Genomic DNA, 71,650 nt, shown 5'->3' with positions numbered 1-71,650 from the left:
AAACTACATTCATTATCTTCTCGTCAATAAGCATTAGTTGTTCGTACCGATTCTTCACCCATTCTGCATTGCTCAGCTTGGCTTCCTGGATGACCCTCAAAGATGGTATTTCAACTTCCACGGGTAATACAGCTTCAGTTCCATAGACCAGAAGATAAGGCGTTGCCCCAGTTGATGTTCTGACTGTAGTGCGATATCTAAGGAGAGCAAATGGTAGCTTCTCGTGCCAATGCCTGTAGTTATCAATCATCTTCCTATGATGACCCAAAGGGTCATCTTTTGTTTTAGAATCCGTTTCCGTTTGAAAACCTCATTTTCTTTCTCCTCGAGTGCGCAGTCCGGGCACGTATCCGGAAAGCTTTTATGTGAAAAATTTAAGAAAAGACGATTTTTGGCTTAAAAGATAATTTTTGTTGACTTTGGTCAACGTTTTGGGTAAACGGACCCGGACCCGTGTTCCGACGGTCCCGGAGGGTCCATAATAAAATATGGGAATTGAGCGTATGCCCGGAATTGAATTCCGAGGTCCCTAGCCCAAGAAATAAATTTTTAAAGAAAATTGTTAACTGAAAAATGTAATGGTTTTTGGAAATTGAATAATGTTTGATATTGTTGGTATCGGGCCCGTATTTTGGTTCTAAAGCCCGGTACAGGTTTAATATGGTATTTAAGTCATGTTTGTGAAATTTGGTGTGACGACCCAAAGGGTCATCACCGGATTTCTCTTTTTCCGTGCTTCCGAGGCCGTGAAAACCTCACCTTTAGTTGCCTCGATTTGCGCGTGCAGTCCGGGCGCGTAGCCGGAAAGACTATATGTTAAATTCTGTGAAAAATTTCAAAATGTGGCTTTAAAATGATTAAAGTTGACTTCGGTCAATATTTTTGGTAAACGGACCCGGACCAGTGAATTGACGGTCCCGGAGGGTCCGTAGAAAAATATGGGACTCGGGCATGTGCCCGGAGTCGAAATCCGAGGTCTAGAACCCGAGGAAAAGAATTTTTCTGTGAAATTGTTTTTCTGGAATTATTAAGGAAAATGGAAATAAAAATTGATTAAAAGACTATGGTATCGGGCTCGTATTTTGGTTCTGACGCCCGGAACAGGTCTTAAATATGTGTTAAGCGCTTTCTGTAAAGTTTGGTCGAAATCGGACGTCATTTGACGTGTTTCGGACCTAAATATCTAAAGTTTGAAGTTTATGAAGTTAGAATGAAAAATGAGGAATTTGAGGTTTGATTCATTGATTTAATGTTATTTTGGCGATTTGATCGCACGGTTGAGTTCATAGGATGTTGTTGAGTTAGTGTATGTGTTTGGTAAGGAGCCCCGAGGGCTCGGGAGTGATTCGGAGGTGGTTCGGGGTGTTTTGAACTTAGTGAAAATTGCAGAAAACTCAGTTCTGGTGTTCTGGTATTTAGTTCTATGCGATCGCATAGGTTGCTTCGCGATCGCATAGTGTAGCCTTCCATGTGCCCACATTTGTTCTATGCGATCGTACAAACTCTTCCGCGATCGCATAGGTTTGCTAGCTCCTTCAATGCGAACGCAATTGATACTCCGCGTTCGCACTTCGTTAAAGTCCAAACCTGGACTGCCTATGCTTTTCCTCTATGCGTTCGCAGAATGACTTATGCGATCGAGATGATTTATTTCCCTTTACCCTATGCGATCGCAATGCCTTCTCCGCGATCGCATAGGGCATTTTTGCCTGGTTAATTTTAAAAGCTCAAAACAGACCCATTACGGGATTATTCCTATTTCTTCATAAAACTTGTCTTCTCCAAGCTCTAGGGGCGATTTTTGAAGCTCTTCTTCACCAAAGTCTTTGGGTAAGTAATTTCCCACCTAATTCCTTCACTCTTATTCATTAATTACTGAAATCCTAGACCTAAATCATGAAATCAAAGTAGAAATTAAGGGTTTTGGGTAGAGTTAGGTTTTTGAGAATTTTGGGTGATTCAACCTCAATTTGGGGTCGAATCTTAAAACAAATTATATATTTGAACTCGTGGGGTTATGGGTGATTGGGTTTTGGTCCGAGCCTCGTGTTTGGACCATGTGGGCCCGGGGTTGAATTTTGGTATTTTTGGAAGAATGCTAGGAAATTCATATCTAGGCTATGGGATGTTGCCATTGAGTCTTTATTGATATTATTGAATTAATTATGCCTAGATATCATTGTTTCGGAGTCGGATTGTAGAGGAAAGGCGGTATTTGAGGATTGATTGCTATTCTTTGGACCGAGGTAAGTGTTTGATCTAACTTTGGCTTGAAGGAATAGGATTAGAGTGTTATTATTTGCTAATTGCTAAATGATCGAGTACGGTGTATAGGCATGGTGACGAGTATCTNGGGTAAAGCTATACTAGAGGCTTGAGTTGATTTTGGAGCATTTGAGGTAAGTGTTTGATCTAACTTTGGCTTGAGGGAATAGGATTGGAGTGTTGCTAATTGCTAAATGTTGAGTACGGTGTATAGGCATGGTGACGAGTATCTATACACCGGTGTCTAGCATGACCGTGGGTCTTTGTATGTACTTATCCTGATATTGTTATGACTCTTCCATGTTAATGATGAATTCTATGCAATGTGAAGAGTATGAGGACTAATTATGAATTGTAAATTCTTTGGAGCGTTGGCTCGAACGATAAAAAGACTATTGAGTAAGAAATGAAAGAAATAGAAAGAGATATGATTAATCCCTTGCCGGGATGGTTTGAGTATATTGATTATCACCCTTGCCGGGATGTGAAAGTATTGTTGTTGCTCCCTTGTCGGGATTTAGCTGTTAATTGTGTAATTCCCTTGCCGGGACATTTCTTATTATTTGTTTATCCCCTCGCCCCGTTTGGTTGTGATTACTGTTTGGGTAAGGAAGAGTGATAATGCACGAAGTGTCATTCCGTGTCATGTTTTGATTATATTTGCACGAAGGGTCATTCCGTGCCATGTTTTGATTATATTTGCACGAAGGGTCATTCCGTGCCATGTTTTGATTATATTTGCACGAAGGGTCATTCCGTGCCATGATTTGAGAGTATGAGAGGGAAAGCACGAAGGTTGATGCTGTGCACTTTACTTGATTACTTTTGGCGAGGATGAGGGTAAAAGCACGAAGGTTGATGCCGTGTAATTGTTGACTTTCCTGCTCTAATTGATTATTGTTATTGCCCTGTTGCTTACTTAAATTGTTGACTTTATATCCGGACTATATTTCCCCCATAGTATGCTCCCCTCCCTCTTAACTGTTTAACTTCTTTGTTCTTTCCTTTTATTGCATATATATATATATATTGAACTGCACAGGTTGGTTTGATAGTCCTGTCTAGCCTCGTCACTACTTCACCGGGGTTAGGCCAGGCACTTACCAGCACATGGGGTCGGTTGTGCTGATGCTACACTTCTGTGCTCTTTTGCACAGATCACGGTACCGGAGCAGCTTTTGGACCACAGCAGTAGGATATTGATCGCGAGCTGACTTCAGTCCAGGGACTTACGAGGTAGCCTAGCTGGCGTTCGCAGGCCGGAGTCCCTTTCTATGTTTTCAGTTTGTTTTCATTGTACCGAGACAGTATTTCTATTCAGACTTGTTTGTAGCACTCTTTAGTAGTTCGTGAGATAGCGACACCAGTCATGGGTAGAGAAATGTTAAACTTCCGCTTTAATTTAAATGACTCGTTATATTTATATTGTTCTTGTTGAGGTGAAATCAGGGAATGTTTTAAAAGGTTTGGCTTTCCTAGCTCCGATAGTAGGCGCCATCACGACTCCCGATGGTGGAAAATCCAGGTCGTGACATTTGGTGAGAAACGGGACTGATTTGACGTGATTCGGGCGTTCGGTTGTGAAAATAAAAAATTCAAATCTTCTTAAGGATTTCATGAGTTTTGGTGTTAAACTCGTTGTTTAAGATATTATTTTGGCGACTTTATCGCACGAGCAAGTCTGTATGATGTTTTTAGACTTGTGTGCATGTTTGGTTTGGAGCCCCGAGGGCTCGGGTGAGTTTTGGATAGGCTTCGGAGTGTTTTGGACTTGGAAAAATATTGCAGGTATTCCAGTTCTGGTGTTGGCCTCTGATCTCGCAATTGCGAGACCAGAGTTCGCATTTGCGAAGCCTGACAATGTTGCAATTGCGAGCCACTCATCACAAATGCGAAAAGTAGCTGGGCCAACAGTCTTCGCAATTGCGAAGAAACCTTCACATTGCGAAGTAAAGCTGGGAGGGGTACTGGTTGCAAATGCGATCATTTAGTCGTATTTGCGGAGAATCATGTTCGCATTTGCGAACCGTCCTTCACATTTGCGAAGGCAGCAGAAATGTGAGGGGTTCGCATTTGCGATACCTTCCTCGCATTTGCGATGCGAAGCTTAGGTCACAAATGCGACATCTGCAGCTGAGTAAAAGGGTCTTAGACGGGATTTTCAAATCATTTCTCAAATTTTCAAACCCTAAGCTTCAAGAGGAGATTTTCTAGAGAGTAGTTCTTCCCCAAATCATAGGTAAATAATTCCTAACTCATTTCTTTAAATTTATTTCATCTTTTTGCAAGATTTCATCACAAAATCTAGGAATTTCCATGGGGAATTGAGTGTTTTTGGGTAGAATTTAGGAATTTCGAAATTTTGGAGATTTAGACCTCAAATTGAGGTTGGATTCCAAAACCAATTGCATATCCGGTCTCGGGGATGAATGGGTAATCGGATTTCGGTCTGAACTTCGAGTTTTGACCAAGCGGGTCGGGGGTCGGTTTTTTGACTTTTTGGGGAAAATGTTGGGAAATCTATAATTATGCATTGGAATTGGTTTCTTTAGCGTTTATTGATGTTATTAAGTTAAATATGACTAGATACGAGTGGATTGGTAGTGGAATCAAGAGGTAAAGTGGTATTTGAGCTGTGAATTACCCGTTGGCTTGAGGTAAGTGTTTGGTCTAACTTTGACTTGAGGGATTAGGGATCCCCGACTTGCTTGCTATGTGAGATACCATGTGTGCGGCGTATAGGTGTGGTGACGAGCACCTATGCGTTGCCGAATTACCTTTTTAGCATGTTCCCTTTCCCCGTTTCCCTATATATTGCTCTCATGTCTTAATTGCTACTTGCTTATTAATGCTTCCATGCCTAATTGCTTCTTGTTAAATGTTATTTCTCTATTGGTGTTGTTAATTGTTCCATAGTTCCATTATATCTCACTGTTGGTTTATTGGTGCTTCATGGTACACTTTGGTTGGTCTCGCTGTGTAGTTTAAATTGGTGAAGTTTCATAATTGTAGTGGTATTCCCTTGTGTTGGTTTGAGGTGTAAGTGTTGTGGAGGATTTGAGTTAACTTGTGAAACACTTGTCTTTATTTTGTGATTGGTGTTGATATGTATATTGGGATCGGGTTGCACGCCGCAACAGGAGGAATAAGGGTGAATGTGATTGTCTGGTGGGATCGGGTTACACGCCGCAACAAGGAGTAATAAGGGTGGACATGTGGGATCGGGTTGCACGCTGCAATAGGAGGAATAAGGTGATATATTGAGGAGTAATAAGGGTGGACTGGTGGGATCGGGTTGCACACCGGAACAAGGAGTAATAGGGGTGAATATGTGTACTGTTATTGATTATATGGTTGGATCGGGATGCGCGCTACATCATTTGTTGTTTATGTATTCATATTCTGTTGAGGTTCATAATTGTAGTGTTGAAACTCCCTTAAGGATTGGTTATAGCTGAGTATTGGTAGAACAACCGGATTTCGTATTCATTTAATGCAAGTTACTGTCTTATTTCATTTTGTACTTCCTTTCTGTTTTAGTATAAACTATTGCAGGTTATATATATTGTTATGCCCCGCCGTAGCCTCGTCACTACTTCGTCGAGGTTAGGCTCGGCACTTACTAGTACATGGGGTTGGTTGTACCGATACTGCACTCTGCACTTTCTGTGCAGATTTCGGAGCTAGTGGGTGATCGAGAGGTTGGTTGCTATTACTGCATTTAGGAGCCCCAAGGTAGTCCTGCAGGCGTCCGCAGGCCCTGGCGTAACCTCCTATCTTTACTTCATTTCTGTTTTACTTTTCTCCGAGATAGATGTATATTTTTCTTTCAAACAAATACTTGTAGTATTCGTAGACTGTTCGTGAGTTGTAACACCAGTTTCTGGGTGGTATTTACTTCCATTTTTGTTATTAGTATAAAAGTAATTAGTTAAATCATGTACTTTCGCTTTTATTTCCGCTGATTTAGTTCTTATTAAATTTTAATTATAAAATGGTGTAATATTCTGTAACGTTGGCTTTCCTAGCGAGTGCAATGTTAGGCGCCATCACGGTCCCGAAGGTGGAAAATTCGGGTCGTGACACTTCCGCAATATCTTCTTTATGTTCTTGTTGGTTGCTTCAACGACTCTATTCATCTGAGGTCGGTAGGGAGTGGAATTTTGGTGAGTAATATTGAACTTGTCACATATTTCTTGCATCAAGTCGCTATTGAGATTGGCTCCATTATCTGTAATGATTGACTCAAGAATTCCAAATCGGCGAACGATGTTGTTGCGGACAAAATCTGCTACCACCTTTTTTGTAACTGACTTGTAAGAAGAGGCTTCTACCCACTTTGTAAAATAATCAATAGCTACCAAGATAAATCTATGCCCATTCGATGTGGCGGGCTCAATAGGGGCAATGACATCCATGCCCCAAGGAGAACTCGTCACATTGAGTTCATTCGATGGAACTTGAATCAGATCACCGTGAATCTGGCACTGATGATATTTTTTGTACAAAATGAATGCAATCTGTTTCCATGGTCATCCAAAAGTAACCTGCTCGCAGAATTTTCTTTGCCAAAGTAAAACCATTCATGTTAGGCCCACATGTTCCCGCATGTATCTCTTCAATCAGCTTGGTTGCTTCTCTGGCATCTACACACCTCAACAGCCCTAAATTTGGGGTCCTCCTATATAGGATTTTGCTGTTTAGGAAAAAGTGATTTGCCAATCTCCTAAGCGTTCGCTTCTGGGTACTGGTTGCTCCTTCAGGGTAATCCCTTGTCTTGAGATACCTATTAATGTCACAGTAACATGATTCTCCGCCTGGCTCTTCATCCACATCGAAACAATAAGCTGGTTGATCTTGCACATTCACCTTGATAGGGTCTATGTAGTTCTTGTTTGGATGTTGAATCATGGAAGACAAAGTTGCTAAAGCATCTGCGAACTCATTTTGAACTCTTGGAACATGCTTGAAGTCCACTTTGATAAACTTCTTACACAACTCCTTCACAGAATGTAAATATGGTAGGAGTTTTGTGTTCTTTGTATTTCATTCGCCTTGTAATTGATGAATCAGCAAGTCTGAATCACCTATGACCAATAACTCTTGGATGTTCATGTCAACGGCCATTCTGAGCCCAAGTATACGAGCCTCATATTCTACCATGTTGTTAGTGCACAGAAACCGAAGTTTCGCTGAGATTGGATAATGTTGTCCAGATTCTGAAACTAGTACTGCTCCAACTCCGACTCCTTTGAAGTTTGTGGCTCCGTCAAAGAACATTCTCCAACCAGAATATGCTTCTGAAATGTCTTCTCCGGCGAATAATACTTCTTCATCTGGGAAGTACGTCCTAAGTGGCTTGTATTCTTCATCCACAGGATTTTCTGCAAGGTGGTCAGCTAAAGCTTGTCCTTTGACGGCCTTCTGAGTAACATACACGATGTCAAACTCACTTAGCAAAATCTGCCACTTCGCTAGCTTCCCTATAGGCATAGGTTTCTGAAAGATGTACTTGAGCGGGCATCCTGGAAATGAGGTAAGTGGTGTATGCTGACAAGTAATGCCTCAACTTTTGTGCAACCCAAGTTAAGGCACAGCAGGTGCGTTCCAACAAAGTATACCGTGCTTCATACGGTGTGAACTTCTTGCTCAAGTAGTATATGGCTTGCTCCTTCCTCCCAGTTTCATCATGTTGCCCCAAAACACATCCAAATGCATTATCTGATACAGATATGTATAACAACAGCGGCCTTCCAAGTTCCGGAGGTACCAACACCGGTGGGTTAGATAAATATTCCTTGATCCTATCAAAAGCTCGTTGACATTCCTCTGTCCATTTGGTAGTGGCATCTTTCCTCGGCATCTTGAATACCGGCTCACAAATCACTGTTGATTGGGCTATGAAGAGACTGATGTAGTTGAAGCGACCAAGGAAGCTCATCACGTCCTTCCGATTCTTTGGAGGTGGCAGGTGTGAGCACGTGATTTTTGCCCTAAGCAATAATTCCCAAAATTTCAAACAAAATAATTTTTCTAGTATTTTATAAATTCTTGTGAATTTTGTGGCGTTCTTTGGTAATTGTTGCATTTTTATTTGTGCATTTTAATTCATATGAAAAATATAAAAATACATTCCGCATTTGTTTTAGGTTCTAATTTCACATTTTAGAATTAATTAGTAAAGAAGAAAATAACAAAAATTGTTCTTTTGCATTTATACTCTTAATTTGTCTTATTTTACTTTTGAATTAGGAATTAGTGTAATCTTGGAGTTAATTTGGGGTTTTTACTTTTAATTTTGCATTTAACAAATTTCAAAAAATATATAAATGAACAAAAATCAAAAGAAATAAAATGAAATTGACTTGAGCTTAAATAAAAGAAAAATCAGGCCACCAAGATTGGGCCACTGTCAAATTAATCCCAGCCCAATGCCCCAAGTTTTTGCCAGACCAGCCCAAATCATCAATCCGGTCCAGTTCCCCCCCCCCCCCATGGCAAAACGACGTCCGTTTGGCGTCACTCAATCCTCGCCCGTCCACTTCCCCATGATCCTATCGGCCCTCATCGAACCCAAACCATCCCATAAAACTGTCCGAAAATTAACCCAAAATCTAAAACATTGTTTCATCTTCCTCGTACCTCCCCTGTAACGCCGGCGTTACCACCACCCTCCTCCGCCCTAGCCCCACCGTCTGCCACCGTCCCCCCACCGTCCGCCGTCGGCCGGAAATCATCGCAGCCAGCGGCGATGCTCCGATGACCACCAAAATTACACCCCAAATTCCCCTTCCCTTCCTTTACCTGAATCCACTGTCCGTTGCCCCCAAATCTTACCAGAACTCGTCAAATATCCGTTCGAAGTTTTCCGGCCAAGTCGCCGGTTATGCCAAACGGTCCCAAATTAACACCATGGGACCGCCTTGACCTCCTCTACCCAACCCCCATAACCACTTGTCTCGAACATGGCCGGAATTGCTCAAATATCCGATCGAAAATCCGGTCAAAACCCTAAATTCTCCAAACCCCACCAAATTAATACCACGTGACCTCTTCACTTCCCTCATGAGGAATTTGTCATCATTAGCGTTCAAATCTCACCAGAAGTAGTCGAATTTTGAATCTAAAGAGCTATGCGACTTTGGGAGTTGTACAGATGAGTCCTCTTCCTTTTGTGTTTGATTTTTTTTGCGTTGATTAAGATTAGATTAGTTTACAATTAGTGTGTTAGGCTCTAGATTAGGTCTATAGTCACTGTTTCTAAAATCGGATAACTATTAATTGTATAGCTTGTTTCTCTTCACCTGTTAAACGTTTGTTTCGTTTTGATCCTCCATCTGGTTTAATTATTTTCCATTTATTTTGATTAGGGAATGCATGTTTATGACTTGGTTTAATTTTGTTAGAGACTTGACAGGTTCAGTCGAATTAGTGTAGTTTGACATAGGGACTAGCATTTCTGCCTCCGTTTAGTGAAGTTAACAGTCGTGGCTGATTTGATAATCCAATAACTTGGTTATTAGCCTATTTTCTTTTGATCAGTTTCAATAAATCTTGTGTGTATTGTTTGTTTCAGCTTTAATGTTTTAGCATTTCTTTTGGTTAATCAGTGATTGTTGTTAACAATACTTCAGTGTAATGCCAAGTTCAATTAGTTGTTAATTAGATGAATTTGGCCACAGCAAATGGATTCAATTAGGGTAGAAAGAGGACTAAAATCTTTGGGTTTGGGTAGTAATTTCAGGATATTTCAAGGGTAGTTTAGACATGGGAAAAGGGTACTTTCATCAGATTTGGTAATTTTTAAAGGGGGGTAAGGATAGAATAGGGATTGTAACAAGTACAGAACCTTCTAGAATAGACTTTAGTATAGTTTTCAATAAAATAGGTGTTGTTACTTGGGTAACAAGTTTAAAAATAAGGGACTAAAAGCTGAAAATGAGAAGGACTAAAAAGAAAACTAAAAATCTAAAGGAAGCCTTAGGTTTTGCCTATAAAAGGCACACCCATTGCCTTGTTTAACAAGTTTTAGACCCTCTGAAAATTCCAAGAGTTTTTGAGCCTCAAAAAATTCCCCTAAAAAATACTCTCAAAGCTTCACAGATCTGTAATTTGAATTTTAAATCCAAGTTCCTTTAGGTCTGAATCTTCTCCAAAAAATTCAAAAAAGCAACAAAAACTAAAAAAAAAAACAATACTGTTACATTAGAGCTTCTCGTTTTTGGTTTCAAGTTCTTGTTATTTGATTGAAGAATTGTTTGTGTTTTGCTGGCCGAAAGTTCCGAGGTGTTATTGGGTTCATTTTCGAGTTTGCTTGGGTTTGATTGGGGTTTGGTTTTTGGTTATCCACTGGTAGCATTTTGATCGAGTCAGTCCTGGATTTTGGTTGTGATTTAGCTGTCTTCTGTTGAAGTTTTGCACTATCATCTACTGCTGCTGATCATCTTCCTCTCTTCTATCTCATTGCAATCTCAGGTACACGCTTGAATTCACACTGATGTAGCCTCAAATTGGAATAAAATGAAATCGTATTCCAGATCTGTGCTCACTTGGATGCCTATAATTGTAGTCGGTTAAATGATGTGTAGTTATTGGCTTTAGTTTGCTTGTTTGTATTATACCATGGACTGTTTAATTAGGATTAGTTCTAAGTGATTTGAACTATTTAATTTGTATCGGACTGTTGACATTCGTTAAGCTAGTGTAATTTCATTTAACGATTAGTTGAACGTTGATGACAACAAAAACATAAAAACTGATGTTAATTCTCCATATGTAGTTAACAACTGCAGAAGCATGAACTGATCTGCATTTGCTAGTTTACGGGTACGAAATCTGATTTGGGTTGTTCACAAGTGTAAAAATCAGGTTTTGAACTTTTAACACGAGTTGATCCACGTAATCATTGTAAATGTTGAAATGGCAAACTGACTCGCTTCAGTAGGAGCAATCATTTAGAGCTATAACATAGAAGTCAAGGAAAATACTTAAGTAATTTGAGTACTAAATTGCTTTGTCAGTTGGAATTATGATTATAGGCTGTTTATATTGAACATTGAATCTGTTATCAATTGTTTCCTGATTCATGTTTATTGTTGCACATACTGGTCCACGTCTGGACAGCTTCACCCATCAGAACTGGGCCAAACCTCTAAGGCCCAAACAATTGTTATAAGTCAAAACCTTTTAAAAATTATATTAGGAATATGGGGATTAATTTGCGATATAAATTCAAGTGTTCGAGTTAGGTAGCGGGTTCAAATTAAGAGGGTCCTCCCTTTTGTTTGAATTCGGACTTGAACTCGAGGCCTGAATTTATAAATGCAAATTAATTAGGCCCTTGTAGAAACAAATTAAATAGAAAATCATAGGTCACTTTAGGATTGGCCTTTAAATAAAAGTGGGACGAGCCTCGCCGAATAAAAATGCATAAATTGCGGGGGCCCCATTAAAAGCTTTATTAAAAATATTTTAGAAATTTGGGACATGCCATTTAGCGAATTTTCATGGCTTCCCGCAAAGTTAATAAGACACTAGCCACTTTAGGCGCGCTTTTAATAATTTACTTTCTTAAATACGGGTGTGCATTTCATGCGGCCCAAATCCAAATCCCAAAACGTTGAATAAGAGGTGTCGAGGATCCGGGCGCATTTCATGTGACGTGATCCAAAAACACGCTCTTAGACGGCGTTCACTTTCATAAAAAACTAATTAAAAGCGGTTGAATAATTCTTAAAATTGCACTATAGGTTGGAACTTGTAGTAAAAATCAGATTTTAGCCATTTATGATGATTTAAGCGACCGTGCTAGAACCACGGGATCCGGGGGTGCCTAACACCTTCCCTCGGGTCAACAGAATTCCTTACACAGAATTTCTGGTTCGCAGACTCCAATTGGGAAGTCGAAATTTTTCCTCGATTTGGGATTTAAATTAAACCGGTGACTCGGGACACCAAAAGCCCATCCTTTCCCGAGTGGCGACTCTAAAAATAAATAAATAATCCCATTTCGAATAATATCACTTTAAATGGGAAAACTCCTTTATACATTTATCCTTCGGGGTAGGTGTGTAAAAAAGGAGGTGTGACAGCAGGTCTTGGATAGCCTTTATCTTTGAAGGATCCAGCTCTATGCCCCGTCTACTGACAATGAAACCTAATAATTTTCCAGCTGGAACTCCAAATGCACACTTTGCGGGATTCAGCTTCAAATTGTATCGCCGCAACCTATCAAAGAACTTCTTTAGGTTTACCAAGTGATCAGAACTCTTCCGTGACTTGATGATGACATCGTCCACATAGACCTCAATCTCTTTATGGATCATGTCATGCAAAATAGTTGTCATAGCTCTCATGTATGTAGCACCTGCATTCTTGAGTCCAAAAGGCATCACCCGATAACAATACACTCCCCAAGGTGTGATAAATGCTATTTTCTCAGCATCATCTTCATTCATCAAAATCTGGTGGTAGCCGGAAAAACAATCAACAAATGACTGCAGCTCATGCTTTGCACAATTATCAATGAGTATGTGAATATTTGGGAGAGGGAAATCATCTTTTGGACTAGCCTTGTTGAGATCCCGATAATCCACACATATTCTGATCTTCCCGTCCTTCTTTGGTACTGGTACTATGTTGGCCAACCAGGTGGGGTACTTCGTGGCTCGGATGACATTTGCCTTAAATTGCTTGGAGACTTCTTCTTTGATCTTCAAACTTAAGTCTGTTTTGAATTTCCTTGTTTTTTTTGCTTTACCGGGGGACAAGATGGATCCGTTGGAAACTTATGAGAAACAATATTAGTGCTTAAACCAGGCATGTCATCATACAACCAAGCGAACACATTGACGTATTGCCTCAAAAGATCCACATATTTCTTCTTTTCTGATGGTGTAAAATGGACACTAATTCTTGTTTCTTTTATAGATTCCGAATCCCCCAAATTTATAGGCTCTGTTTCATCCAAATTTGGTTTTGACTTGTTCTCAAACTGCTAAAGTTCTTTAGTTAATTCTGCAGGCGGCATATCTTCTTCATATTCTTCAAGATCTTGCTTGTTATTTTGTTCACTTGTTTCATTGCATGTCACATTCACGGTGTCGGCATTTTTATTAAATTGTTTGCTGAAAAATAAAAAATAAAGAAAGAAAATTAATAAAGACAAAAAATTAAATGTAAAACGAAAAAGTTGATTCAGATTTTGCATTTAAGCTTCCAAAATATCGAGGCAAACAACATAAAAATCATAAACACGATTCAGGCCTCAATTTTGAATCATATTGTTAAGAAAGTACTAATTCAATCCATCTACCAAGACTCCCGGCGAACCGGGGATGGGGTACAAGCCCAATTGTTCAAAGCATCTCCAGGTGCGGCATCCCAAATAGTTGGCGTCTCAGTGCAATCTTTCTGAATCACATTGCAATCAGCAATGAATAAGTTCTTAACTCCTTCAACGAGGTCGTCTTCAACATCTTCATCTAGCTCATGAATAGTAACTGTCTTGGGGAATGACTGGCTTAGCAGCGGGATAGGCTGTGGCAGGACAATTTCACCTTTCTTCGACCAAAAGTGTTGCTCTGCCCTGGTAATGGAATTGACTCCACTATTCCATGCAACCTTGCTCCAAGTCCTCGACTAGGCTCAAAACCATTCTTCAACATTTCTAATGCCACCATCACTGTCACGACCCAACTTTCCCTCCGTTTGGGTATCGTGATGGCACCTAGTCTTAAGAACTAGGTAAGCCTAACAATTGCGGAATAACAACAATACATAATAACATCTAAAATTCTTCTAAAATAAATCCTTTATACAATGAACATCTTCCCAAAACCCGGTAGTACAAGTCATAAGCTCTATAGAGTTTTCGCTACAACTTCTAAACACAACCGTATGGAAATAGGTATAACAGTGTGAAAATAAAATAGGAAGGTGACTCCAAAGCCTGCGAACGCAGCAGCAGGTTTACCTTGAGTCTCCTCGGCAAGAATCCGCTCAGCTACTAACGATCAATACCTGGATCTGCACAAAAAAAAATATGCAGAAGTGTAGTATGAGCACACCACATCGGTGCCCAGTAAGTATCGAGACTAACCTCGGTGGAGTAGTGACAAGGAACAGTCAAGACACCCACTGGACTAATAAGCAGAACAAGTATAAGTATTGAAAAAAAACGAACATGATATCTATATAAAGACTAAGCGATATTGCTAACAACATAGAAACTACAATAAGGAAAGGAAACAGCAAGTAATAGTGGAAAACCATAATAAAGCTCATAAAAGTGAACAAAAAATACAACCCAAATTCGAAATCACAATACAGTAAGGACAAGTCATAACTCAGCAACTACGGCAGCCTTCACCTTGAGTCTTAACCAGCAAGCATCAATCAAATAATCAAACTCTTTTCAAGTGATAAAAATGGTTTGAAGTATACTTCCTTCAAATAAGTGTTCTTTTCAAAAGAGTTTCTTTCAAAATAATGCTTTCAAATATAATCTTTTCAAAAAGATAATCCTTCGAATATAAGTCACCCTGTGACATCTCATCTCATAATCATACAATACGGGTCTTAATACCTGAACCCTAACACTTGGCATCATGTGCCCTCATGACACCTCATAATCATACTGACAACTCACGTGCCCAAAGAGCCATTCTCACATGGAAGGAAAATAACAAGGGGTGCGTCTATACTCAGAAATCTCAAAGAGCCTCCTACCCGATAAGGGTGATTACCCATGTGTATGCTTGTGCAAGTGTCCTAACATAGTTCGCACCAACTAGTAAGTATAAGGATTGGATCGGACAGCACCTATAATGTTTACACAGGTATAGGATCAATGAAAACATCAGCTCAGAACACAATGATTTTAATAGGGGATCTCCCAGGATATCGTCCCGTAGTCCAAAACGTAAATATGTGTGCTAGGTATCTCTTGGTATCCCGAGGATCTCTTGGTATCCTCAATATATGTACTAGGGATCTCTTGGTATCTGGAGGATCTCTTGGTATCATGAATATAAGTGCCGGGGATCTCTTGGTATCGCGAGGGTCTCTTGGTATCCTCAATATATGTGCTAGGGATCTCTTGGTATCCCGAGGATCTCTTGGTATCCTCATTATATGTGCTGGGGATCTCTTGGTATCCCGCACTACAGCCAAAATCAATACATGTGCAGGGAATCTCCCGGGTGCAGTTTCGTAGTCCCAAAAGTAAACGTGCAGGGGGATCTCCCGGAATACTGATCCGTAGTCCCAAAGTAAACATGCAGGGGGGATCTCCCGGGATATCGTCCCGTAGTCCCAAAGTAAATACGCAGTGCAACCAATAGAAATAACAGTCACAGCACAACAAAAAGCTCGTATATCACCACAATACATATACCAACAACAAAAATGACAATAATACAAGGCAAGACAAGTAATCAACTTAAGGACTGTAAATCACAAGGAAACGGTAGAACCAGCTCACAAAGAATAACCACAGAAAAGAATGCTGGCATAAGGGAACAGTTCAACACTGGAAAACTAACGTATAGCGACGATCCCACAATATACAAGTTAATAACAAGGAAATAAACGCGAGTCAAGTAGTCCCAAATAAGGGCAAGTCAACAAAGATATAGGTTATCTAACTCCTTTTAAGGTTGGACAATTCCGAGGATATTCGACAATTCAATTAGGGAAAGATGATCTTTAGCTTCACTTAAGACTAAACAAAGTTTCAGGAAGGATGCTAATGATTCTCAAATAAGACAAACAGCTACAAAAAGATAGCATGACAATAGGAGAGGCGAAATTCTTCAATTAAATCAAATAGGAGTCAGTTAAGCAATAAGAGTGAATCATGAAGCAATTATTTCCAATCAAGCATGTAGATGTGAAACTAGTAAATAAGAAACTCAGTCATGTCAAGAACACATTCATACACAGTGAATATAAGGATCTAATAACTCTACCAATTTTTCACAGATAAGTCTGAGCACGCACTCGTTACCTCGCGTACACGAACTACGGTCAACATAGAAGACTCAAATCCTAGGGGGGAAGTCCTCCACACAAGGTTAGGCAAGCTACTTACTCGGCACCGCTGTGGTGTGCTTATACTACACTTCTGCACATTTTTTTTGTGCAGATCCAGGTATTGATCGTTAGTAGCTAAGCGAATTCTTGCCGAGGAGACTCAAGGTAAACCTGCTGCTGCGTTCGCAGGCTTCAGAGTCACCTTCCTATTTTATTTTCACACTGTTATACCTATTTCCATACGGTTGTATTTAGAAGTTGTAGCGAAAACTCTATAGAGCTTATGACTTGTATACCGGGTTTTGGGAAGATGTTCATTGTTTAAAGGATTTATTTTAGAAGAATTTTAGATGTTATTATGTATTGTTGTTATTCCGCTATTGTTAGGCTTACCTAGTTCTTAAGACTAGGTGCCATCACGATCCCCAAACGGAGGGAAAGTTGGGTCGTGACATGTTGGTATCAAAGCTCTAGGTTCATAGGTGCTACGAGTCATAAGTGAATTTAGTAGAGTCTTGCGGATCGGTACGGAGATGTCTGTACTTATCTTCGAGAGGCTACGGAACTATTAGGACAATCTCACTTCCTTCATTCTTATCGTGCGAGCTTATTGATCTTGGAGTTGAACTTTTATCCTTCCATTCTCTCACCGACGGTGAGGACACGAGCTGCGGTTATCGATGATGATGCTTCCGGAACAGGTATCGCTAGAGACAGAGGCAGAGGCCGACGAGGAGTATGTGTCGCAGCTAGACCACACTCAGAGTAGCGAGTTTCTGTTAGTCAAGTTCCAGGTGTCATGACGGCATAATTGGTGGTTCCAGTTCAGCCCATGGTCAGGGCACCAGCATCCGAGGGAGAGCAACTTAGATTTGCAAGGTTCAAGAAAATGTAACCCTCCAACATTCAGCGGGTTGGCTTAAGAGAGCACAATGGGTTTCATATAGGAGTGCCATCGTATTATCAGCACTATGGGTATTGTAGAGACGAGTGGGGTTGCTTTTACTACGTTCCAGCTTGACGGAGCGGCTTATCAGTGGTGGCGAACATATGAGTTGGGTAATCGACCAATGCAGCTTTACTTACACGGGATCAGTTTTCAGGGATGCTTTGAGAGAGCTTATGCCTTAGCCACTTCGAGATGCATGACGCGCGGAGTTGAGCAGCTGTGCCAGGGCACTATGTTAGTATCAGAGTACGCCATCAGATTCAGTGATTGGCTAGACATGCGCCTGCCTTGGTTGCTACAGTCAGAGAGCGAGCTCGTAGATTCATTGAGGGGCTCAAGCATGATATCTGGTTCAGCATGGCTCGAGAGTTAGAGCCAGGAGTTTTGTTCTAGCAGGAGGTAGGGATCGCTCACCGATTGAGGGCATGCGGGACCGGGAGCAGTAGGGCAGACGAGGTCAGGAGAGAGATAGTACAGAGAGGTGAGGAGGCCTCGTAGGTTGGAGAGATTTGCTGGTCCTTATTTTGGAGGCAAGGTGCGACATAGTAGAGGTTTTGTGGGTCAGCTAGTTCAGTTTGCGCTTCAGGCTTCGTACAGTGATTCAGGTGTTCATGGGTCTCATAGTACTCGTACAGCCACGCCAGCAGCGAGGTTGCTTCGAGTATGGAGATACTAGCCGCATGGTGAGAGATTTCCCTAGATTTCGGGCAGATGTGCCATAACGAGGTACTCAAGCGAGTAGAGGGCGCCCAAGAGGGGTAAGCCTGACTTGTTGATGTGTCTCACATGGTAGGCTTGAGGCTGCTGTGCCAGATGATGTCATTCAGGTATGCTCTCGGTTTGTTATGGAGGAGCCCCATCCGTATTTCATCTCAGTTCTGCTTATCGGGGTAAATTCCCCTATCTGTTGCTCCACTTATGGGTGTGTTTCATGATTTGCACTCTGTTTATGTGATTACCCTATTGGGAGGTTCTACAAGTAATAGCCGTGTCTATGTCTGTTTCTAGTCCTTGTTGAGCGTTATGAGACTAGTAGTAAATTTATGTTGTCCTTCTCGGTAGGCTTGATGTAATTTATGACTATTTTTTACCAGGAGCCATGATGTTTATGCTCCATCAGTGTGGGAGCCAGCACTTGTTGTAAATTGTGACGGAATTGATATAGTGAGAGTTTCCAGCTGGTTTGATGTGTACCATACTTGTGATTCAGGGTTGAGGACGGGACCCTCGTGATTTCATGTGATTTGATGTGTCAAGACTAATACCGGGTATGGATTTAGAATCGGGTCTTTGGAAATAGATGGAAGGTGAGAATTCTGGCTCTAAGGCTTATTGAGTATTGAATTGGCTAGATTTAGGTAAGTAGCTTGCCTAACCTTGTGTGGGGGACTTCCCCCCTAGGATTTGAGTCTTCTATGTTGACTGTAGTTCGTGTACGCGAGGTAACGAGTGCGTGCTCAGACTTATGTGTGAAAAATTGGTCTTTTAGAGTTATTAGATCCTTATATTCACTGTGTATGAATGTGTTCTTGACACGACTGAGTTTCCTATTTACTAGTTTCACATCTACATGCTTGATTGGAAATAACTGCTTCATGATTCACTCTTATTGCTTAACTGACTCCTATTTGATTTAATTGAAGAATTTCGCCTCTCCTATTGTCATGCTATCTTTTCGTAGTTGTTTGTCTTATTTGAGAATCATTAGCATCCTTCCTGAAACTTTGTTTAGTCTTAAGTGAAGCTAAAGATCATCTTTCCCTAATTGAATTGTCGAATATCCTAAGAATTGTCCAACCTTAAAAGGAGTTAGATAACCTATATCTTTGTTGACTTGCCCTTATTTGGGACTACTTGACTCGCGTTTATTTCCTTGTTATTGACTTGTATATAATGGGATCGTCGCTATACGTTAGTTTTCCCGTGTCGAACTGTTCCCTTTATGCCAGCATTCTTTTCTGTGGTTATTCCTTGTGAGCTGGTTCTACCGTTTCCTTGTGATTTACAGTCCTTAAGTTGATTACTTGTCTTGCCTTGTATTATTGTCATTTTTGTTGTTGTTATATGTATCGTGGTGATGTACGAGCTTTTTTTATGCTGTGACTGTTATTTCTGTTGGTTGCGTTGCGTATTTACTTTGGGACTACGGGACGATATCCCGGGAGATCCCCCCTGCATGTTTACTTTGGGACTACGGATCGGTATTCCGGGATATCCCCTGCACGTTTACTTTTGGGACTACGGGACTGCACCCAGGAGAATTCCCCTGCACATGTATTGATTTTGGCTGTAGTGCGGGATACCAAGAGATCCCCAGCACATATATTGAGGATACCAAGAGATCCTCGGGATACCAAGAGATCCCTAGTACATATATTGAGGATACCAAGAGATCCTCGGGATAAGAAGAGATCCCTAGCACACATATTTACGTTTGGGACTACGGGACGATATCCTAGGATATCCCCTGTTAAAATCATTGTGTTCTGAGCTGATGTTTTCATTGATCCTATCCCTGTGTAAACATTATAGTTGTTGTCCGTTCCATTCCTTATACTTACTAGTTGGTGCGAACTATGTTAGGACACTTGCACAAGCATACACGTGGGTAATCACCCTTATCGGGTAGGAGGCTCTTTGAGATTTCTAAGTATAGACGCACCCCTTGTTATTTTCCTTCCATGTGAGAATGGCTCTTTGGGCACGTGAGTTGTCAGTATGATTATGAGGTGTGATGAGGGCACATGATGCGAAGTGTTAGGGTTCAGGTATTGAGACCCGTATTGTATGATTATGAGATGAGGTGTCACAGGGTGACTTATATTCGAAGGATTATCTTTTTGAAAAGATTATATTTGAAAGCATTATTTTGAAAGAAACTCTTTTAAAAAGAACACTTATTTGAAAGAAGTATATTTCAAACCATTTTTATCACTTGAAAAGAGTTTGATTATTTGATTGATGCTTGCTAGTTAAGACTCAAGGTGAAGGCTGTCGTAGTTGCTGAGTTATGACTTGTCCTTACTGTATTTGTGATTTCGAATTTGGGTTGTATTTTTTGTTCACTTTTATGAGCTTTATTATGGTTTTCCACTATTACTTGTTGTTTTCTTTCCTTGTTGTAGTTTCTGTGTTTTTAGCAATATCCCTTAGTCTTTATATAGATATCATGTTCGTTTTTTTTTCAATACTTATACTTGTTCTGCTTATTAGACCAGTGGGTGTCTTAACTGTTCCTCGTCACTACTCCATCGAGGTTAGTCTTGATACTTACTGGGCACCGATGTGGTGTGCTCATACTATACTTCTGCACATTTTTTTGTGTGCAGATCCAGGTATTGATCGTTAGTAGCTGAGCGGATTCTTGCCGAGGAGACTCAAGGTAAACCTGCTGCTGCGTTCGCAGGCTTCGGAGTCATATTCCTATTTTATTTTCACACTGTTATACCTATTTCCATACGGTTGTGTTTAGAAGTTGTAGCGAAAACTCTATAGAGCTTATGACTTGTACTACCGGGTTTTGGAAAGATGTTCATTGTATAAAGAATTTATTTCAGAAGAATTTTAGATGTTATTATGTATTGTTGTTATTCCGCAATTGTTAGGTTTACCTAGTTCTTAAGACTAGGTGCCATCACGATCCCCAAACGGAGGGAAAGTTGGGTCGTGACAATCACGAACACACTTGGCAACTTCACCTCTTTACCTCGAGTAGTAGTCACAATTTCTTCAATGTGGAAAGTGGCTCCATCCAGCCTCTCCACACTTTCAATGACAGGGATTGAATTCCCGGGGTAAATGGGATTACTTGCTTCTCCATGAATCACAACTTCATGGTGATCCCACACAAACTTCACATTTTGGTGCAAAGTGGAATGTACTGCACCGGCCATGTGAATCCACAGCGTCCCAACAACAAACTATAAGTAGCAGATATGTCTAACACTTGAAATTCAATGATAAACTCCACAGGACCAATTTGTAATGCTAAGTCAATTTCACCAATAACGCTCCATCAAATGCTCTAACATTCAGATGACTTTCACGAACTTTTCCAATGTCAATTCCCAAAGCTTTAAGGGTAGTGAAAGGACATATATTGAGTGCCGAACCATTATCAATCAAAACCCTAGAAACAAACTTGTCCCTGCACTTGACGGTGAGGTGCAAAGCTTTGTTGTGACTTAGACCTTTAGGCGGCAATTCATCCTCGTGAAAGGAAATCTTGTGGGCTTCTAAAATTCGGGCTACCATAGTTTCCAAATGTTCACTAGTTGTCTCGGCTGGCACATATGCTTCATTGAGTACTTTTACCAAAGCATTCCTGTGGCTGTCGGAACTCATCAATAATGACATGAGGGAAATTTGAGCCGGCGTCTTCTTCAGTTGGTCTACAACAGAGTATCCGCTTCATTGCATTTTTCTCCAAAACTCTTCTGCTTCAGCTTCTGTCACAGACTTCTTCTGGTTGTTGTCCTTATTTGAAGTTCCTCGTGATGCTTCTCAGGAATATAACACCGCCCCGATCTCGTCATACCTGCAGCAGCAGCTTCTACAACTAATTTTGCCTTTCCTTTGTTCCTTACATCAGACTGATAGTCCCAAGGAACTACTTTGGTTTCAAATGAGGGTGTCTGAGCAACTAGAGCCATGATCCTGGGTTTCGAAGGGAGTACTTCCACCTCGATCGGTGCTCGTACTTGCATTGTGATGACAGGAGCAATAAAGGCAGAAGATACAACCTTTTTCTCGTCTTCAACTGGTACAATAGTTCCTTCCAAATTCCAAATCTTCATCAGTAGATATCATGTTAATACCGGTATCACCATGATTTGGAAGAGGGTTGTTGTTCACATTCAGGGGTGCTCCCTTCAGTTGGATGGTTCCTGCTTTGATCAACCCTTCAATCTTATCTTTGAGAGTAAGGCAATTTTCTGTGTCATGTCCAGTCACACCAGAGTGATATGCACAACGCTTGGTCCCATCATACCATCCTGTGAGGGGGTCGGGAACTCTTCCTGGGACTGGTTGGAGTACTCCTGCGGCTCTCAACCTTTCATACAACTGGGCTAAAGGTTCAGCTGGGGGTGTATAGGTTTTGGCTGATTTTCTTTCAAAGCTCGGGCGAGGTCTAGGTGCGTTTGTGCGATTTTGTGATTGGTAGCATGGGTGAGTTGGATATGTGGGTTGGTAATGTGATGAATTCTGGTATGTGGGTGATCGGGGTGGATAATAGGTTGGTTGGGCATTATAAACATGATAGGGAATGGGCGAAGGCTGGTAATAGGGTTGAGGAGTTTGGGTATATGGGCTATAGTAGAAGGTTGGGGTAACGGGTTTTGGTAGGTTAACATTTGGTTAGGCCTGCAGTCTTGGATGGTCATAACACCGGATACTTCTTTCTCCTTCTTCTTACTTGCTCCTCCAATAGTTCCTCACTGGATTGCCTTACTCATTGCTTGTAATGCTGCCAAGTTTGTAATCTTTCCTGATTTGAGACCTTCCTCTATTACAACTTCCGAGAATTTCTGCCCCAGCATGCTTATCAATCTCTCATAGTATGTCGCATCCGTTTGAGATCGAATAAAAGTAGTTGTCATCTCATCCTCTCCCATCGGGGGTTGGACTCTTGCTGCTTCTGCCCTCCATCTCATAGCATACTCTCTAAAGGATTCTGTTGTTTTCTTCTCCAACGTCATCAAATAGAATTTATCTGGGTTGGTCTCGGTGTTAAATTTGAATCTGTCCATGAATTCTTGCGCCATGACACTCCGGTTGCGCCATTTCTGTGGGTCTTGACTTGTGTACCAATCAAGGGCTTCCCCTGTAAGACTCCTTATAAAAAGTTTCATCGTGATAGCTTCATCCTTTCACACTCCAACTAACTTAGCACAATACGACCTCAAATAAGCTCGTGGGTTTCCTTTTCCATCAAACATGTCAAATTTTGGTACTTTATATCCCGCTGGTAAATCGACATCGGGATGAACACATAGATCCTCATACTCCAAACCTTTCATACTCCTAACGATTTTCAGACTTTTGAATGCTTCCTTCAACTCACGGATCTCCTTCGCCACATACTCGTCGGCTTTGGCCCTTACTTCTTTTTCTGTTTCTGGATACTGATACACTTCGGAGTGAAGTTGGTGAGGCATAGAGGTAGTAAAAGGTTGTGCTTCCGCTACATATACCGGTGGCACATGCTGCATGTTAGGAATAACGACGTGTGCCATCAGTATATGTTGGGTTACATGGTGGTTTTGGGTGAGCAGGGTGCTTTGGGCTGGTGGTGGTTGGGAAACATATGATGTGGTAAAAGTCGATGGGTTGGCTTGTTGGGGGTTAGCATGTGCGTTAGTGGATGTTGGCTTGGTGTTGTGAGGTGGAGTATTTGGTGGAAGGTGTTCAGGGATAGGTGAGTCAAAAGATGGGAAAGGTGGTGGGACAGGTGCCTTTGTCCTTTCTTCGGGAAGTGGTGTGTTGAGGCTGATGCAAAGATTGGTGAGGTTCCGAAGCCGCTTAATTTCACCTTGCAGGTTAGCCACGTGTTGCGACAACTAGGCGATGTGCTCATCACGAAGGGTAACCTCCCTTCCTTCCGAAGCCTCGGGTTCGTCTCGTTGAACGGTGACAAGTCCTAAGCCTGTCTGATTAGATGTGTTTGAACCAGTCATGTGGGTAGCTACTCGTGCCTTGGATCTCGTAAAGTATGGGTGTTCAGCCAGTTCGCAGTCGACACAAATCAACCTTGGGGAGTAATAAAATAGAAAACCTTTAAAAAAGAAATAAAACACAATGTTAGTAAGTGGTGATTAAAGTTTAAAGCAGGTATATCACATAACAAACAAATCACGTAATAAATAATACAAATAAGTCAAGCATTGATAAGCGTGTCCTAGTATGCACGGGACCTCTTTGTGCCAGAGGTAGGCCTAGCGAAAATTTGAGAGATAAACACACCATTATATATCATTCCATTGCTCCTTAATTAGATACCCCAAAACAAACTTCATTGATGATTTGAGTTTTAGTACATAAATGAAAAGATAAATACCAACATAGCCTTAGTCTAATACGATTACAATGGCATAGCCTTAATTGAAATAAAGATTACAACATAGTTCTAATCTAATTGATTGTGGGTGGTTCTTCATCGCCCCTTAACCTCTTCGTTGCTCTTATTGCCTCATCGATTTTCTGGCGATTCTTCACAAGGTAAACCATGGCTAACTTTCCTCCTTCGTCCAGTCCTTGGCAATAGCATTCTATGAATGCTCCTTGAGGTCTCCATCCAAATTTTTGAGTCCTTGCTCCATTTCCACAGCTTGTTGTTTCCACATTTCTATTTGTTGCTTCTGCATTTCCTCACGTTGTCTCAACATTTCAATCTCTTTGTTGTCCTTCTCATGCTGCTCCTTGTGCTTTGCTTCAGACTAGGACGGCCTTCTTTTCAGCCAACAGTACTTGATTTTAGCTTCAGCTCCCTTATCTTTGATTCGGCCTCCCATATTAATCCCTCTTGTGACAGAACCTTCAAGGTTGGCACGTAACCATTCTAAGTAAAAAGTATCACATCCAGCCTGGTACCTATCTGGTGCAATTGTATCCTTGACCATAGCTCTCTTGTTTCTCCACATCCTGAGAATTTCCTTCGCAAAAGGAATCTTATCATTATCATAATCAATTCGATAATGATCCATGTTATCAACTGCTATGACTTGCGTTCTTCCGGCTTGTCTCATAACTCATAATGACGCATATGGTTGAAGTCCTCGAAACCTGATGAGAACCAAGTAAGATAACATTTTTCCACGGATTACAAAGTTCTCAAAAGGATACCAAGAAAACATCCATTGAATCATGGTATCATTCAGCTTGCTAGGTAACTTGCCCCATCCTTTAACACTATTTGGACGCTTGAACGCAACCACTGGGATCGTGTATGAAGTGATATGATTGGCACCATTTTGCTTGTAAAGCTCTTGACTTCCATTGGTCTTTTGGAGATGCCCCATAAACCACAACTGCAGCAACAAATTACACCCCTCAAAATGTTTAAATCCCTTCCTGCAAAGGCCCAAAGCTCGGTATATATCTGTAACAACCATCGGCACTATGGTGTATGGCTTTCCATTAATGCCATTAAACAATGCATCAGTAGCCATAATAAGTCAGGTGTGAATCTCCTGTTTTGCTCTTCGAGGAAATACTAGGAGCCCAAGGAAACAAACCGAAAAAGCAAATACCCTCTTTTCACTCCGAGAAGCGTGTGAGGAGAACACCTCTCGATGTCGTAGAAAAGCATCTGAACAACCAAAGATGTCGAACAAATAGTCAAGGGGTATCTTGGATTCTTTATGCTCTAGCCCAATTTCTTTCTCAAAACCAAACTTTTCAAGGAACTCTTTTATCGCGGAATTTTTTTGGAATAATCATGCCAGCGCGTTGCCAAAAATGTCTGCCTTTCCATAACAAACTCACATTCTCTATGAAGCCTCCAATTTCTTCTAACAATGGAGTTATCTCATTTTCCCCAAATCTGAATACAACCCTATCTTCATCCCAAAAGGTGACTGATGCCTCAATAATTTCCCTACACGCTGTGACTTCCATAAGTAACGGTAGGTGACCCAACTTCTTTCGCACTTCGGATTGTGCGTTCTCTCCTAAGTTTCTCCACCATGCCTTTAGTTTGGGAGGGATGTCCAACACCATGCCGATCTTTGGGTATACAACTTGATTCATGATTTTTTGCATCACAGAAAAGATTAATCCTACCCGTTTTCCCATTTAGGAGTAAGTGGTCCACATAATCGGTGTGTTTATCTTTCAAATAACGCACATACAGGATGAATAGGTGTCACTCGGGGTTATAAACCTGCTTGGACATTTGGATAAGGCTAACTAATGGACTTAATACACCTAGGGTATTAAGCCTCCTAAGGTTGCGTGATGCATGTCCCTAAAAGGGTTTTGGTTTAGCTCTATCCTAGGTCGGCTAAGAGTGAGTTTTCTAGACTGGTCTTCTCCCAAGCGGATAACTTGAGAGTGGAAAGTCATGACTGTCGATTGCACCGCTGATCGACTTACCCACGAACTTTCCCTTAAAATGTATTTTGAAAAGTGTACGGCCGCAAACCTCGCTAGGTGTGTGCTCAGTGTGAATTTTTCAAAAGTGAAGGAAGTGAAAACGGAATGACAGTTTATAAAAGATAGTAATTACATTTTACAAGAAGTAGCACATTTTCAAATAAGGCAACAAAGAAAAAAAAACATTCACAAAATACAAAAGCCATTTTTATTAACCTAAGTTTGTTATGGTTTAAAACCTAAATTCCCCAGCAGAGTCGCCAAGCTGTTATACCCTATTTTAACACGGGTCAAACTAGAGTATAGCATATTGGCAAATTTGATGTTCAATTAATTTTAAGAGAGTCACCACCTAATTATTTTAAGGTGAATTAGGACACCATTTTTTATCTAAATAATGCCAAAATTAACTCTGTTTATATAGTCTATTTAACCTTAAGATTATGGGTAAGGGTTCTAATTAATCCTATAGGGAAGGTTATTAACGCACCCTATATGATCCATTAATTACGGTTAACCGGCCAAACTTAGGTCAATTAAATTTAAGATTTATTTTTATTAAAATGGTACCTGAAGAAAACGACTCACGCAAAATGTATAATAATAGCTGATCTTTGATAGATTCATAAAAATGTTTGAAGGAAAACTTTGTCATTTACCTAAAAAATGGTTTCTACTCCAAATACAAAGACGTTCCTAGCCTTAAGCTTATGAAGGCAAAATCAGTTTCAAGTCTTTACTCACACCAGGAAAATAATTCTTTTTTAATAACAATTTAAACTTTGCGACAAAGCTAGCCAAAGATAACATCATATTTTATAAGGTTGCGGGCTTCTGAAAATCATAATGAAAATGAATTAGACTAATTACTGATTTTGGAAGTTCTCTTCTAACCTCGTATTCTATATGTGGTAAAACTTTAAATGGTTTTAAAGTCTTGACTGTTATAAACAAGTAATCATAACAAACACATAAGACAAAATATTAGCCAACTAATAAATAAGAATTAGAGTAACATAATAAACAGCCTTCTATCCGATTATTCAGAAGCACAAATCTCCCAAGATTTCACTATTCAAAGGAATTTAATTGACGAGCAAAAGCAAGCGGCAACGGAGATTAGACCCCTCGCTAAGAACAACCGGAAAATCGTATCAAAATAGTTCGAGCCGGAGCAATCAAACGTCCTCCGATCCCCAGCTTCAGGAAAACAGCGTTACGGCAATTCTCAACCTGTCACTTTGTGACGAGAATAAGGAACTTATCGGTGCATTTGGAGCAATCAAACCACTAGTTAGACCGCTTGAAATCGGGAACTCTACAACTAGAGAGGACGCGGCTTGCGCAATTAAAACACTTTTGATTGTTGACCACGTGCGAACGTCTCTTGATTGTTGACAATTTTATTCTCTTTGTTAAAATTAGAAGGAGCATATACAAGAAAAAGAAAAGGTGAAGAAAAAAATTAAAATGCTTGACTTCATTAATATGGTAGAATAGAAGGGGGAGGAGGAAATGGGAGGTGGGAGTTTGGTAGGGAAGACGAGAGAGGTGGGAGGGAGGGGAAAAGAGAAGGAGAAAGGGAAAAGTTTTTTTTTTCCAGGTCTTATTTATATTTTATTTTGATTCTCATATTTTTTTAATGAAATACTATCCACGCACCTTTGCAGCGTGATTTGCACATAATGCAAGTTCATGGATCAACTTTTAAAAATCCTACAAATTTAATTGATCAGAAAGTCATTACGCCTTAAAAATACATATTTTTGATCCATTTGTGTAGAAATATGTTATATTTAAACTATATTCAAATTTATATTATCTGATAACATAAAGTAAATAAAAATATAAATCTAAACTAACATATGGATAATTCAATAGTGTCATTGTAATAATCAAATATCTCACCAACAAAAATCAGAATTAGTTACTGTAATATTCAAGAGATTAGAAGCGCAAATATCCCTATACAGAATATATTTGTACATATGATTTTAAATTTTTAATTCGACGTTCATATTATTTGTTCGTTCGAGGTTCTTCTCTCCACCGTGAAAACAGTCTCCGGCACCAACCCATGTCCGCAAAAGCTCGAAACTTCCGCCGCCGTGGCGGATACGACGGTGACGAAGAGGAAACCCCCACCACTAAAACAGCGACCAATGGCACTGCCACTAAACCTAAAACTCCCGCCCCCACCACCACCGCCACTAAGCCCAAAAAGAAAACCCTACTTAGTTTCGCCGACGACGAAGAAGATTCCGGCGAAAGTCCCTTCATTACGCCCTCCTCCAGACCCTCACGAATCCCCAAACCCTCCTCTTCATCATCATCTTCTGCGCACAAGCTTACTTCTGGAAAAGACCGAATTGCCCCTAAAAAACCTTCAGTTACCTCCAATGTACAACCCCAAGCTGGTACTTATACAAAAGAAGCTCTCCTTGAGCTCCAGAAGAACACCAGAACCCTAGCGAGCTCTCGCCCTTCCGGGCCTAAGCCCGGGCCCGTTGAGCCAGTGATTGTCTTGAAAGGCCTTGTGAAACCAGTTACTGTGAGTAGTACTCAAAGAGCTGAAGCTGAGGAAAAAGGCCAAGAAAGTGAAGAGGATAATGACGTAGGTGTTGATCAATATGATGCAAAAACTATAGAGGCAATAAGGGCGAAGAGGGAGAGGCTAAGGGAAGCCCGGCCTGCAGCCCGGGACTATATAGCATTGGATGAAGGGGGTAATCATGGGGAAGCGGAGGGGTTGAGCGATGAGGAACCGGAGTTCCAGAGGAGAATTGGCTTCTTCGGGGAGAAAACTGATAGTGGGAGAAAAGGTGTGTTTGAGGATTTTGATACTAATGATAATGAGGATGATGAGGAGGACAAAATGTGGGAAGAAGAGCAGGTGAGGAAAGGGTTAGGAAAAAGATTGGATGATGGTGGGTCTAGTAGAGGGGTTATGAGTAGTGGTGTAAGCAGTGCAGCAGCTGCAGTTCAGAAGGTGAATCTTGGAACTTCAGCTGCAGGAGCCAGTAGTGTATATTATTCCTCAGTACAGAGTATTGGTGTCTCTGTTGGTGGTCCTACAATTGGAGGAGGAGTAGTTGGAGGCTTGCCTAGTTTGGATGCCTTGTCAATTTCAAAGCAGGCTGAGGTTGCTAAAAATGCTCTGTATGAGAGTATGGGAAGATTGAAAGTAAGTGTTTGTAAGTGCATTTCCTGTTACTTTTATTTTCAGTGATCAACCTAGCAGCCCGTACATAGACGATGCATATTAGTTGAGCATATGTTTTAGACGCTAGTACTTCTACTGTAGGTCCCATGCTTTCTAGGAGTGGTTTAGTCTTTCAGAGATTTATACGTTCAGAAAATTATACAGTATTTCTAATTTGTAATTGCATATTTTGGCATGCAATGAGTTTAAATGGAATAACATGGTCTGCGAAGATTGATATGGACAACTCAAATTGTTTGGGATTGAGGTGAGTTGTTGTTGTTGTAATGATCACTGCAAGCAATCAATTGACTGTACCTCGACCCCAAGCTAGTTGGGTTGGCTGCATCACTCCTTTTGTAACATTCTGTTCTAGTTTCAATATTCGGAGGACTTATCATAATTGGCTATTTTATGCGACCCTCTTCCTTTATCCTAGCTTGGAATCGACTATGCTTGAGAACTTCACATATGGGAAGAATAAACAATAAACAAGAATGAAAAATTGCACTCTCTTATGTGTTCTGAATACCAATTCCATGGATTAGCATTAGTTAGAGACATTTGATAAATGAAGTTGGTAAACTTTTTTATTATGATCTCTTGAGGGCGGGAAGATGGTTTTTGCTACATCATTTTTTTCTCTTTCCTGACATTCTGTTGATAATCATGCAAGCATTGGTTTCATGGTATTATACAATGCTAGATTGGTATTCTCCTGAAATTATCTTCTGTTGATAAATCATGCAAGCATTGGTTTCATGGTATTACGCAATGCTAGATTGCTATGCTCCTGAAATTAGCTTTTGTGGTGTGATGTTGTTCATTTTCTGTGCACTCTTATAAACTGTATTTTGTTTGGCGTCTTTCCTCTGTCCTGGCTAAGTTAGACTGTGATTTGGATCATGAGCCTGTCGGTTTACATTTATTTCAGTGGGGTTTTCATGATTTTTAAAACTTTGAAACTGTTTATGTTAAATTTTACAAAGAACCATTGAGGTTCTGCATTATGTTCATGGAGATATGGTGCCACGCCGATCCCCTGTGCACTAACTTAGGAATGTAAACTGAAAGCTACTGTTTCTACATACGCAGTTTTTGAAAGGAGGGATGCACATGTGGTCAAAATTGCATTTACAATATCTCTGTTCCCTATTCCAATTGATGCTGCAGTATTGACCATCTTTTTGTGTTGCCATGAGAGCTGTAGAACTATTAAAAATATTGCTCATGGAAAATACAGAGTGCACATGGCCGAACTTAACAGCATGTTTTGCATTCTAAAAAGTATAATGTATACATAGCTAACACTATTATCATTTATCTTCCTTGTCAGGAGTCTCATGGCCGAACTGTGGCATCATTGAACAAGACTGAAGAAAATTTATCTGCCTCATTGTCAAATGTCACTACGCTGGAAAATTCTTTGTCTGCTGCTGGTGAGAAGTACATGTTTATGCAAAAACTTCGCGACTTTGTTTCTGTTATATGTACGCTTTTACAGGTATGGGTTTTCTAATTTATGAGCGGCATATTATGTATTTCCATTTATATTCTGGGGCTACTGTGGCAGTACTCTCAATACGAGCATGGCAGTCTTTCATTTATTTGGTTTTAGGCAATTAAATTTAGAAAAGATGACCTAGAAGTGTGATAAGTACCACTTGTAGTTGTAGATATTGTCAGTTAATGGGAATTTATCAGGATGGTCAATTATCAGGCACTGGATACTTTCTCTGGATGCTTTCCGGAAATTATTCCGTTAGGTGGTTCTTGCAGAGTCTGATGCTTTTTTAAGATCCATTTAATTATTCAGTGTTAGACATAGCAGTGTAGTGCAGCTTAGGTGCTTTGCCTTGCTAAAGCAGCTCTTCCAAGAAGTGCAGCCATGGCATAAAGCATGTGTCTTCGGTCCATAAACTCCCTCTTGAAGAGGCTTTACTATAAATAATAAATGTGGCCGTCAATTTATATTGGAAGGAAGTGTCATGGATGAATATCCATAAGAAAGTCACTGAATTTGAATAAAAACTTGAAACTGCATCTATGCATCGCTATCTGAAAATTGACTTGTTTTACTCCGTCACTTAGTTGCAGTTCTTCCCCCCCTTGCATGCAAGATATTTTTTTTCTTTGTTTGTTCCTTGTTTCCACTAAAGTGCCAATGCTTGGTTATGTTTTTCGCCTTTGAAAAATTAATTCATTTTTGATAAGGGTTTTTTTTAATTCTTTTCGTGATCAACTAAGTTTCTTATTACTGTTTCTCTGATTCTCTGTTTAGCGGCCACTAATACAATATCGTACTATGTTTAGGTGAAAAATTAGTGGACTTTTAGGCTGTCTGAAGTTGGACTATTTGGTAGGATTATAGGGTAAAATACCGAGGGCCGGTTTGTTTAATATTTTGAGAAGTTGAGTCTGCACACCCAATTTTTGAGCTTTTGCAGGAAGTGTTTGTTTGAGTTGTCCCGGAAAACTAAATCCTGTGTGCTAACTGTTGGGTATTTTAAATCCTTACAGGATAAAGCTCCTTACATCGAGGAACTTGAAGACCAGATGCAGAAACTTCATGAAGAACGAGCAGAAGCTACCTTAGAAAGAAGAGCTGCTGATAATGATGATGAAATGAGGGAACTCGAAGCTGCTGTAAATGCTGCAAGACAAGTTCTAAGTAAAGGTGGGAGCAATGCGGCAACAATAGAAGCTGCCACGGCTGCTGCTCAAGCTGCAACAGCATCCATGAGGAAAGGAGGAGATTTACCTGCAGAGCTAGATGAATTTGGTAGAGATGTGAATCTGCAGAAACGGATGGATACGACTAGAAGGGCAGAGGCTCGGAAACTTAGGAGAGTGAGAAATGATGTTAAGAGAATGTCAGCTATAGAACGTGACAGCTCCTATCATAAAATAGAAGGAGAATCTACTACTGATGAAAGTGACTCCGAGAGTACGGCATACGAGTCAAACCGTGATCAATTGCTTCAGGTTGCCGAGCAGATTTTTGGTGATGCACATGAAGAATACTCTCAACTGTCTCTGGTTGTTGAAAAGTTTGACAGATGGAAGAAAGATTATGCGTCAAGCTACCGCGATGCATATATGTCACTTAGTATACCTGCTATTTTTTCACCCTATGTGAGACTGGAGCTTCTGAAGTGGGATCCTCTACATGAAAATGCAGATTTTATGGATATGAACTGGTATGTGCACTCAACTAATTTTAATCAATTATTCTCAAGGATTATGACCTCAACCCTTTCCTTTCCAAGCCCGGTCCTTCCTTTTTGAGGATAGGAGCTTTGTGGCTTTATATTGTAGTCACAGAGGGCAAAAGATTTATACTTGCTAATAATGATAATGCCAAGTGAAATATAGAAATTCCAGATGCTTTTTGCAATATAAATTGGTTTGAATTTGGTGAAGTATTTGGCACCATGCGAAGCAATCTTACGGAAGCAAGACATAAATGCTTCATTTCATCTCTCATGTGTTCATATTGCTAATTCCTTGAGATTTAATTCTCTTACAAACTATAATTTTTTTCATTCCAGGCACTCTTTGCTATTCAATTATGGACTTCCAGAAGGTGAAAGCGAAATAAGCACCGATGATGCTGATGCCAATCTTATTCCTCAGTTGGTGGAGAAACTTGCAGTACCTATTCTACATAACCAATTAGCAAATTGCTGGGATATGCTTAGTACTAGTGAAACAGAATGTGCTGTCTCTGCCATGAAACTGGTGTTGAGGTATGGCCCCTTTTCTGGCTCAGCCCTCAGCAATCTGGTTGCTGTGCTTCGTGATCGTCTAGCTGATGCTGTGGCTAATTTGAAGGTGCGTTCTTATCACCAGAGGCCAAAATTGCGTGCATAATTTTCAACACATTATTTTTAAGTATGGTTTCTACACATCCAAGTGAAATAACTATTGGGAACAAGTTTTTCTAGAAAAATGCAAAGACTAGGAATAGTAAAGTGGGGAGGAATGGAGTAAGATTGGCCCTCATCGTTATTTTGTTGGTAGTGAAGTTGTAGGTTTATGATGTGAAAAAGGATGAGAGGCTCCAATAGATTCAACACTTCTTTAATGTTCTTTAGTTAGTACTATAGGTAAATGCTCCTACACATTTTTGCATGCCGGTTTTGTTTAAACTGGATTGCTCATTTGTATCTTCTGAACTTCTTTTGCAGGTACCAACGTGGGACACCCTCTTAATGAGGGCTGTACCTGATGCAGCACGAGTTGCTGCTTATAGGTTTGGCATGTCTATTCGTTTGATGAGGAACATATGCTTGTTTCATGAGATTTTTGCCATGCCTGTCCTGGAGGAGCTGGTTCTTGATCAACTCTTCAGTGGAAAGATTCTTCCTCATCTTCGAAGCATTCAGTCAAACATTCATGATGCTGTAACAAGAACTGAAAGAGTTGTCGCATCAGTACGCGGTGTCTGGGCTGGACCCAAAGTCACAGGGGATTGCAGGTACTGTTAATTTGAGTAGGCTATTAGTTGGTATTCCATGTTCTCTCTCGTCTTCATCAGAAATTCCATCTTCAGATCTCTACTTGCCTTGAGATTGTTATTCTTAGCTTCATTACTTAACAATGCTAACTTTCCATATATTTGTTGGGGTGTGATATGAGTAGAAGAAAGATTTAAAGGAAATAGAAAATGGCGTGAAGTAGTCTAACTCTCTTGGGACTAGTTTCTTGTCTGGCATATGGACGATTGGCTAGGAGCGTGTGGTTACAAACTAGAGAAGAATTCTTCGTTTGATGGGTAAGGCATCACCACTTATACAATACTCCAGAAAGAGACATATTCTTTGGTGCTTTGACCTCCCAAAGCGTGTATGTAATTCCATTATTCTTCTTTAGTATGCAAATACTAAACATGTAAGATATTGCCTTCCCAAATGGGGGAAATAGAGAAGGTAAAAAGCAGAGGGGAAAAGATATATTCAAGAAGCGAAAGGGTAAAGGACCAACTCATCTATGTTTTTGCTTTGCTGTTATTTATTATAATTATAGTTACAGACATGCTTTAATGAAAAAACGAGCATCCTTTCCATGAAGCTTAACTTCTATCACAGCTGTGGGCAAGTACTTTCGGTTGGTGGAATTTTGGGGAGTAACAGGCTTGCGTCATATGGAGGAAAGTAAAATGACTTCCGTTATTTGTCCGGCCATGCCCTTCAAAAAACATTCCCTTTCCTTAATAGACTTACTGGAACTCTTAACTCTGCTTTTGGAATCCAATTTTTTCTTTTTATTTTTTTGATAGGTAAGAAAATAAATTTTATCTAATGACGGAAATTTTTTCCTCTGATGTTGGTGCAACTAATTTGTTTCAAGGAATATAACAACCAGAAATAACTTTTGAAGTGCATGGCTAACTTGCTGTCTGAACTTGAATAGCTGAAGCTTAAGTTTCCTTGGTTTTAATAAGTAAAGCAGTGCTTGACTCTAGAGTCTGGGCAGAGTTGAACCTAAGCCTTTCTGATATGTGTTAGGTTCTCTAAACTCTCTGGTAGACACAAAAACCAAGGCTCTGTTTGGGACTTTTCAGATCATGACAAGATTAATGCTAAGTTCAGATGGGGTGAAGACATGCTTGTACTTGTAAGTAGTACAATGAAATTGAAGAGTTCCCCAATACTACCTTAATCACTGTCACCTTCCTCACGATGCTGTTTGTATAGATTCATATTTTGATCAGAATCATCTTTCACTACAAATTTAATTTGTCTTGGCACCACAGAGAACTCATATAAGAAAAATCTACTTTTCAAAAGACTGACAAATATGTCAAAAGTGATCATTAAAATATCCTTTTCTTATTTAACTGTCACTTGTCAACTTTTGATAAACCGAGTTAGAATGACTTGTCACCCCAACAAAAGAATCAATGCCCATTAACATGTAGGAGCCATCATATCCTGTTAGTAAGTAGAAAATTTATAATCGTCCCCTTTATTGTTTATACTTTTGCTTATAGAAAATAAGTAAAAGAAGAGAGTAGTCCAGTGGCTTATCAAAAGAAAGGGAGGGTAGTTCATGGTCAAAGCTAAGTACTAAAGCTCCAGGAACTTAAATATGAAGTAACTGGAGTGATCATTATGACATATGCTCTGTGGTGAGGTTTAAAGGGCAGAGAGCTTAGGCAAGTGAGAGAGAAGATCAAATATTTGAGCTTATTCAAGGTTAAGCTATATCTTATAAGTTATAACTTACCTTGTCAAAAAAATTTAACTTATGGTAAACTTATATTTGGTCATTTGTGTGTACTTGTTCAGAGGGTTGTTGGCAAATGCCAAAGTAAATCTTCTGGCTGTCATGGTCTTTGTCGCCGTTGCCATGTCATTCGCCGATCTTCCAAAAGTCATAAATGAATGGTAGCCGAAGAGAAAAGAGGGAAGGTGGCTCATTGTAGATTTTTGGGGGAGAAAGAAGAGAAGAAGAGATAAAATTTCATTCGTCTGTTTTCTCCCTTCATCTAGTTGGTGTTGACGGGGGGTAGAATGTAGTCATTGTAATGATTTTTCAGCTGGTTGGTGGGAGAATGTTTATCTTTGCCTCATCCATTTGTTTGGTGGAGATGTGGTTTACACATATGAGGTGATGTTTCTTTTTCTTTTTTTCGTAAATAAGAGGGAGGGATTATATTGCAACCACGTGTGTGGCCTAGCAGTCAATGAAGTTGGGATGAAAAATTTGTGGGAAGAGCAAGGCTCAAATCCTAGCCCAATTAGAAGATTGAGTGATTTTACCTTACTACCTAAGCCTTGGAGGACAAAGTTACTCGGTACTTGTGTTTGTACCAGTGTAGATGTACGGGGAAATAGTACGAGGTGTGTGCAAGAACACAGGAAAGGAAAAAAAAGAGGGGTAACATCTTGAAGAGATCTTCATGTAGAAGAGATGGAATCTAGGAACTGGCAAAAACTCGTCAGCTCCTTCCATGATCAGTTTGTTTTGTAAATATCTGATTTACGTGGTTTCTTGTGAAACTGTTTATTCTTTCGATCTTACTGATGATGTTCTTTAATCCGTGTGCAGTCCAAAGTTACGACCGTTGGTGGATTACTTGCTAAAACTTGGCAGAGTGCTCGAGAAAAAGCATTCATCAAGCAGTGGAGAGATAGATACATCTAAATTTGCTCGTCGGTTGAAGAAGATGCTCGTGGAACTAAATCAATACGACTATGCTAGGGACATATCAAGAACCTTTAACATCAAGGAAGCCTTATAATCTCATTTGCTTTTCTTGGTTCCATTGTCTTCATACACGAGGGGTTGCTCTAGTTTTAGCAGTCTTCTACAATTTTGAGTTTGATGTCAATGCCTTTTTTTATTTTTTATTTTTGCTTTTATGTTTTTCACTGTTGTCACAAATTACCCTACTTTCAACACTGACAAGTGCAATGAAAACATGAAGCTGATATTGTTTCATATACTAAATCATATGCAGGTTTATAGTAGGAATGCATGATTTTATCTCATTCTAGCCCTTCACGAGTTAATAACTTTTGATTTTTGGTTTACCTTGGTCGATTCTAACTTCAACATCAACCCAGGAAATTTAGACGAAAAAGTGTAATATATATATATACAAAAATTATATAAAAAATATATATTTATTCGGTTATTATTTTGAGAGCGGCTATAATACTTAAAGTCTATGTGATAAAAATCATAAGATTTAATTCATGAGGATGCCATTCTGTCTCTTTGCTAACCATGTAATTTAATGTCCTTTAGTACGTAGACAAGTTGCAATACTGGAGTAGCTGTCAATGCTTAGTTGTATTTGCAAATATGGACTTGTAGTTGCTTATACTTGAAAATGCACAAAACAATTTTTAGCATCAATATTTTTCTGTCTAGAAGGGGAGTCTTGACGTAACTGCTAAAGTTGCTGCCATGTGATCAGGAGGTACGGGTTTAAGTCGTGGAAACAGCCTTTTGCAGAAATATAGGGTAATACTGTGCATAATAGACCATTGCGATCCGACCCTTCCCGGACCCCCGCGAATAGTGGGAGCTTAATGCATCGGGATGTCCTAATATTTTTCTGTCTCGAATTACGCACTTTCTCCTTTTTCTATGCTTTTATTATTCTTACTTATGGGGTGTCTTTACTGTGATCTACTAGTCAAATAGAAGTTTGAAGAAAAACTATAATATCAAACCTAGAGGTCAAGAATGTGTAACAGGTCAATTCCAAAGTTCAAACTAAATAAATGGGTGAAAAAAATAACCTAGAAGGGTAGTTGAAAAATTAAAAGATAAACCAACCTACTTACCCTTTTTTCTTCTTCTTTTTACACGGCATTTGCTAGTATATAGTAATAGTACAATTATCTACAAGTCTTTAAAAATTTTTGCACAACATAAGTTTTGAGAAAGTTGCAGAAAATATGACTTCACCACCAATTTCTAATGGAGTAACAGGCAAAGGTGGTCGGATTCTTGTCGTCGGAGCGACCGGATTCATCGGTCGAAATATAGCAGAAGCAAGTCTTGATGCTAATCGAAGAACTTATATTCTTATTCGATCATTCCCAGATTGTCATTCTAAGATTAAATTGATCAAAGCATTTGAGGATAAAGGAGCCATAATATTGCACGTAAAGTGTATATCTAACTTATTTGTTATTCTTTATTTTTTGACACAGGTTGTAATAATGAAATGTAGAGAAAATTCTATTTATTTTGTTATTTTTTGATATTAGGGTGATATAAATGACCAAGATTATATGGAGGAGATGCTAAGGAAATATGAGATTGATATAGTAATATCAGCTGTAGGGGGTGATAGTATACTTGATCAGCTTGCCCTTATTCAGGCCATGAAATCTGTTGGAACTATTAAGGTAAATCTTTACAATATTTTCATTTTAATTTTCTTTGAAAAGAAAAAAGAGAAAATTAGTGTCAAAGTTTCATGAGATTTTTATACATGTAACATAATCGTAGCTACATCAATTCACACCTATTGTAAAAGTCAACCACACAAAAAAATTCCTCGTATATCATCTGTAGCAAAACTATGAAAGAGAGTTAGGAATCCGCACCTCTTGTAAAGGTTTTTAAGGCACAACATGGCAAAGCAAGAAACGAGGTCCAAGAATGAAAAAAAGGGTCTTGTACAATATTTGTGCTAGATCAAATTCACTGACGGTATATTTTTTTTTTTTTTTTTTTTTGCCTTATTAGTGTATTTTAACATGTTGTAGCAGGCAAACTTATGTTAATTTTTTTTATTTTTTTGAAATTAGAGATTTTTGCCATCAGAGTTTGGACATGAAGTAGACAGGTCAGATCCAGTGGAACCAGGGTTAAATATGTATAAGGAGAAAAGGAAAGTGAGAAGGTTGATAGAGGAGCTAAATATACCCTATACTTACATTTGTTGCAATTCAGTGGCTTCTTGGCCTTATTATGACAACAAACATCCTTCTGAAGTTCTTCCTCCTCTTGACCATTTCCAAATATATGGTGATGGCACTGTTAAAGGTACATTTATTCCCACTTCACTAAAAAATTTCAAGGGAAAATTAAAATTATCTTTTTATGGTTCAACAATTAGTATGTTGATGTTTTGTTTATGTTTTTCTGAAAACTTTTTTTTTGGAAATTATCACGACTCCTTTTTTCTTGAGAATTCATACAGTTAGGATCAAGCGCTTACCATCATGCCAAAAGTTATAGCTCATTTCATAGCATGGGCACAACTTTATTTCTTAAGCAGGATGTCAGCGTTACCCAACAATCCGCCTCCCAACACCTGCGTCATGCAGCATGTTGCTCTTGGGAATCGAACCCATGACGTTGGCTCTGATACCACTTGTTAGGGTCAAGCGCTTTCCATCATGCCAAAAGCTATAGTTTATAGCAAGGGCGTAACTTTATTTCTTAACCAAGTGCCATGTTCGACCATGGCTCCGACCCCGGCCACCCCAGCCCCCTCGTGGCCTTGCCATAGACAGGATGTTGGCGTTACCCAGCACATACATCCCTTATCAGTGTTTGAACATCTATCTTTCCTTTTTTTGCCCCTTTATGTCGCCACATTAGTTCTTGAATCATGGAAATTTTTTTGTTGTAATGTGCATCTTGTCAAACAACTTCTTGGGATGGTGCTTTTTTTTTTTTTTCTCTTTTTCATTTTGACTATAATTTTGAACTAAATGAATGAAATGAAAAGAAAAGAGATTCATATTGCCGATTTCAACTTGCTTGGGATTGAGGCGCAGTAGTAGTTGTTGTTGTTGTTATTGTTTCCTTTTTACTATAATTTCAGTTGAATGGAGATTTTGTTTTACCTTTTTTTTGAGATATATCTCAGTTAATTGTTATTTTTTCTTCTTTTCAATTCACTCGTTTCTATCTGTAATTAAATTTTGAAAATTGCAGCTTATTTTGTGGCTGGACCTGATATTGGAAAGTTCACTATCAAAGCAGCAGAAGACTATAGGACTGTGGACAAATGTGTACATTTTCGACCACAATGCAACTATTTTAACATGAACGAACTTGCTTCTCTTTGGGAAACTAAAATTGGTCGAACTTTACCTAAAGTCACAATTACTGAAGATGCCCTTTTAGCTGTTGCTGCAGGTTTATATATTTTCTCAACTCTTTTATAACCCTATCGTATTCCCTCTGTTTCATTTTATATGATACTATCACTATTTAATAATCAAGAAATAGTTTTACCGGTATGCTACAACTAATTAAATCATAAGCCTTTACAAATCTTTACCTCACTTTGGAAAGAATGAACGTAAATAAAATATGTACGTAGAGCAAAGCCAGAATTTCTAGTTTATGAATTCTGGATCAATTTTTTTATATTTACTGGGTTCTAAATATCTTCCCGAGCCGAGGGTATATCGGAAACAGCCTCTCAGCCCTATCGGGTAGGGGTAAGATATGCGTACACACTACCCTTCCCAGACCCCACTTTGTGGGATTATACTGGGTCGTTGTTGTTGTCGTTCTAAATAGATTATTTGTATATATTATATGAATATTCAATACAAATATAAAGTTTGAGCAAAAGTTACTGAATTCTGCGGAACCCTAACTACCACTATGGCTCCGCCCATGTATGTGCATTGCTTTTATATATATATATATATAGATATATTTATCTTCTTACATTCATACTCCTAACTTTTACCATATTTTTTAAGGATGGAAGAAATATATGCAAAGAAATGAGCATAATTTGCATGTCGAGTATATGTTATACTTGTCAAGGAATAACACACTCATTTGTCAAATTTATATGTTGTCATTTTGCAGAGAATATCAACCCCAAAAGTATAGTTGCAGCTCTAACACATGAAATTTTCATAAGGGGATGTCAAATTGAATTTTTAATTGATGGCATAAAGGACCTTGAAGTTTGCAATTTGTACCCGAATGAGTCCTTTTGCACCATTGACGAGTGCTTCGATGATTTCTTTCTAAGAATGGATGAAATGTGCATCAAAATGCCTATTAACTAGACTAGTTTGCAATTTTTGCTATTTGAATCCAGCTATCTTGTCCTTTTATTCCAAACATATGTTAAAGCACATTTTTATTTCTCCATTCTTCATGAGTAAAACAGTTATTTTCCTTTTTACTTATGTTTAGGTAATATTTGCCCTTATTTTTAGGTGTAATATTTCCTTTTTTTTTAAATGCAATTCATTTAGTAGTTTTCTGTTTTTATTCTGCCTTCACCATGCCTATAATGTAAAAACGATTCTCCAACTAATGATTTTTTTTAAAACTATGGATATGAAAGCTTAAGCTTCCATTTTTCTGTAGAAATGACATCAAATAGCCACTCTAAATAGATGATATTTAGAAATTGGCCAGTCCATCTTAAATTTCAGTTTTCCAATTCAATTTTTTGGGACACAAATGTCATAAGTTAAGATTTTTAGTTGAAAATTTCAGGATAAAATAAGTATTGCCTAATCTCTAAATAACATTCCTAAAAAAAATTGTTTGTGCACCTATCCCCATTTTTCTTCCGACCAAGTACACACTAAACTGAATTCTCTAAGGATAGAATTGCTAGAATTGATATATCCATATATCATATTTCTGCAGGCATAAGAGTTTTTTCCTTTATGTTCGGTGGAAATCACATGTTATACTATATTCCAATAAATAGATATCTGTGTTATGATACAAGTCCACGTTTTCACAAAAAAAATGGATGAGATTGGGTCCCAGCGAATCTAAATCTCCTACAAAGAACAAGGTTGATCCTAAGCCGAGGGTCTTCCGAAAACCTCTCTGCCTTCTTGAAGGTGGGGTAAGGTCTCCATACATACTATCCTCCCCAGACCCCCCCCCCCCCCTCCCCCGGACCCCACTTGTAGGATTACACTAGGTCTGTTGTTGTAAAGAACAAGGCTGAGGAGTTCAAATAGAAAGGAGTCCAATCTAAACAAGCGTAGTAGAGAAAATAGTATGAAAAGTCTATATGTTTGTGCTTTTCCTTTCAATGTCGCCCAATGTATATATGGACAATAATTTTCAGTTTCATCTTCAAAAAACCACAGTATCATTTGACGGTAACAACAACAACAAACTCAGTGTAATTCCACAAGTGGGGTCCGGGGAAGGTAACGCGTACGCAAACCCTACCCCTAACTTGTGAAGGTTCATTTCACATTACAATATGCAAAGATGTCGAACGTAATTATACATTGATAGAGCAAGAGAAAATATGCACAATGTTGGTATAGCTATTGTGTTACATAATCTATTACCAGAATACAGTAATCTTGTGGATGATATACACAGTTCACAAGATTAGACAAACCTGGTTCAAACGATTTTAAATATACAAAATCGGATAAAACAATATGTAGTTGTGGTGACATGACTCAATAAAACTGCATTCACCATCTAAATTTGTTTGTCTGATCGAAGGACAAGCTCGGGGAAACTAAGCTTCTCGCTGATTGAAGTAACTATACATCATTTACAGGCAAACGTTCTTCTATAAATACACGGCAAATGGGGCACCTCTTGCACTTGTCACAACAGGTGCTGAAAAAGTATGATCAGTTATTAATAATCAGGTTAGAATTTTTTTTAGCAGAAAGCGTTACATGCACGAGAAAGAAATGTGATATTAATTTTTCCTTCAATATGGGATCTGCTCTAAACAGTATATATCAAATATCGTAAATCACAGAAACAATGTAAATCAGAGTGTAGAAAAGGAGTAGCATGAGGTTTAGGTAGTACCTGCAGAGGATGTGATGCCGACAAGGAAGGAGAAGAATATTTATCTGTTCCTCGAAGCAAATTCTACATAAAATTTTTTCCTGACAAAATGATCCGCATGTAAATGACTCAGCAGATGCCAACACTGATCGAAGAACAAGCATGAAATAGTTTTGGCCGTCTGGGGGTTTGGTTTTTTTTTTTTGTGTGTGTGTGTGTGTGGTGGGGGGTGGTGGGGGGGGCGAGAGAGNNGGGGGGGGGGGCAGAGAAGTGGAGAAAAACCACACTCAATTCCAGAATCATGAATTAGTGAGGACGAGAAACAATATCTACAAATACTAATTAAGGTAACACAAGCTAATTCCTTGTTTCTAACACGTCATGTATTTGTTAACTAAACGCTAGGTTTCTTTTATATATATATATATATATATATATATATCAGACAGTATTCTTCGTCTTGTGGCTGAAATCTTTTTTATGATAATACAAAGCATCAATAAGATATTGGCAATACTTAGATGCAATCTCACATTTTGAAGTCTTTCAAACTCATCATGTTTTAACTTTGTAATTTCTGATTGCTCACAAAGTGCTGCTTGTAGTCTCCATATCTGCGATACTAACAGTTCAGTAATGACTTAAGGGAACAATGGTAGCAAAAGAAGGATGCAACAGTTAAGAGGAAAAAAGTTAAACATCTCAGTGAGCACTCAAGAAACCAAAAAAAAAAAAAGGCAATAAGGACAAAGAAGCAACCTCTTCGGCGAGCTTCACTTTAGGCATTTGCTTTACAGTATCAGGTGAGAAAGTATCGTACCTAAAACAACAATTAGAAGACGCTGAGAAGATTATCTAAATTAGTGGAAGTACCATACAATTGGTTAATGAAGCTGCATGTACAACAACTTCAAGCAAGAGCTACAAGCGTGACCATCAGTCCATAAGTTGGTAGACCAAGTTAAAATTTAACTATGTATTGTCCCAATAAGAAGCTTAGAAAAAACAAAGAGGCAACAAGTAGTTTTTATAATTTTTTTAGTGACTAATAGACCTGCTCTTCCGGTATTTACCCTTACCATGCATTTAAATCCATTTTCAGGGCCAGTAACAGGCGGCAACTGTGTCTTTATGGTATTCCCAACATTAATTATTGGCTGAATACATAGACAACCCCTTAAACTTGTCCCTTTTTTCATCTAGACACTTAAACAAGCCTCATGACCCATTAGGCACTCCATCTTTACACAAATTGTGCCTATCAGACACAAGAAGCTGACATGGCATAGAAGGTGAATCTCACCTATTTTGAGCGCGTCAACCAGTTTAAAAAAAAAATACTGAAATTGTTTTCTTCTTCACCAATGAACACCGCCATTACCTCATACCTCACTGTACTCTCCCTCATTGTTTACAGGAAAACTCCATTTCTTCATCCATAAAACCAGCCTAGTCACCCTCCTGATCTTCCTTTTCACAACCAGATTCCCTCATCTCAATTTCTGTTAAGAAGCACGACTAGTCCGAATGATTTTTCTCTTCTTGCCCTCATTTTATTTTCCACAAAACAGAAAATTTCTCTCAAAACTTACAAACCACCATGAGTCCTCACTCTTCAATACCATAACTTCACCAAAACAAATACACAAACAGAAGCCCAGCACACAAAGTTGCACAGAGAATGCCAAGTATACACCTAGCAATAAAGAAAGAAAAATGTCCACCTAGAAAGAAAAATTTTCAGCTCATCACACTTTTAAATTTTTGTTTTACTTTCACAATTGTTGACAAATTCTTGATGTTCTCTTTGGGGCTGGTGATGTGAGGTTTGTTGGTTTATTCCCAAAAAACTAACTCCCAAAAGTGTTTCTCTAAATTAGTTGTTTGTTATTCCATAACACGGTATTGTTAATTGAGTTAGCAGATGAAAACTTTGTCCAGAATCTATAGAACTTGATCATAATTTGGTGAATAACACATGACGATCCCGGTGGAGATAATCCTCAATCTGGTCTAATAGAGGAATGTCTTAAAAAGGGAAAGAAATTTGTGTGGGAAAGATGACAATAGAGAAAAAAAAATATAAGCTAACAGAATAAGCTATAAACTAATTTGAGATTTGAGAGCAACTAAGGAAGAAGATGAACAGAGGAATAGAGTTGGAAAAAAAATACAGAATTGCTCTCTCCTTTTTAATGCTCAACAGTTAAAAAGGACACTGCTTCAAAGTTTTTTCTTGGAAAGAGCCACATGTCGTTTTTTCATTGGTATTTTGCCATGTCACCGAAGGTTGAACGACACACATATTCCTTCCTGTACTACTTTAGCTTCTTGTGTCTGATAGGCACACTTTGTGTAAAGATGGAGTGCCTACTGGGTCATGAAGTTAGTTTAAGGGTCTAGATGAAAAAAAGGGACAAGTTTAAGGGGCTGTCTACGTATTCAGCCTTAATTATTCATAGCAGCAACATTGAAGGACCCCAAAATGCATTGCTTTTCCTACTTATCTAATGCAATAATATATGCCCCCAAAAGAAAATAATTAATAAAAGCCAAATAGCCATCTAAAAAGCATGAACCAGATGACCCTCAAGGTGCTGTATAAAAGACGCAAAAACTGCAAGTATTGACAGACAGGAAAACTGACCCAGATGTCCCAGCATAATATAGACGAGCTTGTTCTTCTCGGCTTTCTTCATCAATTGACCACCAACCTAAAAACCTGTACCAGCAAGATCAACACAAAGAGACAAGCACGTTGAAATGAGTGGACCTATACAATGCGCGGAAGCATCAGAAGTTGTACAGTTACACCTTGCTATCATTACCTTGACCCGTGATGCATGAAACCGAAAGAATCACGAATGAACGAAGATATCCTAAAATAGCTTCTGACACCAGCTTCACCATCTACCAAAAGAATAATTTTCTCCACAAGTCTAAAGACAGAGAACAAAACACCAGCTCCTTGCAGTAGGAAAAGAGGGATAAACAGTACGGGAATTGGGATAAATCTAGCACTTGGCGGGGTCCCCTGTAACCAAAATGTGTTAGTTGCAAATGTGATTAACTAATTGTAAAATTGAAAGCAAAACTTCTTAAGAGCATTCGTACCGCTAAGCGCATAAAAAGCAATATCTGGAAACAAACAATAGGAATTTTCATCACATGACCGCCAATGTCCTGTAAATTGCATATTCCATTCTGTTGATCATCTTCATCCAAAGATCCCAGAAATCCACTATTCCAGTTAAGATATCGCATGCTTGATGTAGAAGAGCTGGGTGTACGGAGACTTGAGTGTCTGTGGATTGCAGGGTTGTACCATTTTGTGCAGATAATAAACGCAAAACATTCTGCGACACTGAACGCCAACAACGATACAAGTTTAGCATGTAATTAGGCGCAAGTAACTATCATGCACAATAAGTGGGAGTTTTCTGTACCCGTAGTTAATGAATAAATCCCACCACCCAAGAGCAGCAACATCTCCTGCAATTCATAGCAAATGAACTTGATTTTGCGACATAGACAAACTGATAAGAATGTTGCTACAGATATAAAAATAAGACGAGAAGTAGCAAATATTGCTATTTTGGCCACACAAATTCAATGAAAGAGTCAAATAATTACCACATATCTTCAGAAGAGTAAATGTTGTTGCCGCTATGAAGAAGACCATAGAGATTGCAACCCAAAAGTGCTGAGACATAGATAACAAGATGACTTTCAGAAACTACCAATCCACAGATATTATCGCAAACAGCATGTTGCACCAATCAATCACATTTTCAAACAACTTTCACATTAACAGGATGAAACACAACATATATCAACAAAAGGCACATAACACCAGACTGCATATAGCTGCAAAACGTATTTATTAAAAGTCCGGCTAAAGATACGATCAAGTATGTTTATTCCTGATATGCATAACTCCTCAACATAAACTATTTTTCAATCCTACTTTCACCAGTGACGAGATAGCAGTCAACCTCTTGAATATTATGGTAAAAAAAGATCCAGAACTTAAGAATTTACTTCCTTTTAAACTCCGTAAAATATTCCTTTACGCTCTTTTGTTTACACAATTATGCAACTGAACAAATAAGCTTTCTGAGCTTGTCAATCTAAAAGGTATCAGTGGCTGTTAACATCAGATTCCTCCAAGTAGATAAGCTACACGAAACGACATGACTGCTAACTGTCGGTTTTTTATTTAATAAAAAAGAATAGGAGCTCTATACTTACGGGAAGGGTCTCCCATATAGCCTCATCACTCATGCTTTCTTCATCTCCGGGCATCAGAGCCCTGCACATTCTGAACATGAGGAAAAGTGCAAAAGGAATTAGATACACGTCCAAAACCAAGACCAATTTTTCCTGCTCTAAAAGTATGCAGCAAAAAGCATATTTTGGAAATGTTATCTCATATCTCTTTATTCCAAAAATGACTCAACACTGCCACCAGATGGTTTAAAGGTCAGCATTTCTTGGCAGAATAAGTATCTTACCTAACATTATCAACCAAGATAGCAATTTCAAGTGCTAGCACGGGAAAGAACACAATCTTCAAACTTACAGCTGCAATTGACCAAAGTTCACAAATAAGTGCCGCTGGCCGCTGCGTATATGAACTAGCATTGCATATCAAATTTAAAGAGAGAAAGTTAAGCAGTAGTCGTTCATTGCCTCCTTGTTGATTAGAGAACTAACATTGCATATCAAACACTATTATGAATCAACAAGAAGGCAACAAACGGAGCTGTAAATGCATCAGGTAATGATGTTCAAAGGAAATTTTCTTGTTTACCGTAGGTGCTGTCGAGATGAATAGAAAGAAGTAGTTCAAAAGCAACAAGCAGCGGTGTCGCCATGACAGCATGAAATGGTGCCCACTGTTTATGAAGGAAAGTGTGCTTCTGTCACTATATAGCTTTTTGAAAATATACAAACAACATTGACTGGCACATGAAATGTTGAATCTAAAATCGGAAAAGTTAATGGTCATACATGTCGATCATGAGGGATTGATGGAGCAGGTAATGAGAATCTACCCCTTGCTACAACCACATGAAACAACCAAAGTGGAACGAAAACAACCCTGAAAAATGAACAAAGGTGAGAACAAACTGTAATTATACTGCTTTTTTTTTTCTGTGAAGAAAGTAATTATACTACTTAAGATAGTAGGGGCTTCAATATAAGGCAATACTTACAAACTAATTTCCCTGTAAACTGCAAATGATATAATTATAATGCAGAAAACAGAGTACATAAACAATGAGATTAATAATAAGAGCTAAGATTCATGCAGCAAAGGCTTTAGCAACCTGTGCTTATATTTCTCAGATACCTCTCTTCCTCTCAATACACATACATATGGACACTCACACACACACACAGCGAGACACGCATGCGTGTGTGCGTGCACGCCTATTGCTGTTTCCAGCTATTAGAATAGTTATATTGAAAGGCCAAAAATAGAAAAATGGAAGAAAACGACCCTACTTTCACTGATTTCAACATTTTGAGAAATCCAATTTTGCATGAGTTTTCAGTATTTCCAATCAAGGAATGCAGACGCTCTTATAGTTATTGAGAATTTTGATGTTTGGGGTCCAAGATGCTTTCCTGAATGATTATTCATATAGTCGAAGGTCGTGGATGCACTTGTGTTACTTCTCATCACTAAACACGGAAAAGTGGCATAAAAGAGTATATTTGGAAGATTGTGGATATGTTGAGCCTTAGAGGCACAAGCCAACCTGTAGTTTTATATAACATTGATGATCTTGTATTTGCGGACTAGAACCAGTCTTTTGAGGCACTTATCAAAAAGATACTCTGAATGCTCCGAGATCGAGGTCTCATTGCCGAAGAAGACCTTGGCTAATTCAAGTAGCCTTCACTTTGTTATCTTCTTATAGTATATCCATTCCAACCATTCTACTTTAATTTGCTTCTTACATCTTAATCTACCAAGCCATTCTCTTTGAAGATTGAGCTTAATATCTGAACTATCTGCATGTACCCACTACAATCCTATCTAGCTTCCCTTACCTTTATTTTTCTTTTGAAGGAAAAACTTACCGTGCATATATTCTTCTCAACTTACTTCGCAATTTCAAATTTTGTTTGACTTTCTCGGTTAATAAACACAACATCATCTATAAATAGTACATAGCATAGAACCTTTATCTACATACATCAGTTAACTCATCTATAACTAGAGTAAACAAGTACGAATTCAAGGCATATACCTAGTGTATGAGAAACTTCTCTATATCTCATTCCTTTATTCACACACTTGTGACTGTTCTTTTCTACACATCCTTTATCACGAATTTCTTTCTTCTTAAGAACCCACCAAAAAAAAACAAAATCTTGGTACTTTCATAGGATTTTCCCATCAATTATCCTAGCAAACATAGCCAATATCTAAAACCTACCAATTACTAGAGTGTCTAGATCGGTCCAATCTTCCTCTCACTCATGCTGCTATTAGAGTGTCTAGCGAATCACTCTTATTTTCCAAAAACCGCAATCAACATTATCAGAAATGTCTAGCTGCAAATACACCCCTCTTTCTATAAGCGCAATTAACAATATAAGGGGTAAACACATACATAATCCAAAATCCTAAAGGTGCCACCTTTTTCAGAATCAACAATTATCCAAAAAGGCATTCCAAATTTAATTCCCAATAATGAAAAACATGCTTCTATGTTAATAAAAACTAGCACAGCATTGATTCAAAGTACTCAACAAGAATGCTACTCCTAGCAAATATGTCATTTGGATAAAATTCAGATAAAAGACCTTCACTTTATCCACAAAAATCCTTACTTTATCAGCACATGATTAACCCCATAACCTGTTAAAACAAAAGATACAATCTTTTTCACAAATTATTCTTGAAAAAACAAAATTCCCAAAATCCTCAACCAAATTCCCTGAATTTCAACAATTTGAATAACTTAGAAAATTCCCACAAAGCTGAATAATACAGAAAACAAATAGCAAAAGTAAAAACATACCACCAAGGATAATGAAAGGCTTGATCAAGCTTGAGAACAAGAAGCAAAGTGAAAGAAAAAAGCAATCCATGAGCTGCTACTGCTTGTATAGATTTCAACACTCTCCTAATTCCACTCATCACTTCCCCCAAAAAAATAAAGAAAACCCAATTTCACTACTTTTTTAACAAATAAAAGAACCCCCCACGTCTAGATGTTAAAGAGTAATAACAGTAAATAAAGGGAAAGAAACCAGAATTTCAAAAAAAGAGAAAGAAAACAGATTTCAGTCCTGTTTGGAGTTTGAATATAAGAAAAGAAAAGAACAGGAACAAGACAGGAGAGAGCAACGTTAATTGCGAGAGAACTTTATTACACAGACTTGGCTTTCACGCCAAAACGCCGCTCTTTGTTGTCTTATTTCCCCCACACTGACGCTTGGTAACAAATTCCGAGAGCTCAAAATTACGAATTTGCAAATCAGAATAATTTTATGAATTGTTAGAAATTAATATAGTTGTCGGAATATATTTTTGGTAAAAAAAATACAAATTTGGATGGTTTAGTAGTGGAAGATTAAAATTATTAAATATTGATGATAATATAGCAAATCAGAAAGTATTTTATGATATTTTTAAATAGTAAAGATTAATATAATATCTAAATGTTACTAGTAGTTTTTTCCCCTTTTTATTGTATCAGAAATCTAATACTATTAGTTTAAGTAAATAATATGAAGTTAAAGTAGGATGTATACGAGGAAAATAACTTTCATCTATTAGTGAAAGAAGTTATGTCTAGTAATCAAATACTAAGAAAATGACTCAGCACAAAAAATTCTGAAATATGACTTCATATCAAGTGGAGTAGGACTAAGATGGATATCTGGAGTGTAAGTACAGTAGCGGAAGAAACGGACATGGTAGTGAGGCTCGACTCACAAGTCATCCCCAAGTGGAAGAAACAGACATGGTAGTGAGGCTCGACTCACAAGTCATCGCCAAGAGAGAAAGTTTCAAGTACTTAGGGTCAATTATCCAGGGAGATGGGGAGATCGACGAGGATGTCACACATCGTATTGGGGTGGGGTGGATGAAATAGCGGTTAGCGTCTGGAGTCTTGTATGACAAGAAGGTGTCATCGAAACTCAAAGGTAAGTTCTACAGAGCGGTGGTTAGACCGCTATGCTGTGTCGGGTTGAGTGTTGGCCAGTAAAGAATTCACATATCCAGAAGATGAAAGTAGCCGGAATGAGGATGTTGAGAGTGGATGTGCGGGCATACTAAACTGAATAAGATAAGGAATGAAGATATTCGAGAGAGGGTGGACATTGCTCCCGTGGACGACAAGATGCGGGAAGCGAGGCTTAGATAATAGTTCGGGCACGTGCGGAGAAGAACCATAGATGCCCCGGTTAGGAGGTGCGAGCGGTTGGCTTTGGCAGGTACGAGAAGAGGTAGAGGGCAGCCTAAGAAGTATTGGGGCAAGGTGATCAGGCATGACATGGCGCGACTTCAGATTTCCGAGGACATGGCTCTTGATAGGAACGTGTGGAGGTCGAGCATTAGGGTTGTAGGCTAGGGGGTAGTCGAGAGTTTTTTCCTCTTTGTACCGGGTAGTTTGATAGAGTTTTGACTAGGTCTGTTAGCGGTTTATATTGTGGTCACATTATTTTGTTGTTTTGCATAGTATTGTGTTATTGCCCTTTCACTTATTTGTTGTCTCTTACGATGTTGTTATTACCTTTCTGGCTTCTTTTGTTGTTACAGACCTTTTCTTTGTTTCTTTTCTGATATTATTGTCTCTTCTGTTGAGCCGAGGGTCTCCTGGAAACAGCCTCTCTAACCTTCCGGGATAGGGGTAAAGTCTGTGTACACTCTACTCTCCCTAGATCCTACTAGGGGGTTTTACTGTGTATGTTGTTGTTGTAGTTAGGGGTGTTCATGGTTCGGTTTGGGTCGGTTTTCCCCTAAAAAGAAACCAAACCAAGTAAGTCGGTTTTTCAAATATTAGAACCAAACCAAACCAATTAAGTCGGTTTTTTGACGATTCGGTTTATGTCGGATTTTGTCGATTTTTCGATTTTTTTGGTTATTTATCGGTTTTTTCTTAAATATAAGACATACACTACCAAACACATATTCCGGCGACCATATTTTCAATGTAACATTATCAAATCAATTGCCCTTTGAGAAATCTATTATTTACCAAAATATATTGATGATAATTGAATCAAATAGTGATGAATAATTAAAGGACTCAATTAAAAATATATTATTTTTAACGCGAAATGGATTTTTACACTTAACAAAAGAAAATTACCAATTAAACTAGAATGTAAAGGTAAAGAACTATACTAAAAGTGCAAACTATTAACACTTACCATTAAATTTTTGAAACTTTGTATAAAGATATACATATATATAGGTGTAATAATAAATTTGAAATAGCTACTTCTATAGTCGGTTTGATTCGGTTTTTTTTTCGGTTTTTTTTTTTATTAAAACCAAAACCAAACTAAATTTGATCGGTTTTTAAAATTCAAAACCAAAACCAAACCAAACCAAAAAGTATCGATTTTTTTGGTCGGTTTGGTTTGGTTTTCGGTTTGGTTCGATTTTTCGGATTTTTATGAACACCCCTAGTTGTAGTAGTTATTCGATGCCTCTACTGATGGAAAGTACATAGGAGTTCAATGAATTAGGCCAAATATGTCTAATTGAAGATTCTAATAAAATCTAAACATATTCTTAAATGATAATGTAAAAGAAAAAAGGAAAAAGTGAAATCGGTTTTATTGACATTACAAATGTTCATTTGGTCATATGATCTTTGTAGGGTTATTTTTCCCTATTCAAATTATAAATTGGTCATACATAATTACTTCCTCAATAAATTATAATGCATTATCTAAATTTATTTTTGTTGAAATCTCTTATATCACAACTTATTTCTCTGTAAATGATCTCTTGTGGCTTTTTTTGTTTTTTTTCCTATTTGGCGCACAATTTGTTAGGTTAATTACTGCATGTTCTCACAAAACTGTAATTGACTTTTGTGATAATGACGTACCTACGTAGTTGAGGAATTAAGGTGGGGATACATAGGAAAATCATAGGGTTAATTTTGGTCCCTTTTTTTTTTATTTTATTTTTTATCCAGACCCCACTGGTGGATCTTACTAGGTCGTTGTTGTTGTAATTTTGGTCCCTTTTTAAAGTTAGCTATATATTTCCTTCTATTTTTTGCGTGTCCCACACACTATTATTAGTTTAATACTATAAAATTCAAAGAAATTGGTACGTACGTAATGACCCCCACAACTTTAAAACGGGTATCTTTTTTCGAATATCTTTCTCTTTGTTAAATCGTTTTATGGAAAAATAAATTCTGATAAAAATAATTGACCCATTATCATTTGGCAAAAATATTTAATTAAAGAAACTTACATTACAATAATAACTAGCATAGTAGTTAGATCTCCCAAGTCCAGGCTTGTGTAATTCTTGTCTAATCCTGGCCAACTTGTAGAATCATTTGACTTTTCCTTGTTAGATAAGTCTTTTATCTACAATTTTATAATTATCACATCCTAGCCCCCATGATGTTACTTGCTATCCTATTATTAGCGATATGGAAACAATAAAATGAAAAAGAGATGTTGGAGAAGGTCAAGGAAAATAATTTTTTTTTCCCTTTGTGATGGTTGTTATTTATTAAAATATGATTTTAAGTAAATAAAAGTTTGATTACTCTAACAATTTGAATTGGTATAGTTAAACAACTCCAACATGTTTTTATAACGAACTAAGGTCTTGGATTCGAGTATCACCCTCACCAATTATCAGAAAGATTTATCATGTGCGAGCCTTCTTAAATGGACTTATACCTCAGGTAAAGTAGGTGAAGCTTTTAAATGAGATGGTCAAACAATATCAAACCGTTTCAATGAAACTCGATAGAGAAAGTAATGAAACTATTCCTTTGTTTTTTTTTTTTTTTACAGTGAAACAAAAAACTTAAGCTTTACCTTCCTTTCTGTTTCAAATTACTTTGGGTTTTTATCCTATTTTTTAATGAGTAGAAATCGTTGAGAAAAAACAAAGATCCATCTCATCTTTTTTTTCTTTTTAGTGTCATCTTTTGTTTAATGGAAATAAAGAAAGGAGAAGATAAAACCATACAAGAGAGAATTAAGAGAAAACGAAAACATATACTAGTTCATTTGCACGATCAAATGTGAAGATAAAGATATGGATTTCCCTCCTCTCTACGTCTCTTGATGTTAGGAAATTGATTTAAAATAGTCAAAGTGCTTAGGAGAATATAGTACAATTATATTATTGGTTTGACTAGGACCCTTAATTGATAAGACGATAATAAAGTTCAGAAACGACATTTAACTTGTTATTTAACCACAACATGTTTGTTTTTCAAGAAAGTAAAATTTATGACAACAGATTTTGATAAGGTTTAACACAAAAAAAATTGCCCAATTTTTACAGTTTGTACATATATACATTGTATGCATGGGCGGAGCTAGGAGGCTGAATGAATTTATTCGAAACTTCTCACCGAAAATTTACATGGTGTATATAAGATAAAAAAAAATTATATGTATATATTAAATGTTGAATTCCCTTATTTTTTAATTTTTTAAATTTTTTTGTTGACAACAGATTATGTGCCTACACCATTGCACGCAAACGCTAAATTTAGTCCAAAAATTTAGCGCAAAGGTTTGTGTACCTTTAAACTCTCATGTCCCTTAACTTTAGTTTTAGATGTCAATATAGTTTTACTCTTTTATTATTCCTTTGGATATGCTTTGTTGGAATAGTCAGTCGGGAAAATTAGTTATTGTGAATTTTAAAAAATAGAGCTTTCCGAAAAGTATCCCAAGTACAATTCAAACTTCCTATAGTCTTAAAAAACAACATGACAATTAATATGGTGGATGACAACAGAAAAATAATATAGTGCTATTGAAAAGCATTTATTCCCATGTTTCCAAGAATTGTAGATAACTAAATAAACTTGGTTAAAGAGGAAACAATGGCCCATTAGCTCAGTTGGTTAGAGCGTCGTGCTAATAACGCGAAGGTCGCAGGTTCGAGACCTGCATGGGCCATAAAATGCGTTCTTTTTGGCTCTTCTTTGATCACCTTCTAACTTTCTTCTTTTTTCCCCAAAAATTCCTCTCTTCTTTCAAATTTATGCAGAAGGAAACTCAGATTTAAATCAACTTCCAAATATTATGAGTAATTTTTATTTCCATATACGTATGCTACTGTATCTTTTAAAGTTCACCTCCTACATATATAAGAGATATATTCCCAAATTAAATTCCTATACAACACGGTATACATGTTTGATTTGCCAATTTTTCATTAAATTTGATAGGAAAAGAATTGACAAAATAAAGGCTCTATTTGTTATGAAATACTTGATTATGGTGGATGTCCATAACTCATAAGGGAGTAACACCCACTACTCTTCTCCATTAACCTCCCACTACTTCTTACCAAGTTACCATTATGGATGTAACTCTCACACCTCCATGATCTTCCCCCATATTCTCAATAGTTAATACCATGTTCATGGCATTCCTTTGTATTACCTATATCATCCTATAAATGGAGGGTTTGGGCATCACATTGTACACACTTGGGAAAACACTTGAAGAAATAAGAATCTTTCACTTCTTTCTCCCTACATTCTTGTCTATTTGCTTGTTTTATATTATTACTTTGAACTAAGTTTCTTAACACATTATCAGCACGAATGCCTCATGTTTTGTCAAGTTGTGGTAGGTGTTTCTTAACTTTCATGGCTTGGACTACTCATACCCTTTTAGTTGTCAGATAAGTATTTGTTTATCTATTTTCATATAAAATGGTAAGATTCTCTATGCATTTTTTTGTTTACTAATCCACGAATTTTTAGTTTTATGATTATGCTTAAAAAACTGGCATGCATTCAGTGTGCTCACTCCGTTACCCTTCAGCAAATCTTTCTAACCGATTTATCTCCTATTGGTACTATATTTTTTGTTTTGTAAAATGCATGTAGCCTCCAAGGGAAGTATTTAACTACCTTTTACTAAGTAATTTACTTATGTAGCTAGTGAAGTATATGTTCCCATGCTTGTATCTAGTTCTTGTCTTCCTAGCTGTTAGCTAAATAAAATCAAGTCTGTCTTATTGCCCTAAGTGAATGAACATGAATTTCACGTTGCTTTACTTTTCTGAAGAGTACATTTGTCTTCTTCTAAGTTCTTCTTTGATGAATACTTATTAATTCTGCCTATGTTGTTCTTTCAGAATTTACATTCATTGACTATGCTTATTATTTTTTATTTGTTCACATTAATTAAATATGAAGAGTAACTTTTGCGAAATTGAAATTATTGAAATTTAAATACCAGTAAGGTAATAACTTATCCCTACCAAGAGATTAAAATGATATACATATTTGATGCAGGTACTTACCATATAATATTGCTATCTATCATTAATTATTTATGCAATTACACTTTGTTTGTTTTAGATTTTATAATCTTTGCTATTTGGAGTTTTTTTTTTTTTTTTTTTTTTTACAGATTGTTAGAAGGTCTGCAAAGTATTCTTGGAAGATGTGTTTTCTCAACAATCTTCAGTTGTGATTTTAAAGATCCAATTTAACTTTTAAATATATGTAGATTTGTGCTCTTCTCTACAGGGAGGTTTCTATTGCTTTAAAGATTAACCGTTTATACAATAAAAAAAAGTTTTTGAAAATTCACCAAATGTTAGAATCTTGCGATACCCAAACCATTTATTCGCAGGGATCTACTTATGGTATGTAGTACTGTATGACCATTTGAAGTGATATTATGACTAAACTCAGTTGTACCTATAATTATAAAGTGATAATATTTATAAAGATTCAAATGTGAATCTTATTGTGCTTTGGCATTATGTCGTTGGTTAAGGGAAAGGCATATAACATGCCATTAATTGAGGGTAAGTGTGATGACCCAAAAGGTCATCTCTTATTTTAGAACCCAATTCGGGGTTCGGAGGTCTTCAAAACCTCAATTTCTTTCTCATCGATTTGCGTGTCAGTCCGGGCGCGATTTTGGAAAGCCTTTATGTAAAAATTTGAGAAAATATTAAGTTTTGCCTTTAAAATTGATTTAAGTTGACTTAGGTCAACACTTTGAGTAAACGGACCCGGACTTGTGATTTGACGGTCCCGGAGGGTCCGTAGTAAAATATGGGACTTGGGCGTATGCCCGGAATTGAATTCCGAGGTCCCTAGTCCGAGAATTGAATTTTTGAAGAAAATTATTAAATTGAAAATATAATGGTTTTTAGAAATTTAATAATGCTTGATCTTGTTGGTATCGGGCCCGTATTTTGGTTCCGGAGCCCGGTAAAGGTGTAATATGGTATTTAAGTCATGTCTGTAAAATTTGGTAAGAAACGGAGTTTATATGACGTGATTCGGACCCTCGGTTGTAAAAATAGAACTTTAAGTGTTCTTGAGAATTCCATTGATTTTGATGCTAAATTCGTTGTTTAAGATGTTATTTTAGCGATTTGATCGCACGAGCAAGTCTGTATGATGTTTTTAGACTTGTGTGCATGTTTGGTTTGGAGCCCCGAGGGCTCAGTTGAGTTTCGGATAGGCCACAGAGTGTTTTGGACTTAGAAATTTCTGCTGTTTTGTTGTTGCAGGTGCACAGATGTGTCCTTCTTCGCGTTCACGAAGGATCTCCTGCGAACGCGAAGAGTAGGTCGGTCTGAAGGAGAAATCCTTCTACGCGAACGCGAAGCGTTGGGGGCATTACCTTTCGCGAACGCGACCAGCCTATCGCGAACGCGAAGAATGGGAACTGGGGGATGGGAATGCTACACTACGCGAACGCGGAAAGCGGCTCGCGAACGCGAAGGTTAGGGGGGGATATACCTTCGCGAATACGTAGTGTGTCTCGCAAACGCGAAGGTTAATAGGAGCGCTGCTTCGCGAACGCGACAGGCTTCTCGCGAACGCGAAGAAGACCTGTCTAGTGATTTTAAAACAGAACTTAAGTCGGGATTTGCTCAAAATTTCATATTTTCTTCCATAGAACTCGACCTTGGGCGATTTTTAAGAGAGATTTCAACACCAAATCATAGGTTTGTGTTCTTAAACTCATTTCTTTCAATTTTCATCAAACACCCATTAGATTTCTAGGCCTAAATCTTGTTCTTTAAGGGTAGAAATTAGGGATTTTGTGAGAATTGGGAATTTTACAAATTTGGGAATTTAGACCTCGATTTGGGGTCGGATTTCGAAACTAATTACATATTTGGGCTCGTCGGTGAATGGGTAATCGGATTTTGGTTCGAACCTTAAGTTTTGACCAAGCGGGCCCGGGGTCAAATTTTTGACTTTTTGGGGAATTGTTGGGAAATCTATAATTGTGCATTAGAATTGGTTTCTTTGGCTTTAATTGATGTTAATAAGTTAATTATGAATAGATTCGGGCGGATTGGAAGTGGAAACTAAGGAAAAGCGGTATTTGAGGCTTGAGTTTGGCCGTGGAATCGAGGTAAGTGTTGTGGCTAATCTTAGCTTGAGGGATTAGGTATCGTTGCCTTATTTGCTACATGTTTATTTGTTAAGAACGACGTATAGGTGAGGTGACGAGTATCCATACGTCGTTGTTGGGTCATAGCATGTGAGTGAGTCTTATACTTGTGATCGTTGTGTTCCTTTATTCGTACTGTTCTTGCTTAGACTAGTTATCGTTCATGTTAAACAAGTTTTATTGTATTTTTTTCCTGGCTTTGGATATTGGTTGATTATTGGCTCAAGTTGAGATTCCTGTTGTGAAGTTAAGTGATGAAACAAAGTTGATTAATTATGATGCCCTAGCCAGGTTGTTATTGTTTTTGTTGTTTGCTTATATGGTGAGGAAGAGTGATTAAGCACGAAGGGTGATGCCGTGCACATTTCTAATATTCATATGGGTGAGTTTGAGTGTTAAAGCACGAAGGGTGATGCCGTGCACGTATCTATCATTGATTATCTGGTGAGGTTGAGTGTTAAAACACGAAGGGTGATGCCGTGCACGTATCCATTATTGATTATCTGGTGAGGTTGAGTGGTAAAGCACGAAGGCTGATACTGTGCACGTTTCTATTATTGATTACTTGTGAGGTTGAGAGTAAAAGCATGAAGGATGATGTCGTGCATTATTTTCTGTTGCTGTGTTTATTTGTTATTATCGGTTCAGGGTGTCTTAGCTGTTAAATTCCTTTACTGCTGTGATTCTTTATTCTGTTACCCCCATAACATGTTGCCCCTTCCTGTTCATAACTTCATTTATGCTTAGCTTCTATTAATTGTTATTCTATTAGTATACTGTTTAACTGCACATGTTTATATTATTGTCGTGTCCTAGCCTCGTCACTACTTCGCCGAGGTTAGGCTCGACACTTACCAGTACATGGGGTTGGTTGTACTGATGCTGCACTCTGCGCTTTCTGTGCAGATCCCGGTTCAGGACCATACTGATCAGAGTTTGGGTGGCTGCCTTCAGTCCACGGGAGACCAAAGGTAGATTTGCCGGCGTTCGCAGATCCTGGAGTCCCCTTCCCTCTATTTAGATTCCCGTTTTCATTTATTCTGAAAAACATATGTACTTTATTTGAAACCAGTGTTTGTAGAAATTCTTAGACGTTCGTGGATTGTGACACTAGATTTTGGGGTAGTCTTGTGTGAGCACGTGATTTTTGCCCCACATGAATTACTCTTACGAAATTCCAATAATTAGGTTTCTTTTTTTAATTATTTGTTATTTTTAGGGATTTCTTAGGATTTTTATTTAATTGTCTGCATTTTGTGCATGTTTAAGTTTTATTTAAATTATGAAAAATACAAAAAAAAATATCATGCATTGCATTTAGGATTTATTTTACATTTTTAGGATTAATTAATCAATTAGTCGCTTTATTAAAAATGAAAATCACAAAAAAGGCCATTTTCTACATTTTTTTTCCTTTTCTCTTTTAATTTAGGATTAAGTAGCTTTTATAATTTTTGTAATTAATTAATTAAGTTTAATTTTCATATTCTAGGTAATTTAGGATTTTAAATTATTAGGATTTTTAATTAAAAAATTAATTAAAAAAAATGAAAGAAAGAGAAGAATTTGAAAGTAGAGAAGAGGGTTTTAATTTCCGGAATTGGGTCCTAAAAGATCCCAGAATTTGGCTCGAATCAGCCCAAACCCGTCTCCAGATCCAGGCCCAAAATTGGTTAAACCGGTCCACCCCATATAGCCCTAAACGACCCCGTTTCATCACCCATCAATCCCAGCCGTTGGATTTCTTTGATCCAACGACTTGCAACTCAATACCCCTTCTCCATATAACTGTCCGAAGAGACCCCCCCAAACCAAACCCCTCCATTCACCTCTCATCTTCTCTGAGACCCAAACCCTAGCCGCCCTTATATTCCACCGCCGCTCCGCCGCAAACCACCCACCGGAAATCGCCTCACGGCGGTTCCGGTGGTCCAATCGACCCCAAATTTATACCCTAAACTCCCCTTCACCTCCTCATTCCCAACCTCGAATTAGCTTCCCTCGAATCCCTTTAGATTTTTTCAAATCTTAGATCAAAATCACGGCCTAAAACTTGAACCGTTTCGAATCGTTTCAAATTCAAACCCTATGATGCTTACCCCTATCTGAACCCCTAACCACCTTTAACCCCTTTCGAATTAGCCCTGCGCGCCCCGAAATTTGGATCTGGTGATGCGGAAGAACCCTAAAACTCCTTTTCTTCTTTTTCTGGTCGGCGTTTGGTAAAATGGACTTAAAACCTCCATTAACTAACTGTCCTCCTCAAGAACAGTCAATTAATGTTGGTCCAAAGTCCATATCACACCTCAGGAGTTTTGGTCGATGCCCTGTTTTTGATCCTGTGCCGATTTTGATCGGGTAAATCCCTTTCCTTTCTTTCTTTTGATTGTTTGATTTTGTTCTTTTGTCCCTTCTATGCACGTTTAATTTTTCTTTTAGCAGCATGTTAGTTTTTTTTTCTTCTTTTGTTTGCCCTTTTGTGTTAGTTGATTAGTTCCTAATGTCCGTTTTAATTAAAGCATGTGCAATTTGTTTAGGTTTGTTAGATTTTGTCGAATTGAATGATCATAGTTGTTTTATGCTAGACTCATAACTGTTATAATTCTGTCTCCTAGACACATGGTCATCTGATTTTAGCTTTAAAGTGGTTGTTTAATTAGTAGTCGCTCAAACTTCTGTGCTAAAATTGCATTTATCCCATAATTGATCAAGTGTTCTCTCCTTCCAACTTTCAGATTTTTATATGATAGGTTAATTCAGGTTTTATGTGTTCCTTGTGATTTCTGTAGTTAATTAGAAAAAAGAAAACAGTCTTAATAAAGATAGGCTGATTCAATTTTTAAAATATAGTAGTTCTTTGTGATTTCTACTGTTCCATTGACATCTGATGCAACTTTTGCTTTATTTCAAGTTGTTTGGCTTGATTTGGAAACCAATAGAAACTTTAGGGACTTATTTTGAATTAAAAGAGTCTAGGTAAAACTGAAATAAGCAGTAACTTAAAGGGTAAATTTGGATTTTTACCTAGGCTAAAATCAGAAAATTCTAGAACTTAGGACAGCTGTCCCTATCCTTAACCAATGCTGATATTGGATAAGAGGAAAAGGACATACAACTGTCAAAAGGGGCTGTACTATTCTGAAATTCAGGAATTTAGGTCAGAATATTCCCTTTTGATGCCATTTTCTTACATACTCTATAAAAAGGGAACAGTACTCACTCACGCAGGATGGATTTTGAGCATCAATTTACTGCACAAAAGTCATTCTCTATTCTGCTGAAAAGACTAGGTTTCAAATTTTAGGAAAACTTTCCTCCTTGGTTTCCTTAAAAGCTGAAAAGATGTTTTGAAGTAGAAGGCTCTCTCCTGGTTTTCTTTGGTTGAAATCTCTGGGTTTCTAAGGCTAAACGTGGGTCTGATTTAGCTGATTTTATGCTGTTTGCTGCTGCTCATTATCTTTTGGAAAGCTCAACTGTTTTAGTGACCTTTATTTGGTCCTTTCTTTGAATTATCTATAGGTATGTAACCACACTCTAGCTATGAGAATGAACTTGTTTCTGTGCAAATCTGAAGTTATTCATGACTATGTGTGTATGGTTGTATGTTTCAATAATAGAACTTAATGTGTTGTTCATTGTTCTTCATCAGCTTTTCACGTGTCTTTCTATGCATTTCAGTATGTAGGAAAATATTTTAAAAGAGACAGCACAAATAGACTTTGCCTTATAAGAACATTTAGTTGGTATTGTTTATGATGCTTTTCTTCTCCCCTTCATCTGATTTCCTCTACTCAACATACTATTTTCATTTTTCTTTTTATTTTTTCTTTGGTTGTTTGGTCCTGAGCTGTAGTCCGTTGGCTCAGCCACCAGTTGGTTGGATCAATGGGCTTTGAAAGCTTTAAGAAAGGATCTACATGTTAAGGAAAGAAGATGAGGCTGCTATGGAAAAGTCATGTTCAAAAGGAGCAAGGATCTTCTATTAGTATACAAATTTGTAATAGTTTAGTATTAGATTAGTTTATCATTTTACATACCTGTTTCAAGAAAACAATGGCATGAGTTTTAACAGCCAAGCAGAGCTCGTTATTGATGTAAAGTTTGTTACCCAAATACTAAGAGTTGTGTAATAATAGGACTGTACAAATATTTAAATTTGAACTTATGTTTCACAGGCTGGGCTGCAAATAATGCGCCTAAGTTTGTGTCTTTAGTAAGTTTAAGGTACAGTTCTGAAAATAGTTGTTCTTGAAATTAATTTGTTTCCTGTTGTAATTTTGGGGACTCGAATGTTTGGTTTAGGCTTGGATAAGTTCAAGCTGAAGCAGCCTATTTAAAGTCACATTTGGGGCTGCTCACCTGAAGTTCACTCTTTGCCTTTAGGGCCCAAATTCAGGCCCAAATGGTTTTTGTGAGCTTCATTGACTCAATTTGTTCATCTGTTCTGCTAGAAATATGTACATCTTTCATGAATTTCATTTGAGTCCTTTGTATAAGTTCATATCAATCTTTCACTGCTTTGGTTTAAGTAGCATGTTTGATACAAGTATTAGATTGGTGTATTAAATTAATGTGTTAGTAAGTTTGGTCTAGCTAATGAGATTTATTGAATTGATTTGTTATATTTGGATTGGTTGGGTTTGATAAACCTCGAGAGGAATTGGGTCATGGTGTGACAACTATAACTGGGATAGTTCTGAAATTTGGGGTTAAATTAACCCCGGTATTATTCACTCAATGATTTATGAGTTTATGTCCCAACCGTAGAAGCCCTTCACGTTTTGGGCCTCGATAAGCCCATTTCAGTTCGTTGAATTTTTTTTAAGATCCTTAGTGTGAGCATTTAATCATTTTAATTGGTAAATCTATTACTAAACAGTGTGGTGCTAATAATAAAGAATGGATTTGGACGGCCTTTTACATACAGAATTTCCTTAAGCTCCTCATTAAGTTCCATGTTTCCTTAGTTTGGAATTTCATATACGATTAATACACAATTCACTCTAATTCGTAGCTTCACAAAATCCCCAAGCTTAGAAAGAAATAATTAATAATCGTAGTTTGCTTTAGGCTCGATTTAGGCTAGTATTGTGATTATGTATACGTTCGAGTAACATAAGCGCAAATTTAATTCTAAAAAATGACTCGAGGGATGCGTTCGCGCAACTTCAACCAAACTTTTCTTAAATAAATAAACAAAGCGTTATTAATTGTGAACACGTTCGCGTGACATGATTTTTGACGCGCCAAAAGAAAAGAGTATACGTACGCGTAACTCAATTCTTTAATTACGAATAATCAAGTGATTTAAAAGCGGTAAAAAGATAATTTCACATAGGTCCTAAAATGAGTAGTTAAACAATTAAGCCAAGTATAAATTGCTATGCGACCGTGCCAGAACCACGGAACCCGGGAATTCCTAACACCTTCTCCCGGGTTAACAGAATTTCTTATCTAGAATTTCTAACAAAAGGAAAGTCGAAATTTCCTCGATTTGGGATTTAAAATAAACTGGTGACTTGGGACACCAAATAAACTATCCCAAGTGGCGACTCTGAATTGAATAAATAATCCCATTTCGAATAATGTCACTTAAATTGGAAAAACTCCCGCCCCCGTCGAGGTGGTGTGTAAAAAAGGAGGTGTGACATCTTGTATTAGAGTATTTAATCTGTTATAAAATTTCCGCATTTCATATCTGTTTAGCTTCAAATTATTATTTATTACTGTTTGGTTATTGATTAATGTGTTAGAACCATAATTGTTGGCTTGCCTAGCATTCTCAGCGTTAGGCGCCATCACGATCCCGACGATGGAAAATCCGGGTCGTGACAAGTTGGTATTAGAGCACTAGGTTGCCTAGGTCTCACAATTCACGAACAAGCTAGGTAGAGTCTGAGGGATCGATACGGAGACGTATGTGCTTATCCCCAGAGGCTATAGAGTTTAGGAACAATTTTACTTCTACTCTTCTCCGTCGTGCGATTTTGTTCTCTCAGTGCTAAATTGAACCCTCTACTCTTGTCCTTTCGCAGATGGCGAGATCACGTACCGCTCCTTCAGCCGAGCAGCAACACAGACTGATGGTGGATCAGCTATGTCTTCTGATGCTTTGTGGAGATTGGACAGGTTCACCAAGCTTTTCACTACTACCTATGGCGGTACATCTTCAGAGGATCCCCAGGATTATTTGGATAGTTGTCACGGGGTTCTACAGAACATGGAGATAGTGGAGACCAATGGGGTCGACTTTGCTGCTTTTCGTCTGTCAGGTTCCGCCAAGAAATGGTGGAGAGATTATTGTTTGGCCAGACCAGCTGGGTCGCCTGCTTTGACTTGGGACCAGTTCTCGCAGCTATTTCTCGAGAAGTTCCTTCCCGTTACTCAGAGAGAGGAGTACCGCAGGCGGTTCGAGCATCTTCAGTAGGGTTCTATGACTGCCACTCAGTACGAGACGAGGTTTATTGATTTGGCTCGTCATGCTCTTATTATACTCCCCACCGAGAGAGAGAGAGAGGGTGAGGAGGTTTACTGAGGGACTCGCTCAGCCAATCAGATTGCAGATGGCTAGGGAGTCAGGGAGCGAGATTTCTTTTCAGGATGCGGCCAATCTTGCCAGGCGAGTCGAGATGGTTTTAGCTCAAGGGAGTGGTTGTCATTCTGGTAGGTTCAGTGGTGCCTCGTCTGGAGGCAGGGATTCTTTTGGTAGGGGCCATCCTCCCAGGCCATTTCATTCAGCACTTCAGGCTTCTCACGGTGCTCCAGGTGGCCGTGGTTCTCATATGTAGTATTCTGATGAGCTACCCTACAGTGCATCACCAACTCCTATCAGTGCACCTCCGCTCCAGAGTTTTCAGGGTGGTTACTCAGGCCGTCAGGGTTAGTTTCAGGGTTAGCAGTCTCAGCAGCCGAGGTTTTGTTATACTTGTGGCGATTCGAGGCATATTGCTAGATTTTGCCCTCGAGCATCGAGCCGTTCACAGCATCAGGGTACTCGTGCCATGGTTCTGGCACCGGGTGTTCCACCGCCCGCTCAGCGAGCTAGAGGTAGAGGTCAGGTAGCTAGAGGTGGATGTCGAGGTGTTAGAGGTGGAGGTCAGGCCGCTAGAGGCGGAGGCCAGCCAGTAGGAGGCTGTCCCAGGGATGTAGTTCAGAGTGGTGGGGCCTGTTGATACCCAATTTCGCCCTCATATTTTTTTAATATACATATGTACTTCCAAAATAGCATATTTGAATCATCACCTAGCCTACAAACCTATACAAGCATTTTCTATAATTTTCCATAATTTTTTTTAGAGCTTCAAATTAATTTTTCTTATATTTAAAATTGTATTAATATCTAGTAATTATCCTTTAAATTACTTTGTAATGACTTAATTACCCCAAAATTATCATTTGCATCCGTAATACATGTTTCACATATTTTTATCCTATTTTTTATAATTGCAATAGCATTATTAAGCTATTTAACTAATTTTGCAACAACGGCCTATATTCTACAAGTAATTGCATTTATTATATTATCTATGTCAAAGTATCATTTTTATATTTTTATAATATCGAGTTATTATTTTAAAGTAGTTCACAACATAAATACTATTTTTTACATTTATTAGAAGTTTTAATAATTTATTTTTATTATTTTCAAGGGTTTCAAGAGCTTGCCCAAAATAAGCCAAAATTTCGGACCAAATTAATGGGCCAAACACCCAAATCCCTAGCCCAATTCTTAGAACCCAAACCAAATAACCCATTAACCCAACCCCAATTAAATACAACCCGGCCCAGACCCCTTTCAATCCTGGCCGTTGATCTCCGAGATCAACGACCCTTATCTTTTCTTACCTTTTTTAATTCAAACGACCCCCCCTAACCTAGTCATTTTGTTACATCCGCCGGCCTAAATTCCTCTCCTCTCCGTCTCTCAGATGCTCTCCGACTCGAACCCTAATTCCACCGTCGTCACTCACCTATTGCCGTTCATGGCGGTTCTTCACCACCCCAGGCCTCTAATGGCCTCTTCTATCCTGGGTACTTCCATCTATAAGGTCCTTGAGAAAATTCTCAAGGGACCAGGGCTAGTATGCTTAGGCCTTTGGGTCTTTCTTGCCTGTTTCAGGACGTTGTGGCTCGATTTTGAGTAAGAACTTCTTATTTCGTCTTAAATCCGTGGGTTCTTGAGTCTATGTTCTCATCTCTGATTTACTTCTGAAAACCCTAAATTTTGTCTTTAATCTTCTCATATGTGAACAGATCTGAGAAGAATCGGACCTATTTCACATGTTTTTCATAAAAAAATCTTCTGGTTTTTCGAATGATTTTCCATTTTTGCTAAAGCCAGGGTTTCCTGGAAATCCTTTTCTCCAAACATTTTCTGACTTTGAATGTTTAGCCTTCTGTTCTTATGTGCTTTGTGGTCGATTTATGTTGAGTTTGCCTTAGCCCTAGTCGATTTATGCTAAAACCTCAATTTTTGACATATTGCTTTGATTCTGAGTTTGATCGTGTTACTTGTGCACTGTTTCGTTCTATGCTTTGATTCTCATGATTTCTCCTTAGTCTAATTTAAACGTCTTTTGATTTTTACCCTATTATGCCTCTATTAAGGTTTCTGACTCGATTTCTCGACTGATTCTGTGTGTTTATACTTAGCCTATTTGTGTATTTGTGGAAACATATATTATTCTCCTTTAAATCATTACTATCTTGGATTCCTGATTCACTGATTTGCTCCATAAAAACTTAGGGGCTGATTCTTGATTATTCCTTTATTTGCGACCTTATTTAGTTTCTTACCTTATTTGATTAACTGTGATACTTAGTGATTCCTCAAGATTGTTTCCTTAATTGAACCCCTGCTTATTTACCCTTAATTGCCCACTCTGTTCTTAAGTCTTACTCAATTTTCTTTCCTTAAATATTGTCCTGCCCTTTACCGTTGGGTAATTACCCCTTAATTAAGGGAGACTATACTGATTTTTTGCATAATTGATCCCGTAAGCTTCCTTAATTGCTGACTGATTGATCTCCTTTACCTTATTCTATTTTGCTCCTAACTACTATATATACTCTCCTCTATTCTTACTTCTACACGAACATCAGTTCACAGTACACACATACACTCAAACCCTCCTATTTCTTTGCTACTTGTGCTATTGTGGGTCTATGCGGCTGAAAGCCAAGGCTACATAGTGAGACTATACTTGCTCTATATTCTGCACCCTTTTTCCTCAACTGGTATGTCTCTAGTTAAATTTGAAACCCAAACTCTATGTGTTTCATTCCTGCATTAGTTCATTGATTATGAATTTGACCTATCCTCCTATTTACTTCTTGGTTTAAGCATGTCTAAATTTTGCCCCGTTCAATGTGCAACTAGTATGTCTACACTTCACATGTTTATCTTATGCTTGAACAACCTGTTTTATGCTTAATCCCTCAACTGTGTGATCATGTTGGTTACTTAATGCATGTGGTTAATCCTACTTATGTGTCTGATTCGGCCCTCTACATCTCTGTTCCATGTCTTGATTCCCTACCATCTTGGTTAATTTGTTAAGGCTATGAATTTCCTAAGTATTCTATACATATTGTTGTCTACATGCTTCCTTGCACCCCATCCATGTACCCCAATGAGGTTCCTATACGTTCCCAGTCCCTTTCACCCCTGTGTGCAAACCTGCCTGCTATAGTACCTGTGAATCTGAACCTTCTATGATTTATTGACTGTCTACTGAATTTGCTCTCTTCTGAACTGTTTTCAAATGCTGTCAGTATTCTTCTAAAGAAAAAACTGGCTTTCATTCCTAGTATTTCCTCAAAACTGGTCTATTCTAGAAAACCCTTTTTCACTCCTAAACTGTTTTCACTAAGTCTTTCAAACTATGTCAAGCACTCTCACTTACTCTTAGGTTATTAAGTTCTGCCCCTCTGGTATGTGTACTGCATAGGGATCCTTGATATCTCTCAGAACTCTGGCATATCAGGGCTGGCCCTTCCACACTGCACATAATCAGTCTTTATTTGAGAAAGGTCTGGTGTGAGCACTACCCGGGATCCTTGAGGTCCTTAGGGAACTCTGACACACCTGGGCACAAATTTGGCAATGAAACCCTTGGCATTTGAGACTACTGAAGGCCTGGTACCCCAGGTTTGCTTTGGGCCTGCATCAGGCTCCCTGTAGCTTAATCTATATTGCATTTATGTAATTCTGGTCTGTAGTAATCACTTGTAAATAGATATTACGGTAACTAGTAGAAAGGGAGGTTAGCTGTATGATACTGTGGGTAAAACTGGTAGAAAACATGCTATAGGCTTTATATTCTGCAAATCTGTATTAGAAGCCATGTTCTAGGATTGATGTGTTCATTTGCATTTAAACCATGTTGAACCTGTGCATTAGATATCCTGTTTTTAGGGCCTTCACATTTACTGCTTTAGCATGTTGCATGCTCAATTCCTGGTTCTTCGCAAGTACTGTCACATAGACATCCTGCTATTATGTAATCTTAACAAAAACTGTTATTCTTGTATGCATTAGATACCATGTTCTTAGGAACTCTGTTTGCATTTGTTTGAACCACGTTTATTTCGATTAAATCAATAGCTGTCCATGAAAAGGTTTAAAAATAGACTCGCGCATAGGTATCATGTCTCTAAACACAAATTGATAAATCGCCTGTTATAATCTGTATCACCTAGATCCAGCATGCCTATAGGTCGAATAATCTCAAACCTCCTGCAACTGTGATTGTGTAGAATCCCACGCCTAGGCAAGCCTTAGGTAATTAATCTCCTTGTAAAAATGAGAAACTGTGTTCTGATCGTGTTTAAACTACTTATGTTTCACAGGCTATAAACCAGTAGGCAAACTGGCTAGGATTCTACCACTTCCCTTAAAACAAACCCTGCATATCCTGTATCTGTAACATTTATCTAGATATCATGTTCCTAGGTTTTCTGAACTTCTTCAAAATCAGCTGTTTGAGACGTGGTGTTTATTTGCCTATGTATCTGTGGAGGTAAATATGAGCCTTTTATTTGCTTCTTTAATTGACAGTCCTATGTGTTATTTGTTGTTGCCTAGACTTTTTCCTTTTTAACACCTTAGGATTGTCTAGAACTGCCCAAGTCTAGAGGTCCTAAATTCCTCCGGGGCCACAAGGAAGGGACGGGTAACAACACGCTTAGAGGTCGTTAATCAAACTCGCTTATATAACCATTAGGGGGGAGGGAGGTAATGGGTAGTAAAAGGATATGATGACCTGCGCGCTAATGTCACGTGTAGCCCCTCTAGTTGAGGAGGATTACCGGGCATTGCACAGATTGATCCTGTAGGCTAATCAACTTAGGACTTACCTTTCCCAATTCCTATATGTGTTTAAATTATCTAAACTTCTTTCATAAGTGTGCATTGGACCATCTCAGCTTCTTTGATCATATATGTATTTAGATTGTGAAAACTACCTTTATTTGCAAATATGTGCTAAGACTGCTTACTTGTTAATTGACTAATTCACATAGTTTAAGTTCGGCCGGGACCCACCGTTGTGGACCGCGAGGGGTGCCTAACACCTTCCCCTCAAGGTTATTTCGAGCCCTTACCCTAATCTCTGGTAATGCAAACTAGTACATGAGTTAATTGCTCTAGGTGCCCTAACGCACCTTAATCCGTTAGGTGGCGACTCTTCAAATACCCAATTCCCAAAAGGAAACGAGTTGTTCCCCCATGAATGTCGAAACCCGGACTCCGCAAGGAAAAAGGGGGCGCGACAGGGCCCAGCCCCGATGTTATACTATTCCAGCCAAGCCTGAGGCTGAGTCCTCCTATGCAGTTATCACATGTACGGTTTCAGTTTGCAGTAGGGATGCTTCAGTTCTATTTGATCCAGGGTCTACGTACTCCTATATGTCATCTTATTTTGCTCCATATCTGGTTGTGCCTTGTGATTCTTTGAGCGCTCCCGTGTATGCGTCCACGCCAGTAAGGGATTCTATTATTGTAGATCGTGTCTGTCGCTCGTGCATGGTTGTTATTGGGGGTCTTAAGACTAGTGTGGATCTCCTACTTCTCGATATGGTTGACTTCGATATTATCTTGGGGATGGATTGGTTGTCGCCTTATCATGCTATATTGGACTGGTATGCTAAGATCGTGACCTTAGCTTTGCCGGGGTTGCCTCGATTGGAGTGGAGAGGGACTCCTGGTCATTCTATCAGCAGAGTTATTTCTTATATGAAGGCTCGACGTATGGTCGAGAAGGGTTGTTTGGCTTATTTGGCGTACGTTCGTGATTCTAGTGCTGAGGTTCCTTCTATGGATTCTGTGCTAGTTGTTCGGGAGTTTCCAGAGGTGTTTCCTGCAGACCTGTCGGGGATGCCACCCGACAGGGATATTGACTTTTGCATTGATTTGGCTCCGGGCACTCAGCCCATTTCTATTTCGCCATATCGTATGGCCCCCACCAGAGTTGAAAGAATTGAAAGAACAATTGCAAGACTTACTTGATAAGGGCTTTATTAGACCTAGTGTCTCGCCTTGGGGTGCACCGGTGTCGTTTGTTAAGAAGAAGGATGGATCGATGAGGATGTGTATAGATTATCGGTAGTTGAACAAAGACACCATCAAGAACAAGTATCCATTGCCGATGATTGATGATTTATTTGATTAGCTTCAGGGTGCCAAGGTGTTTTCGAAGATTGGTTTGAGATCTGGCTACCATCAGTTGAGGATTAGGGCATCTGATGTCCCTAAGACAGCTTTCCGCACTCGGTACGGGAATTATGAGTTTCTAATGATGTCATTTGGGTTGACAAATGCCCCAGAAGCATTCATGGATTTGATGAACCGGGTGTTCAAGCCCTATCTGGATTCCTTCGTGATTTTTTTCATTGATGATATTTTGATCTACTACCGCAGCCGGGAGGAGCACGAGCAGCATCTTCGGATTGTTCTTCAAACTCTAAGAGACAGCCAGTTATATGCTAAGTTTTTGAAATATGAGTTTGGTTGAGTTCAGTGGCCTTCTTGGGTCATATCGTATCAGCAGAGGGTATTCAGGTAGATCCTAAAAAGATTGAGGCAGTCAAGGACTGGGACCCACATCAGCTACAGAGATCCGAAGTTTCTTGGGTTTGGCTGGTTACTACTGTCGGTTTCTGGAGGGGTTTTCATCTATAGCAGCCACGATGACCAGGTTGACCCAGAAGGGTGCCCCGTTCAAGTGGTC

General features: G+C 38.5%; 4 protein-coding genes and 1 non-coding gene across 6 annotated transcripts in view; 3 read left to right on the top strand and 2 right to left on the bottom strand.

Moving 5' to 3' along the window:
* The window catches only part of LOC109235872, a 14,209-nt gene extending 263 nt beyond the window's left edge, over window positions 1-13,946 (bottom strand). Inside the window, exons 1-8 of the mRNA XM_019402121.1 lie at window positions 13,824-13,946; window positions 13,611-13,677; window positions 12,519-13,051; window positions 8,958-9,069; window positions 7,360-7,790; window positions 6,835-7,266; window positions 6,448-6,752; window positions 1-254 (exon numbers count right to left, since the gene is read on the bottom strand). The exon at window positions 1-254 is cut by the window's left edge and continues 263 nt beyond it. Of these exons, the coding sequence (XP_019257666.1) occupies window positions 1-254; window positions 6,448-6,752; window positions 6,835-7,266; window positions 7,360-7,790; window positions 8,958-9,069; window positions 12,519-13,051; window positions 13,611-13,677; window positions 13,824-13,946 (2,257 nt within the window). The remainder of the gene's footprint in view (window positions 255-6,447; window positions 6,753-6,834; window positions 7,267-7,359; window positions 7,791-8,957; window positions 9,070-12,518; window positions 13,052-13,610; window positions 13,678-13,823) is intronic.
* Window positions 28,243-37,042, top strand: LOC109235274 (transcriptional repressor ILP1). Its single transcript, XM_019401326.1, has 6 exons — window positions 28,243-29,525; window positions 30,880-31,047; window positions 32,064-32,743; window positions 33,095-33,377; window positions 33,734-34,023; window positions 36,600-37,042. Exons 1-6 carry the CDS (start codon window positions 28,419-28,421, stop codon window positions 36,790-36,792), a joined length of 2,721 nt encoding a protein of 906 aa, XP_019256871.1. The 5' UTR covers window positions 28,243-28,418; the 3' UTR covers window positions 36,793-37,042.
* On the top strand, window positions 37,864-41,267 carry LOC109235276 (leucoanthocyanidin reductase-like). The gene is made up of 5 exons (XM_019401330.1): window positions 37,864-38,170; window positions 38,276-38,416; window positions 38,822-39,059; window positions 39,960-40,163; window positions 40,854-41,267. Exons 1-5 carry the CDS (start codon window positions 37,961-37,963, stop codon window positions 41,057-41,059), a joined length of 999 nt encoding a protein of 332 aa, XP_019256875.1. The 5' UTR covers window positions 37,864-37,960; the 3' UTR covers window positions 41,060-41,267.
* On the bottom strand, window positions 42,143-50,295 carry LOC109235275. 2 transcript variants are annotated; one of them, XM_019401328.1, is made up of 14 exons: window positions 49,826-50,293; window positions 47,799-47,889; window positions 47,599-47,683; window positions 47,300-47,369; window positions 47,037-47,106; window positions 46,419-46,488; window positions 46,232-46,277; window positions 45,900-46,149; window positions 45,614-45,819; window positions 45,433-45,507; window positions 43,545-43,605; window positions 43,319-43,399; window positions 42,807-42,886; window positions 42,143-42,605 (listed from the first exon to the last, which is right to left on the bottom strand). In XM_019401328.1, the coding sequence occupies exons 1-14, from the start codon at window positions 49,942-49,944 to the stop codon at window positions 42,527-42,529; spliced, it is 1,383 nt and encodes a 460-aa protein (XP_019256873.1). In that variant the 5' UTR covers window positions 49,945-50,293; the 3' UTR covers window positions 42,143-42,526. The 2 variants fall into 2 exon arrangements, with proteins under 2 accessions (XP_019256873.1, XP_019256874.1); XM_019401329.1 differs by lacking the exon at window positions 43,319-43,399 and having other exon boundaries at window positions 49,826-50,295.
* Window positions 54,862-54,935, top strand: TRNAI-AAU. Its single transcript has one exon. It is a non-coding gene; the product is annotated as a tRNA-Ile (tRNA).

Source organism: Nicotiana attenuata, chromosome 12, assembly GCF_001879085.1.
Source record: "Nicotiana attenuata strain UT chromosome 12, NIATTr2, whole genome shotgun sequence".
Classification (NCBI taxonomy): domain Eukaryota; kingdom Viridiplantae; phylum Streptophyta; class Magnoliopsida; order Solanales; family Solanaceae; genus Nicotiana; species Nicotiana attenuata.
The sequence above is the reverse complement of the archived record's forward strand: the minus strand, read 5'-3'. Positions and strand labels throughout refer to the sequence as shown.

Coding starts and splice junctions, on each gene's coding strand:
- LOC109235276 (XM_019401330.1), top strand. CDS start 37,961: ATGACTTCACCACCAATTTCTAATGGAGTAACAGGCAAAGGTGGTCGG. Junction 39,060..39,959: donor TGGTGATGGCACTGTTAAAG/GTACATTTATTC, acceptor TGAAAATTGCAG/CTTATTTTGTGGCTGGACCT. Junction 40,164..40,853: donor CCTTTTAGCTGTTGCTGCAG/GTTTATATATTT, acceptor GTCATTTTGCAG/AGAATATCAACCCCAAAAGT.
- LOC109235275 (XM_019401328.1), bottom strand. CDS start 49,944: ATGAGTGGAATTAGGAGAGTGTTGAAATCTATACAAGCAGTAGCAGCT. Junction 43,606..45,432: donor TATTATGCTGGGACATCTGG/GTCAGTTTTCCT, acceptor TTGTTGTTTTAG/GTACGATACTTTCTCACCTG. Junction 42,606..42,806: donor CGGCATCACATCCTCTGCAG/GTACTACCTAAA, acceptor ATACTTTTTCAG/CACCTGTTGTGACAAGTGCA.
- LOC109235274 (XM_019401326.1), top strand. CDS start 28,419: ATGTCCGCAAAAGCTCGAAACTTCCGCCGCCGTGGCGGATACGACGGT. Junction 29,526..30,879: donor AGAGTATGGGAAGATTGAAA/GTAAGTGTTTGT, acceptor CTTCCTTGTCAG/GAGTCTCATGGCCGAACTGT. Junction 32,744..33,094: donor GATTTTATGGATATGAACTG/GTATGTGCACTC, acceptor TTTTCATTCCAG/GCACTCTTTGCTATTCAATT.